Below are 72089 nucleotides of genomic sequence, written 5' to 3'. Positions count from 1 at the left end.
ACCTTATTTTTTCTATCGAACACATTCTTGAAAAAAATGAACAGTATTGTTTCTACAGTTTAATTACTTTGACATCTTCCATATGGTTTTGAAAGGTTTCAGATCAACCATCAAATTGATAAATGACATTTTAATTTTTTTAGTCGTGTACTTAAGGAAAACTTACATTTTTTTTTTAAATTTAAAGTCGTTTTAAAAAAATCAAAATATAACATATAAAAAAAAATCTAACATATAAGAAAAATATAACATATAAGGTTTCCTCATTTTTGTATTTTAAAGTCGTTTAAAAAAAATTAAAATATAACATATAAGGTTTTCTCATTTTTGTAATTTAAAGTCATTTAAAAAAATCAAAATATAACATATAAGAAAAAATTCAATTTTTTTAATTATATGGTTAATGTGATTGTTTAATTTTTTAATAATATAAAATTAAACAAAATAAATAAGAATGCAAAAATTGTTATCAAATCTTTATTATTCATAATCATTAATTGCCATATACATGTTTTAAGTAATTTCGAAGCTTTTATTTAAGGAAAGAATACATACTTCTTATATTTTAGGTTACTATAATGTTTCCTAGTAATTAGATTTGGACCAACATTTTTCAATTGATTCTTAAATTGTCAAGTAAGCTAAATTGACATCTTAATTAAGTGACACCTAAGCATGATCATCTTTTAATTAGTACAAACTTAAAGTTACAATTTTTAAATGATTCTCATTTAATATATATGGGATATATATATTATTAAAGTTTTTGGTGTACGTTAATTTTAGATTTAACTTTGTTACCATTCTAATTTATGAATCAAAATTATCGGATAAATATGGAACCACACTATCAATAGCTCTGTTATATATTCCTACCAAAAAAAAAAAGCTCTGTTATATATGACCATGTATAACCAGATCATGAACAGGTTCATCTGCTGATTTCCTTAACTATAGCTACCACATTTCTTTCGAAGGGTTGACAAAAGATCATGGTTGTGTGATCTTTGTAGACTTGTAGTATTATGGTAATTGGCAAATGTTTCTTTTAAATCAGTATTATATATTTATATCCATAGTTTCGTGGTATAGTAATCTTGTACTATATCATTCATAAGATATTATTTTGCAGTTATTTGAATAGCACTTGTAAATTTTCCCCCATAATCAACTATAAAAATTGTTATAAAATTACTCACACATGATAATTAAAATTAAAAAGGTAAAACAATTTAAAAAAACTAGGTTTTTAGTACAAATTTACTAGGTATTTGAAAAGTCAGTTTTCTACGTGCCGAACTCACTTTAATTATCACGACGATTAGTTATAAGATACCCGTAACAAACAAAAAATATTATTTCTGATTGCCATTAATAAAAAATACTTATGTTTCCTTTTTAATAAAATTGTGATTAACTTTTTAGTTTAATTTTTATTTTTACTAAAGCACGTAAAAACTAAAAAGAAATATTAGTAAAATATAAACATAGGTTTTATATGAAAACAAATTTTTGTTTTATTATTGTTTATTTTTCCTAAAACAACAAAATAAAAATATCTCTAAATTTTAAAAATATATAATTACAAATATATCTAAAACATAACTTCACAAAAAATTAAAAAAATAGAATAATTTATATATTCTTTTCTAAATGGTAATAATATTTTATTATAAATATCTTTTTGATCAAATGATTAATAAGAAAAAATTTTAAACAACATAAATGATTATTTAATATCTTATTTTTTTCAAAAATGATGATATCTTATTATTGTCTTATATCCAAATAAATATTTAAAATGTGGGGCTTCGGGAATAATATTTCTTATTATCAATATATTTTTATAATATAGTTTTATTATCAATATATTTTTATAATATAGTTTTATTATCAATACTTTTTTATTAAATGATTCGAACTTTTATAACAAATTTTATTAACACTTCAATTTTTTAGTTTTATCAAAAACAACATATATCAAATTATAAATAATCTTACAATTTTTTTATCATCCTAAGATAAAAGTAAACAAAATCTAACTTAACAAGATGTTCTTATTTTAGGGGAAATTGTCAAAAATACTACATTCAATTGAACACCTTTCATGTTTACACTGGCAACCTTTACCCTCAGTTTTAATGAAGGGTAAAAGACATTTATAACCCTATGGTTAACTAATCTAGATTTCGGATTTAGAATTGATGGATATGGTAAGGTTTTTGGAATATAAAATTTAGGATTCTAATAAATATATAAATAAATACTTAAAAATTTTAAATTAGTTTCAAAATACTTTCAAAAATAATTTTCAATTTAAAAAAAAAAAATTAAAAGAAAATTTAGAAAAAAAATAAAAAATAGAAACTTATAAAAAGTTCGAATTTGAAAAGTATAATTCGAAAACATAAAAAAAAATATTTTTTATTTTTTTAGTTTAAATAATTATTTATTTAGAGAACAATGATATAAAAGTCTTTTGTCACTTGATAAATAAGTTTTTTTTTTGAAAATGTCTCTTTAGTGGTGGTATATGAATTATGGTACCAAAACAATGGTAAACTTGAAAATTTCCTTTATTTTAGTCTAATAGTGATAAAATTTTTTTGATACAATCCAATACTCTAAAATATGAATAACCAAGCATTCTTAATATGAAAATTAAATCAATCAATTATTATGATTATTTGTGAAGTAGTGTTAAATAAAAGTGTGTATGAATTTTCAAAATATTAAAGTTATGTGTATTAATGCAACAATGCTTTAATAAATGTGTTTCCTGCTTTTGTTTTTAAAACAATATATACCAACTGATACAAACATTTACAAATATAAGAAGATGAACTGAACTACATGAATTTAAGAAAATAATAATCCAATTTTAACATAGTAAAATCGTTGTTTAATTTAAAATAATGGACATGATTCAACATATCAAATATGAATGTTTGAAATAATATAAAATATAATATATGAATTCAAACCTAATTAAGATGGGAACATAATAATACATAATATATTTTATTATACTTATTAATTACAAAAATAAATTAAAATTATAAACAAAAGAAACTAATATTAATTTATCAATTGTTATAATTCAACCATTTCGTAAATGTTTCTATATGTGCATAAGCACGGGAGAATCACCTTGTATACAATATAGTTAGCACAACTAAACAGAAAAACTAATGCCTTAAACTTACAACTAGTTTCAAGCCGATAGAAGCTATAACATCCCCTATATATTAATTGAGAAACATTACAACTTATTTTTGTAGTCATATGTCATCACTAGAATGATTATTAGAATCCTTAGATAAATAGGTTGGTCAATCTAATTATATACTAAGGTTTTTATTAAACTAACTATAAACTCATTATTAATGTTCTTTACTATTTACGTAAATAAAAGTTACAAAATTGCCTAATTGTCTAAAATATATATGACAATTAATAATTTTGAATAATAAAGATTTGATAAAAATTAGTGTATCTTCTATCATATTTTTTTAATTTTAAACTATTAAAATAAATTAAACAACCACATTAACCATATAATAAAAATTTAGCTTTTTCCGTATATTTATATATATATCGTTTTAAATTAAACTATATAGCATATAAAATAAGTAAAAAATCTAATTTAATTAATTATTAAGATTAATATATATATATCGTTTTAAATTAAACTATATACCATATAAAATACATAACTATTTTAATTTCAAAATTTACTTTGAATAATTTCTTTTGATAAAAACTTTGAACAAAACATTGACAACTTAATTTTTTAAAAATTATAAATTACTAAAACTATTAATATCACAATGAAAATTTTGTTATCAGCAATTTATTTTTTTGATGTAAAATATAAAAATGATCCTAAAACCTATGAGTTAAAAGCGTCATTTAGTAGACATTAATATTAAAAATATATTATATACGTTAATATCATTTAAATTTTATTACATAAAGTTCCAAATAGAAAAAAAATATTGTTTGGATTAATTATATATGTAAAGGTATTGAATTTTTAATTATTCAATATATATTTATTATTTCATAATATGGAAAAAGTAAATAATACCTAAAATAATTTATAAATATATATGGATTTTAACCTAGTTATAGTATTATACCCTTTAGTTGCTAATATTTACTTTTATTTTCATTGTACTGTTTTTGTTTATAGTAGTCTTGTTATAATAGTGTGCTAATATACAGAAATTGTTCTTTTGTATTTTATTTTTTGGTCTCCTTTATTGTTTTGTATTAAAATTCCAAAAAGATAAAATTTTCGTTATTGTTTTAACTATTTCCACCTCTGAAATAGTCAGAGAATTGTTTTAGTCAACTGTATCGTAAAAGATAAATCGTAATTTTTTAATTGAAATCTAGAGTTAAAATTCTAAGATGAGGCGGCAACTGCTAGAGTCAAAGTCTACGGATTAGCACGAAGCCCTGATGTTTCAGATTGCTTCTTTTTGTTTCTTACAGAATCTCACAGTTACAGCTTTTTAAGATCTTTAATTTGGAATTCCGACAAAAACAGAAGCTCATTTCACTCATCAACTCTTCATATATAAATAAAAGCCCGTCAAACATTGCTTCTTGTATCCCCATCGTTTCCAAAGAGATTTTTAAGTTTTCCTTTGATTAGAAAAGAGAAAGAAAAACAAAAGAGCTAATACCGAGGACCGAATCTTCCATGTCATTCGTAAAGCATTTAATGATGTGCATCGAGTCTCACATGCTTATTTTTCTCCAAGGTGCCCAAAGATGTCTGTTTTCTGTTCTTCCTCTTTTGCTAAATTTTAAATTTTAGGTTTTCTTATTAATGAATCAAAAACTACATTAACAAGAACCACTTCCCCATGTGACAGTTCTAATTCAAAAATATATCCCATCCATTAGCACGTAAATTATCTGTTCATCTTCTAGGGTTGTACTTATAACTCTAAAGTATAAACTGAGTCCTTTGATTTTACTAGTATGTAAAAGAGATATCTCTTTTTAGAATTAATGAAATAATGCAAGAAAAGGTGACGAACTCTTCCATTAGGTATTTAAGAATTTTATGTTACATAAACTTTGATTAAAAAAAGCTAGGGGTGGACGTTCGGGTACCCATTCGGATTCGGTTCGGATCTAATCGAGTTTCGGGTTTTCGGGTTTAAAGATTTCAGCCTCATTCGGGTATTTCTAAATTTCAGTTCGGGTTCGGTTCGGATCTTTGTAGGTTCGGTTCGGGTTTGGATAACTCATTTAAATTATTTTTAAAATTTTAATATTCATTATATGCTTAAAATTTCTCAAAATCTATAAAACAAATAATATATTACATATAAATTTATATAATATATGTCAAAATACCTAAAATTAACATATAAATTGGTTTGATTTGAATATTTGGATAGAAAATCAATAGATATTTTAAGCATTTTGGTGTTTTGAATATATTTTAGCTATTTTAGACATTTACTTTTGACTATTTGTTAGACAACTTAAAAGTATCTTATATATTTTGGATGTTTTTAATATATATTAAATCTAAAAATAAGTAATATATTTAGGTATATAAATCTATTTCAGTTACATTCGGGTACCCGAAATACTTCGATTCGGGTACCCGAGTACTTTGGTTCGGATCGGGTTCGGTTTCGGTTTTTTAGATACCAAAATTTTGAATCCGTTCGGATATTTAATCAATTTCAGTTCGGATCTGGTACTATTTTTTTGGATAGGGTTCGGTTCGGTTCTTCGGATCTGGGTTTTTTGCCCAGCACTAGAAAGAGCTTTTGTAATTTCGTGACTGTAAAAATATAGAAAAGATTGTTTGCCCAATGAGGCTTGTTAGTTTTCCTTAAACTTCTTTATGCTAACTATCTTTAATAAAAGCTCAACGGCTATTATATGGCGTTAACACTTTATATCTACTGTACGAACTACGATTAATAGTCAAAAACCAAACACTGAAATTAAAATTCAAAGAAAAAAAAATCCGTGGACAAATAATGTTGGCAATCAGATCAGAATTGTGTTATTCAACTAATTGAAACTCAGTAGAAAAGATCTGTTCATTCACTGGTGTAGTAGAAAACGTCAGAGGTTTTGTAGCTATTTGATCACTTAATTTGAACTACTTCTAGATTAATTAACTATGTTAGGCAAATCTTTAGATGCATGCTGTTTTGAATAGAAGTTGATATGTGTTTGGAGGAGCAAAGATAGAATTCTGGATAAATCTGATGCATGATACATTGACTGTGCCTAACCCTTCCAAGTTGATAGATTTTTGTGAATAAACTCATTAATTAACATATACATAAAATATATGAAGTCGTGCTATCAAGCGGATTGTAGAGATTATTGTGGGCGATGGTCACAAACTAGTCAAATGGTTTTTCATGCATGTCCCCAGCATTTTGGGGTTAAAAAACATTCCTTAGATGCACCACATGAACTGATATTTTATTAAGAATCATAACCACTTTCTAGCACTATGGTTTCTAGGGTTATGGATGTTTTTCTTGGTAGATGATATTTTATTTTTAAACTAAGAATTTTCTTAAAATTTTGGATTAAGTTCATGTACCAATCAATTTTTGTTGAACATATATATATATACTTTACCTTTTTGAGGATTTTCTATATGTAACAACTAGAATATTTGGAACTTAGTTCAGGCTGATTATCTTTCTCTTCTTATAAAAAAAAAGATAATAAGGCTGTAAATGAGTTAAATTAGTTATTGTAAATGAATTTAAATGGGGGAGAAAGGAGCTCAAAAAAATCTATAAGAGTAAAAGAGAGAAAAAGAGTTCACTTCGGAAACAAGGATTAGAGCAACTTTAACGGTCGGGGATCTAAATTGAGATTGCAATCAAAACAAAATTAATAATTTCATAAAATTTATTTATTTAAATAAATCAAATTGTTATGTTTAATTCTACGCTGACATGTGTGCATAAACTTTATAAAGAATTCTAAAAGTGTACTCCATCTGTTTTGATATCCACCTGTTTTCATACGTAAGTAGTTTTAGCAAAAAAATATTTGTTTCACAATGTAAGATATTTATATAATCCAAAACACCTTTTATATTTATTACATGTTGTGTGACTAATCAAATAATTCGTACCTTTTTATTATTGGTTGAATTTATGTATTGAACGCTATTTGTTCAAAAGTAAAAGTTTTCTTAATATTCACACTTTTAAGTAAAACTACTTATTTTTTCAAAAGTAAAAGTATGTTGTTAAAACTTTTCTAGTATCTCTCTCCTCTTTCTCTTATTTTTCTTAAATTTTTTTATTTATTTTTTAATTTATAAGATACTATAAACATATATTGGAGGTTTTCTTATAGGGAAATTAGGGGCTATGTACATAGTAGAAAAAAATATTAACTTCATACACATAACAAAAGGATGGCTATAATATGTTATATAATATGGTGAAAAGTAACAAAATTACCCTTGCTTGCGCGTAGAAAGTGGGTTCTTTTCTTTCTCTTGAATAACAAAAAATTATTTTTACGACTACCCCATTTGAAAGCTACAGAAGCGGTGGCGTTGGATATAGCGGTTGGGAGCCTTAGTCTACGAAGGTTAAAGGTTTATATGGTGAATCACGTGTGTTCGAAGAAAAAGACGGTGGTTATGGTTCCAGTGTTTGTTCCAATTTTACGGCGAAGCGATTGAAGAGATAACGACAAATCCATTATCATTATCAAATTGAAACGCCGTTTATTTTACAGATCCGGTTAGAGCAGGTACCGGCGAGGAGGAAAAAAAGTACGATAACTACAATTTATTTTGATTGGCAATTCATTTCCTTGTCGTCTATATTGCTCATGAAACCAAAATGTCGAAACTGTGTCACTGTTAATTATTTTTTGTCGAACTGGGTGTTACAGAGGAGGGTGAAGAAGATGAAGTATTATACTATACTATATGGGACACAAACATAGTATGGTTCCCCGATATAGGAAAATAATGGCAATGACTTTCATGGTAATAGTATAGGTTATGGTTGAATTGCATGCATATTTGATGTGTGCTCCGCCTATCAATTTTGTGCCAGTGTGTTTGTGTGATCTGTGAACACCACATGGACATCGTTTGTAGTATAGTTAAGACTACATGAACATCGTATGTAGTATAGTATAGCATGCATGTGTGTGATAAAATTTGTTCATGTCCGTGTGTACGCCAAGGTAAATGTAAGCAAAATAATAGTGTTTTGTTGCAATTAGCCATGTACTAAGCCACATGATATGTATACCAATTCGTTTTGTCCTTTCCAACACCATTGATGTGCTTTTGCCGTGTAGTTCTAATAATTTAGTATAGATAGATCTATATACATGTCCCTGCATGGTGTAAATTCTCTGACTATGCTATATGAATTTTTTTAGTAATATAGTGTACAAGATATGTATATTTTTGAAAAGTATAATTACGCAATAGATGAAACTCAACTTTGTATCTAGTTAACTCCTTCGCATGACTATACTATATGATATGTAGTATAGTATTTTTCTTTCACTTACATGTGTTACTTGTGACACATGAACTATTTCAGATTTAGTGTGTTGTGACGGTTGTTCTCCTGGAAGTCAATGCGACAGTGCAACTTAATCGGTGTGACACCCTCACGGAGGCCTCCTTTGGCGTCGCAGCACATACATGTGCGGTTGCAGCATTCTCCAGCTTCAGTTCGGTCCTACTCACGCTATGAACCATTTTGTGTCGTTTGCTTTCATCTTGCATCACTCTTATGTATTAACCAATGATGTCTTTTTTAAAATTTTTCCGGCATACTGCTTCTCTCTATTCTGTAATCTTTTTTTTGTGGTTGCAACGTTGGGACAAAACTAAACTTGGTTCCTAGTACAGTTGTTATATATGTTAACATTCCCAAGCTGTCACACTAAATTTGACCCTCCCCTCCCCCCCAATTGGTACAGCCTTGTGAGCATACACATAAATAAAAAGCTTATGTGTTTGTGTCGAATATTCAATATTATGTTGTAACTATGTATAGTATAGTCATGTAAAGGATGAAATCCAACCTCGTAACTAATTCAATCATTTGTATGATTTTACTATATGACATGTAGTATAGTATGGCAGTTTTATCTTTGGAGTGTCAACATCACGCGCACACGTTTGGAGAGAGATTTCGGTTACGTTTGTGCGCAAATTATCTCATCCGTCCCACTTTACTGTAACATAGACATATTTTTCATTCTTTTACCTCTTATGAATATTTAGCAAATTCACCCTCTCTTATAAGCTTGGACTCACGTGGTTTTCACTTAATGCGATGGTTGAAACTTCTCTTGAGGCTTTTATCTAAAACCTTTTTATTTTAAGATTCTCTTCAGACATTAATTAGGGGTTTCCTTAAAAAAATAATATAATTAGCTTTGTGTCGGATCTCGTTTCGTGGGTCTTGCATTAATTTTCTTTGAAGTTTGTAATTATTTTAATTATATATATGTATAGCGTGTACTCCCTGGTTAAATTTCGAGATCAATAGTAGCATGCACATTTTACGGGACCCTAAAATCCAAACCGAAACCGACCTAAAAATACATGATCTGAAACCGATTTGAAAATGTATAAATACTTTGTTAAGTCTAAATTGCTCTATCCAAAATAACCGGAACCGAAAAGAAACGATCAGAATAGAATTGAACCCCAAAAAACCCGATGTGAATCGACCCGACCCAATAAAAACTGAATCATACTGATATAAATACATGAATATCCATAACTATGATTTCGTGTGTTCTATTTTTATATTTTACTTTATGATTTAATTGAATGTCTTTTTATTAGCAATCTTTATTATTATTTTATAACATTTTCAAGTAATATAAAATTTAAAATTTAAAATTTCAAAATATCTAATTTCAATTATTAATTTTTTTTTATTTTAAAATTTTAAGAAATTTAGATAAATATGACAAATTTTGGCTAAATTTTGACAGAATACAGATATTTCGGTTTTTTTTTTATAAATATCTGAACCCGCTATAGATCCAAAATTACATGTACTATACATATATTTTATATACCAGAACCAACCTAGACCCTAGAGAAACCAACTCAAACCCGAACAGAAAATTTCTATGTATCTAACTGGATCCAAATATCTAGGATTCAGATAATCCAGATCTGAAAGGAACCAATCCAAACCCGACTAGAAAACTGGAACGTCCAGGCCTAGTTCAAAAGTCGTGGTCGGTCTACAATGTAATAGAACCAAAATATCGATTAGAGTATATAATTCAAAGAGGCACTTTTTGTTTAAATTTATCATATTAAGAATTCTCGTTAGTATAAATATGTAAGTAAAATTTATAATTTTTGATAAGAATAATTTAATGATATTTTAGCAATATGGAACTTTCACTAATAAATTTCTGGAGAAAGTGTTTTGTAAAATACTAATAATTTAAAATACAAATTTGAATCTTTTTTACAAATTCATAAAAAAAAAGATTAAGAAGACCTTCCTTATTATGTATGATATCATCCTTTCACTACAAGAACACACATGCTTAACGAGGAAAAACAATCCTCGTAAATTTACGTCGATTTTACGAGAAACTTACGTGGAAAACTAATGTCATCATTATTTACTCGTAAAATAACGACAAAAGCGTTTCGTCGTAGAGTGGATGTAATTTGATGAGTATTTTACGAGGAAATACTATTTCGACGTAAACTTTGCGTGTTATTTACGAGAAAATAATTTACGTGTATTTAGCGAGGAAATTTTGAATCCACCAACTTTGTAGGTGTTACACGTTTTTTTTTGCCCCCTAATTAATTTTCGTCGTAAATTCATAGGAAAATTACAACTACCAGATTCGAAATTCCTATAAATATGGATGTTTGAACATCATTTTAAACACACCAACAACAAAAAACGTGAAAGAAAAAAAAATGGCTGGCTCTGGGACTATTTACGAGTTGCGGAAGTGGATGTATATGCATAGAGATGCTAACGGGAGGGTGACAAAAGAATACCTTGCGGGCCTGGAGACATTTATGCATCAAGCAGATTCAACACCGCTCGCCCAAGAAAGTGGTAAGATGTTCTGTCCTTGTCGGAAATGCAACAATTCGAAACTGGCAAACCGTGAAAATGTTTGGAAGCATTTAATAAATAGAGGTTTCACGCCAAATTACTATATCTGGTTTCAACATGGAGAAGGTTTTAATTATGATCAGAATGAAGCTAGTAGTAGTAATAGCAATTTTCAGGAAAAAGAACCGGTTGATCATCATTTGCATAATGAACATAATTACCATCAGGAGGAGATGGTAGATTATGATAGGGTTCATGATATGGTAGCTGATGCATTCGTAGCTCATGATGAAGATGAAGAACCTAATATAGATGCAAAAAAGTTTTACTAAATGTTAAACGCGGCGAATCAACCACTTTATAGTGGTTGTAGAGAAGGTCTCTCTAAATTATCGTTAGCTGCTAGAATGATGAATATTAAAACTGATCACAATCTACCTGAAAGTTGCATGAACGAATGGACGGACTTGTTTAAAGAGTATTTGCCGGAAGACAATGTGTCTGCTGATTCTTATTATGAGATTCAGAAACTGGTTTATAGTCTTGTGTTGCCTTCGGAGATGATAGGTGTTTGCATCGAAAACTGCATGATCTATTGGGGAGATGATGAGAAGCTAGAAGAATGTCGATTCTGCAAGAAGCCACGATTCAAGACGCAAGGACGGGGATGTAATAGGGTACCGTACCAAAGGATGTGGTACCTACCAATTACAGACAGATTGAAAAGATTGTATCAATCAGAGCAGACTGCTGGAAAGATGAGATGGCATGCCGAACATACTCAGACGGATGGTGAGATGACTCATCCATCAGATGCAAGAGCGTGGAAACATTTCAACAAAGTACATCCGGATTTCGCTAGCAATAGCCGGAATGTGTATCTCGGACTATGCACAGATGGATTTAGTCCGTTCGGAATGTCAGGGAGACAATATTCATTGTGGCCAGTCTTTCTAACACCATACAACCTTCCACCGGAGATATGCATGCAACGAGAGTTGCTATTCTTGACCATATTAATACCTGGTCCGAACCATCCAAAAAGGTCCCTGGATGATTTCCTACAACCACTGATAAAAGAGTTGAAGGATTTGTGGTCAACAGCGGTGAGGACGTATGACTGTTCAATGAAGACGAATTTTACGATGCGAGCGATGCTTTTGTGGACCATAAGTGATTTTCCTTCCTATGGGATGTTGTCTGGATGGACTACACATGGGAGATTAGCTTGTCCATATTGTAATGGAACGACAAATGCGTTTCAAATGAAGAATGGTAGGAAGACAAGTTGGTTTGATTGTCACCGTCGATTTCTTCCCATTGGCCATCCTTACCGAAGAAACAAGAATTTGTTTAGGCACAAAAGAATTGTGAAAGACACTCCTCCTCCATATCGAACTGGAGAACAAATTGAAGCGCAAATCGGCTACTACGGAGCTAACGAAACAGTTCATTGGGGTGGTAATTGGCATGTTGCTCGTAATATGTCTGATTCTTACGGTGTTCATCACAACTGGCACAAGAAGAGTATATTTTGGGAGTTGCCATATTGGAAGGATCTTCTTCTGCGCTACAACCTCGATGTGATGTATATAGAGAAGAATTTCTTTGAGAACATCATGAATACAATATTGAATGTCCCAGGGAAGACAAAAACAACATAAAATCGAGGTTGGACTTGCCGGATATTTTCTCAAGAAACGAGTTACATATTAAAAGCAATGGACAATTTCCCGTTCCGATATTCAGATTATCTTCAGAAAAAAGTCGGTGTTGTTCAACTGGGTGGCATCAGAAGTGAAGTTCCCCGATGGGTATGTTTCGAATCTCTCTAGATGTGTTGAAAAGGGTCAAAAGTTCTCCGAGATGAAGAGTCATGATTGTCATGTCTTTATGCAACGTCTACTGCCCTTTGCATTTGTGGAGCCACTTCCAACAAACATACATGAAGCACTTGCAGGTACGTAGTGTATTCTATCATAATAATTTTATAACGGTCTAATTTGCAAAATAATATATGACTAACAATGCGTTTAATTTTTTTTGGAATATAAAAGGCATTGGAGCATTTTTCAGGGATCTGAGCACACGCACTCTTAAAGAAGAAGTTGTGGAACAACTTCAGGAGAACATTCCCATCTTATTCTGCAACTTGGAGAAGATATTTCCTCCCAGATTTTTTGACGTCATGGAGCATCTAGCTGTCCACCTCCCATATGAGGCATTGCTTTGTGGACCTGTACATTACGGATGGATGTATCAGTATGAGCGAGCCATGAAATATTTGAAGGGAAAAGCAAAGAACCTCGCCAAAGTTGAACGTTCTATAATTGCTGGAAGTTTGACGGAAGAAGTTTCTAACTTCACATAGTGCACACACCTATATTCTACTCAATTGCGAAGATCCATTGATGCGTTATTTTGAAAGGTAACATATATGGACACTTCGAAACACATATAAGTATAATAAATTATATAATTGCGAGCGATTCATTCCTATAAAATGTGATTTTACAGCCTATTTGTTTCTCAAGTCGAAGAAACATTTCCTGGTATATCCACAAGTGACGTAGACAAAAAGAAAGATCAACACTTCATTAAGTGGTTGCGGAATCAGGTATTAACTCAAACTCTTTTTTCATACATGATTTGTATTTCATTAATATTCTCTTTATTTTTGCAGGTTGATTATGACGACGACGATGCATATTATCCTAAGTGGTTACACGAAGTAATACAATCTCCACTTGTAAAGGTCACCACATCACAGATGTATTTCACACGAGGCTATACTTTTCACACATATGAGTATGGTAGACAGCGGGCGACCAGTAACTATGGAATATGTGTGAAAGGGGAAACAGATTTCTACGGGATCTTGACGGAGATTATTGAAGTCGAATTTTCAGGGATACTGAAGCTGAAATGCGTCCTCTTCAAATGTGAATGGTTCGACCCCGTCGTCAACAGAGGTGTTCGGTCTAAAAAATTCGGTGTAGTTGATGTTAACGGTGGACGAAGGTACAACAAACTCGAGCCTTTCATCTTAGCTTCACAAGTAGACCAAGTTAGCTTCCTTCCATACCCTCGGATGAGAGATTCAGGTATAAATTGGTTACCAGTGATCAAAGTTACACCTCGAGGACGAATCATCAGTGGAGAAGAACCACCATTGCAAGAAGAACAGATAAATGAAGTCGAAGAACCTGAACAAGAAATTGATTACATCCTTCTCATTGATCCGCATAATCACGAGTACGAAGATCTTACCGATGATGCCACAGACGAAGCTGTTGAAGACAAGTTTAATGAAAATGATGATGTTTCTAGTGATGACGAGAATGTCGATGTATCCGATTGATGTATTTGATTTTGTGTAGTGTGTTTTATGAATAAGATGTGGGAGTTTGTTTTATAAATAAGGTAATGTAGGGTTTGTTTTATGAATAAGGTAATGTGGGAGTTTGTTTTATGAATAAGCAAATGTGGGAACTGTGGTTTGGAATGGAAATAAAGATGGGGTTTGGAATATAAGAAGTAAAAAATAAGGAATATGGGGTTTGGGGTTTCGGATCTTAGGGATTTAAACATAACACTCGTTAATTCCACGTAAGCAAAAATCGTCGTAAAGGACTCGTAAACCAACAAGGAAATAACGACGAAATACAAAAATAAAGAACGCGGGGATCATTAATTCCACGTAAGCGCAAATCGTCGTAAATACCACGTAGGATGAAATCGTCGTAAACACCACATAAGCCAACGAGGAAATAACGACGAAATTTAAAAATAAATATGGGGTTTGGAATATATGAAGTAGAAAATAAGGAATATGGGGTTTGGGGTTTCGGCTTTTACGGATTTAAACATAACACTCGTTAATTCCACGTATGCAGAAATCGTCGTAAACACCACGTAAGCAGAAATCGTCGTAAATACCTCGTAGTGTAAAAACTAGAAAAAAAGGAAAAGGATTAAAATACCAGATTAACATGTGGCAAGACTTCCAGCAATTATAATACGTAAGTCTCGCCCACATGAATTCTAATATCTTCTCCTATTCCTTTTTTCAAATATTGATAATTTGAATAGGATTTTGATGAGGAATGTGATTTGAGATAGGGTGTGATTTGGGAGTTTGTGTGTGGTTTGAGAATGAGAGTTGTGGGTATATTTATAGGAAGGCAAGGCTCGTTAATTCCACGTAAGCAAAATCGTCGTTAATACCTCGTATATAAAAAAAAGGGCCTTTGTAATTCCTCGCAATTTCCTCGTACAAAAAAACACGGGCCTTTGTAACTGCTCGCTATTTCGTCGTAACCTTACGAGGAATTTGCGACGATATGTAATCTTATATATACCCCCGAGCGCTCACTCTTTCTTGCCTCTCTACTTCCTCTCCACTTCCTCTCCATTTCGTAGCAATGGTAAGCCTCTCTAATTCCTCTCTAATTTGGTTAGTTTATGATAAATTAGGTGGTTGGTATAGGGAATTTAGATAGGTTTATGGATTTTATTTTATTTAGTGTTGATTAGGTGGATAATGTTGGGAAATATACTGTTGATGTTAATTTTAAAAATTAATTTTTTTCCCAGGTTCGAAAAGGAAGACTTACTGCCCATTACACAGAGATGTTCGGTGAGCCGGGTAGTCGTTTAGACCCGGCCTCTTCTTCAGCTCCCGGTTCTTCGGGTCAGGAGACTGTCCCCGAGACTCAGTACACTCAGAGAGTCTCTGGGTCTACTTCTTCTAGTGCACCATCGGCTCCTCATGTGTCTTCTCCGATGGCTCATCCGACGATGCCTCCTCCTGTGCCTCCTCCTATGGCACCTCCGATGGCCGCCGATATTCATCCTAATTTGATGGTGCCTCCGAGTGCTCCTTACTCACAGTACACTGTAGAGGACATTCTCCTTCTGCCAGGCAGAGAAGGTTTACCAGTCATCGACCCCGACCGACCAGACGGAACTTTGTGGTATGTTGCATTAATTTTTTTTTAAATTTGTTTAAAATTCTTTTATAACATTAAAAATAATTTATATTTTAAATTTATATTTTCCAGGTGGGGGGTTGACGGATGTCTTGAATCGGACGTAACCGACACGATCAAAGGTTACTTCTCCATGGCACATCCGAACTGGAGTAAGACACCTCACTACGTCAGATTGACGTGGTTCAAAATTTACGCTGTAAGTTTCTATTAATTAATTATATATACTTTAATTTTTTCACGATTTATATATATACTTTCTAAAAAACTAATTGTTAATTTATTTTTTCCAACAGCAAAAATATAATTGGGCCTTGGGGATCACTGAGAGGGTGAGGAAGAAGTTTAAGGCGAAGGCGAAAGTTCGCTTGTTGGACACGGTCTCCGACTGGAAGGGTGACTGGATCGTGAAGGGATATGAGCGTGGCAAACCCGCGGAGCTCACCACGAATGTGTGAGATGGCCTCATCCGTTATTGGCGTCTTCCTGATTCCATTAGAATCGCCCAGTTTTGCTCTAACTCCCGTAACACGGTCGATGAGCACGGAAATGGGCCGATGCTTCACACTACGGGCCAAAAACCCCACGCAGGTGTCCGTTTGGAAATGGTAATTAAATATTTTATTAAATAATTTTTTTAATATATATATTTTTATTCTAACTTTCTTAAATGTTTTTAGGCCAAAGAGACAGGACATCTCCCATCTCTTATGGAACTTTACGAGAGGACCCACAAGAACAAGGCAGACGTATTTGTAGATGGCAAGTCCGAGCAAATCTACAACGACGTGGTTGCTCGGGTTGAAGACCACCAGACCCAGCTGAACTAGCAGTCTACCGACGGATTACCCGTCACCTTATCCACACTTGAAGTGGATAAGATTTACGAGGTGGTAAATTTTCTAAAATTTTATTTTTTTTATTATTCATTTAATTTAACTTTAAATATTTACTAACAATATTTTTTTTTTGTTTTTAAGGTTGTTCCTAAAAAAGGGACGGACGTTGGGGATTGGTTCCGTCAACGATGTTCCGAGAGCGACATCGTCTTATGGTCAGCGACGGGATGATGAAGTCACTGAGCTGCGTAACGAGTTGGCCGCGACAAAATCTCGTATGGGTGGAGTCAAGGGCTTCTTGGACGTTATAGCGGCCACAAATCCGGAATGGGAGTCCATGTTGAGAAACATGCGACAACAACATCCCATTCGAGGCGAGTCATCCGACATACATAACGAGGCGGATGTTGCGAGGAGGAGTGATGAATTCTACCAGGCGATGAACGACCCTTAGTTCTTTTTTCCGGTTGTTGTATTATAAATTCAAAACTTATTTATATATAAAATATTTTCGTATTGATTTATTTTTATTTTAAATTATAATTTTATTAATAAATTAAATAATTTTAATTATTTTTTAATTATATTTTTAAATTCTGTAAAATAATAAAAACGAAGTAAATTCGTAGCTAACGTACGACCTATTTACGTGGAAACCTTACGAGGAAATGACGAGAAAAAATAAACGAGTATTTTACGAGAAAACATTTACGAGGAAATGACGAGGAAAGATAAACGAGTATTTTACGAGGAAATACTTTCGTGGTAGTTACGTGTATTTTGCGAGGAAACACTTTCAAGGTATTTACGTGTAGTTTACGAGGAAATGGTTTCGAGGTATTTACGAGGAATTATAGCGACCTCCTTACGTGGAATATTTATGTGGTCTTTACGACGAAATGATGTACTTCGTATTTACGACAAATATTTTCCTCGCTAAGTTACGACGAATTGGCGAGAAAATATGTGTTACGACGGATGAGTAACGAGCAAACGTGTTTCCTCGCTAATTCGTCGTAAAGCTTCTTTTACTACGAACTCACGAGGAAAACCGCCCTCGTTAAAATTATGTTTTCTTGTAATGTTTAATTTTAGGTGTATAATATCTTCATAAATTTTAAGAATTTCTAATAAATGTATATTTAGGAAGACCTTCATGAATATATATATTTATGAGTACTTTAATGAATGTATATTTAGTAAGATATTTTGAATATGTATAAAATCTTCATAAAGTTGTAAGAAGACATCCCTCAATTTGATATATAAAATTTATAAAGATATTATACGTATTTAAATATATATATATATATATATATAAGTTAAATTCAGAACATTTAGGAATGTCTTTCTAAATATACATACAAGTTATATTCAAAAGGTTTAATTACACATTTATGAAGCAATTCTTGAATTTGAATCTTCTTACAAATTCATAAAGATATAATACATATTTTAAAAGGTTTTCCTAAACTTTTTTTGAGGAAAATGTTTCCCAAAATATCGGAATTTATTTTGAAAAAAAAAATATTTTTGATTTTATTGTTTTGTTTTGATTTTTATATTTATATATTATATATTTATTAAATAGTTAAATAAAACTATAAATGAGGATATAATTGTTATTTATCATTTTAACGAAACCTAATTTGATATTTTGATTTTTGAGGTTAATTAAAAAACAAAAGCTAAGGAGTACTATTATTTAGAAGAGTTGTCCTTGACTATATCAGATAATTATAATAAGATAAGTGAACCGATGTATTTAAAATGAATTTAGTAAGGAGCTAACAAGAACAGAAAAATTGTGAAATAGTTATCAACATTCAACTTGGTCTTATTAGATATTTTTATTGACAAAGATCTTTGCGTTTTTGGTACGTAGATAGGAGTAGGCTTAGTCATATAGCTGGTAAATCGAAGAAAAAGTGCACAAATACTTGTTCTTCTTGGATTCAAAAAGGTTAGGTCTTTGAATACTGTGTAAAGAAACTACATCTACAATTTTTGGATGTTAATTAGGTTATTAATTAGATTGTTCAAAACGACGCTGAAGGTCTGTCTTGTTGTGAATTTGTACTGGATTAAATATTAATCACATCTCCCATAATATTAACCACACCTCCAAACTTCACATCCATATTATTAACGATGTCATTTAAGCCCTTTGTGGTGATAGAATCAGATAAATGTATTTATAATGTCTAAAACAGAACTTTAAATTACTTATATTGTTTTTATCTTTTACATTTCCATTAGTTAAATCAATCTTTATTGACAAGCCGTTAAGGACTTTCAATGTATTTATGTGCAAAAAGTTAGTCTTGATTTCGTCCCAATGGTAAAAACAAGACCACTTTTTGACTATCATCGTGCAACCACACGCATTCGTTAATGCTATATAGACATTAACTTCATTTGTGGTGCCAAGAAAAACATTGGGTATCATTATCTATTATTTTTCTTCGAAAAAACATTGGGTATCATTATCTATTATTCTTCTTCGTTTCATAGTAAGAATTTTTACAAATGAATTTTAATTTTTTTATTAATTATTAATTTTACCCCTATTTAATACATTGTTTTATTTATTTTTATTAATAATAAATTAAAACTAAAAGTAAAAATTGGAAAATTATTTGATATTTGTATTTAAAATGTAAAATAACAATTATAATAAAACAAATTTGAAAACTTAAGATGACACTTAATATGAATCAGAGGGAGTATAAACTCTTACTTAAGATATATTTCAATATTTAAAATATTAACCATTTATAATAAGAAAACTACATATGCTAAACATTAAAATAATTTTTTGTTCCGAAATAACATACAAAGAATTTTGTGTTTCTCAAATATCATTAACTAAAATTTTTAAGTATTTTATATTTGAATTTAAATTTAGTTATCAAGATTTATATTTGAATTTAAATTTAGTTATCAAGATTTATGATTTAGTATTTACAAACATGGTGGTGTTATACCATCTCTAATGTATTTTGCCATTTTTTGTTTAAAGTAGAGGAATTTTTATAATAGAAATGGGATAAATTCTAATTTATTCTTCTAAAATAAGTATTTGTAAATAGAGAGTAAAAATATATGAATTTTGTTTTTTCCTCTAAAAAATAGAGAAAAGTAGCAATCTTAAATATTAAAAATAGAAATGAGTTAGAATAATTTTATCTCTGAGTACTATTATAGAAGTAAAAATATCAATGAATTGGAGATGTTCTTAATGTAAAATCTAAAGTTTGGAAAATAGTTATTTAAATATAGTACTAGTTCTATTTTGAATATTATTCTTTGTATGTTATCTTTATCATCATAATTTTGTGCTATCTAAGAGATTTGCTTTTTTAATATATTATAATTTTATTATAAATTTGTTAAAGCCTTTAAATCTTCTACTAAAGTGTAATTCTATTTTCTATTTTCTCTCTTCCCTCTTCTAGTTTTTGTATTTTTAAAGATTCAACAAAAAAGTCTCCAACAATACTTATGGCTTTATATTTTTAGTTTTCTTCTGTAAAATATTTTAATGAATAAAATAGCTGAGGCGTTTACCATGGTTTTTGTCTTACTTTGGCTTTAGTTAAATAAGACAAAGATTTATCACCGAAGATGGAGTTTATGAAATTTTATATTGGGCTTTCTGTAATCCGACAAAAACAAATGTTGCTTTTCACGCATCGAAGGCTGTCCTAAGATGCTTCGCAGAGATTCTGTCCTCATGTATTTCTATAGAGAAATACTTACAATTATCCCAAGTTCTTAATTTAATCAGTATCTTCCCATGAAAAGTCGGGCATCCCCAACATTATTATTCTCATAATCACTTCAAAAAGTTTAAAATAGTGTGGGATGAATTAAGTAATAGCATAAAGAGGAAGTGTTGTGTGAAGGAGAGATTGGTTGAAGTTTTGATGTGAATGTCTTTCTAGCCAACAAACATTCACATTGGAGGCCATTTCTTAAGGAGTCTCGGTCCTAATTAGGGTTTCACGTCATTCTCACTTCCTTCCATAGTGTATTATCCTAACAGTAACCACTTCATCTCTCTTGATTTTATTCCATTCTTATATTTTATTAATTAATTGCTTAACCAACTTTTCTGTTTCGTTTTTCCTTGTGTTAGAAAAATTCAAATATAGGCCGCCAAATATTTTCTTTTCTTTTTTTTTTTTGACGGCAAACGGCTATTCTATTACTCAAATTTGAGGTGGTCTGGGAAGCCAGACCGGAATAGAAGAACCAATAAAACATAAGGATCTATGAAAAAAACGTGCATTCCTAGCTAACGAATCCGCAATCTCGTTCTGCATCCTTGGAACGTAGCTTATTTTGAAATCCGAAAAACATAACCGAAGAGTTTGAATGATTTCCAGCTCAGTTGAGAAGTTGAGCCAATCTTGTGGCTGCTCTATCATTGCAATCATGTCCTTACAGTCCGTCCCAAACCTCTGACAGGTCGAGTGTTGTAGCATACTCTCCATTGCCCACTTTATCGCTTCCAGCTCCGAGTGTAGTGATGTCTCCCTCCTCCGCAGATTCCTTGATCCCATGAGCTGTATCTTCCCCAAAGTATCCTGCCAAACCCATCCCATTCCACTAAACTGCGCCGTGGAGGTCCATGAACCATCCACCATACAAATATTACTCAAGCTTAAGACTTGTGTTTCTTCATTATTCTGTGCATTTGGCAGATTCGATACAGTTTCTCTTGCATTATACCAAGCTTGACACTCTCCCTCTGCATACCTAACTAGCTCTAATGGATCTCTGTCGATACCTCTAAACAGTGTATCATTCCTAGCTTTCCAGATATACCAAATTATCCAAGGATAAGGATCTCTATCATCCTCCAGCTCCACAATACTATTCTTTCTCCAAAAAAGATAGTCCATATTAGCATAAATACTTGGTACCAGAAAGATTTCAGAACTCGTCGGGGTTGATGATAATTCCCATGCTTGTAAGGCCGGAGGGCACTCAAAGATAGCATGAGTAACGGTCTCTTCTGGTGCCCCACATCTTGGGCAGTAATTATCACAACGCATATTACGGCGTACCAGATTCCTTGTTACAGCCACCTGTCCGGATATTAATTGCCATATAAGATGGCATATCTTTTGTGGCGCATTCACCTTCCAAGCAAAGGCTTGAAGTTTTGTAATGCTGGGTTGTAGAATTTCTAAGACCTCCTCATCTCTCATCAAGTTTGTAGCAACCCAGTATCCCGACTTAACAGTATATTGTCCGTTCTTTGTGTAACTCCAGCAAAATGTGTCCCGTCGATGAGTAGGGCTTATGGCCAAACTCAGAATCATCGGGATATCCTCTTCATCAACATATTGTTCCAGTATTCGAACATCCCATTCCTTTGTAGCAGGATTGATAAGGCTACTTACGATCATCTTTGGGTTTACTGCTGACCGCCAAATATTTTCTTTTCAAACCATGAAATACAGTACTATACTATATATCGGTTATATATTGTTAATTGTATACCGATAAAATATATATATATATATATATATATATATATATATTTTATCATTCCAGTATACGTAAACTATGTATAAACTAAGAAATGTTTGATTTATTAAATGATAAAACCAGAAAACTTATAATAAATAGTTCACATCTCTCATTCTTACAATTATAATAGATATATAGGATATTCGGGACAAACAAACATTAGACAAATGATCAAGTCTCTCATTCTTCGAACAAACTCAAAAAGAGGTGATTCGAATCTTGTAATGATATTTCATCAAAAGTTTTTTAGAAATAAAAATCAAGACTAAATTATTTAATCTGAATGAAATAGTATACATATATATAGTGCTTCCAATATTAAAAATCACCTCGATTGAAAAAGTCTCTTTAAAATATTGTCAGGATCAAATAACATATTAGAAACCACACCTATTAAAAAAATAATTTGTATACATAAAAATATATTCATTAGCGTAAGCACATAAATCAAAACCAAAATCTTTTGTTAATATTCAATCATGTTTTGGTAAATAAATCAAAACAACCATTTTATTTACTTTACTAGGATAAGACCTGCGCCTTCCGAAGAGTAAATTTATATGAAAATTATTTAACAAATATCGTATGGAAAAAAATTTATATTATTGATCGAATTAATATATTTGGCTCTTAAACAATTTTTTAAAACTTTTTTTTGTTAATCACATAATTTGTTTACTAATGAACTGATCCTATATTTTAAAATATTTTAGAAATTATTTATCGCATAAAAACCTAACGTTTAGGCCGAAGAATCTCATGCTTACTATTTGGTTACAATGAAACTATGTCAGCTCGGTTTTATATCATGATTTACCAAGTTAAAATTAATTATAGTTATGAGAAGTTTACGTTCACGTGTCAAACCTATGTACCTTCAATTTTTTTCTATTTTTTTGTGCCATTTTGGTTATTGTTCGATATAAATATTGATTTTTGAGTTTATTCTCATTTCTTTCTTTTATTTTGGCCTGAGATTCAAAAAATATTTAAAATTCAAAATTATTAAAGAGATACATAGTTAGGTTAAGATTTGCGCCTTGTGCAGAATAAATACTTATTTTATATTTTTCTGCATATTATGAAATAATAAAATAATAATTATATATTAAATAACTAAAAAATCAGTTACTATTATGTAATAAATGGGTTTGCACATATAAATCAAACGACTGCTCTTGTTTATTCACAATCATTTTAGAATAAATAAATCAAAATAATCAATCTTATCTATCGTATATAATATATAATTAAATTTAAATGATATGAAGTATATATATATATATATATATATATTAACATAAACACCTATTAAAATAAAATTATTTATTTAGATGATTTTATTATCATTGTATCTTATTATAGAAAAAAATTTAAACATTGATCACAATAGTTTATGTGAGACTTTTAACAGTTTTAATAATTTATACTCGTTTTGAAAAATTCAAAATACAACATATACCAAAAAATCGAAATTTTTAATATATGATTAATGTAATTGTGTAATTTATTTTAATAGTAAATAATTAAACAGAAATGATTGAAAGCATACAGATTATTAGCAAATATTTATTATTTAAAATTATTAATTACTATATATATCATAATCACATTAGGTAATTCCGTAGGTTTTATTTAAGAAAATAATATATAATAAATAGCCATCTTGCTTTAGTTAATATCATATGATATCATATAGTTGGTATTAAATATTTTTAGTAAGATATAAAAATCGAATTGGACCAACATATTTTTCTATTTCAATGTGATGCTGACATGTAGGACTAATTAACTACCTAATTGATTGACACATAAGCAAGGGTTTTTTTTTAACTATTACAAAATTGAGGTTACATCTTTTCAAATGTTCCTCAATTAATATATAGGGGATATGGTATATAATTAAAATTTAATGATATTGAAATAGCTATATATAGTATATTTTAAGGGGAAACTGCCAAAAAGACTCAAATCTTGATTTTGAATACAAAAGTGTACCCCAAATTCAATCAAATGCAAAAGAAACTCAAAAGGCTAGTGAAATTACAACAACCTCCTTATGACTAAACAAAAAATATGTATTGAGTTTTACCATTATAATCTTCCGCGTGAGAAGACTTACAAAGAAGTCAAGACTTCTTTGTAAGTCTTCACGTTCAGTAGATCTTAAAAATAATTTCAATTTTTTATAAAAAAATATTTTGATGGGAAAAAAATTAAAATCATGTAATAATAAACATTTCTAAATGATGTAAATTTATTTTTACTAAAATTGAATTATTTTCAACATAGATGAGTGAAAGTAGATTAACGCATGATAGCCCTTGGTTTAGGGTTTGGTAACATATGTTATAATATTGTTGGTATATTTAGGGTTAGATTTTGAAATCTGATCGTTTTTTAAAAAAAACTTTTTGACCTATATGTGTTTAGTGATTATCTAATAACTTGATTTAAACACTTTCTAAGTATCTTATTTTTTTTTTAATTTTTTTTTCTAAGTATCTTAAAAATTTAAGGAAGTGTTATTTTTGTTTAGTTATTTGATAATAGGGTCTCAAAGATGATTTTCCAAGAAGTCTTCTGACATTTTCCACCTAAATTTTAGTAGAATTTAGGGTTTCCGCCTAAATTTTAGAAGAATTTAGGTTTTCCGCCTAAATCGAAGTCTTCTAAAGGTCTTCTAAGGGAAGTATTCTCATGTATTAGATCTGATTCTCAGAAGACTTCTTGGGAAATCTTCTAATGTATTTTATGCTAGACGACTTCCCGCGAAGTCTTTGGGAATTCTTCCGAAGTCTTCTGCCCAAGATGGTATAAAAGAATGATGTCAAGTGGAGTCAAAGTTTATCTATGCGGAGGAATTATATCTAGCTCCATGTGTAATAGTTTTGTTTATGGTCTATTTTATGATTTGTATATGTATTATTTTAGTTGTGATTTTTTTTGCAAACTTGAAGAGATGTTAATCAAAAAAATTTGGTATATATTTTCATGTTTTTTCCAAAGTACTTGACATTATTGAAGTTATTGATACAACATATCAAGAAATTTTTCACACCATTCTACCCACTCATAACAAAACATAATAACACAAAAATTAGTCAAATTTACTAAAACTAAGAGCGAAGACTTCACAAAAAAACTTAGTCAAATTCACAAAAGATCAAACTTGAATTTTAAGTGAAAGTTAAAATTTTAAATATCATGTAAGTTAAAAATTATACCTTATTATCTAAAGAGACACATTAAACTACATGATTTGATATTCTTGAAGTTACTTAACACTTTTGAAAGTTAAAAGCATACCTTGAAGTTACTTAACACTCCTGAAAATCTTACGTAGAAGACTTCTCTAGAAGTCATAAGAAGTCTTCTCGGATTAGGTAGAAACATTAGTAAACATAAATATTTAAAATCTCATAATTATCATCAAATAAGTTATGAATTTCATCCGGAAGCCTCAATATTGACTAATACACATGAATTAATAAGAAAATATTAAAAAGTCATTTTAATTGTAGAGAAAATGAAATTTTAGTAAACGTTGACGTAGAAGACTTCTACGAAAGTTTTCTCCGAGAAGACTTCTTAAAAAGTCTTCTATTTAGGTCATTTTTGGAATTAAAAATTTACGAAGGAAGACTTCTTAAGAAGTCTACTCTCACAGAAGACATCTTGAGAAGTCTTCTTTTGTAAACATGGGCTTAATTTTGAATTTGAAAACTTCTCGAAAATGCCAGAGAAGACTTTTCAAGAAGTCTTCTCGGATAAACATGTTATTTTTGCAATTGACTGAAGTTTGTCAGAAACTTGACTTTTTATAGAAGACTTCTCATGAAAGTCTTTCATTGTCGCAAGAAATCTACCTGGAATACTTTTGCAATTGACTATATCTGATTTTTCCAGAAAAGGCTTCTCTAGAAGTCTTCCGACGGAAGACTTCTAGAGAAGCCTTCTCTCGTAGCCAAAGGTTTGACCAAAACCCGGAATAAAATTTGAGAAGACTTCTAATTAATGTTAAATGTTTCACTATTATTTTTCAATTGCAAAAGTAACCCACACAGACTTCTTACGACAGTGAGAAGACTTCGGGAAAACTTTCAGAAGTCTTCTATAGGAGTTTTTTCCAAGAAGACTTTCCGAGAAGTCTTCTATAAAAAGTCAAATTTCTGACAAACTTCGGTCAATTGCAAAACTAACTTATTTATCCGAGTCTGGGATTTTTGGTTTTTTTTTCTTAATAAAGGAAAGTGAGAAGAAGTCTTCTTGATGGAGAACACATCTAGCGAAGTCTTTTGAAAGTCTTTCCGAAGTCTTCTGAAAGTCTTCGCGAACAGATTTGAGAAAAAAAATGATTTAATATCTTGAGCCTATGAGATTACTTGTTTTGCTTCTCCAAGTACCCAAAATTTCACTACAAAAGCTACCAAGTCGTTAATGACCACGAATCATGAGCTTTAGTGTCTCTATGAACCTTACAAAGCATGGAATCAAAATCTTAGTTTTTTGGATGAATTTGAAAAGAGAGTGAAAGAGATGTGATTTATGTGCATAAGTAATGAGATATGAAGAGTAAAAATCGAGAATTTGGTGTATTAAGAGCTTCAAATTGGTTGTTCATAGTGGTTAGTGTATTGATGGCAATGACAATATTGTAAATATTTGGTGAAGATATGGATGATAAGGTAAGAGAATCATTTGCAAAAAAAGAAAAAAAATGTAATGGCATTTTCGTGAATAACTCAAACTTCTAGGGTGAATAGGGAAAAAAATTTCAAAACAGCATGAGTTATTTTTGTGTTTGACTTAAAATTTTAGGTCATATTTTGAAAAGCCCATATTTTAATATAAATATTTATTATTGACACTTCCTACTCATATGATTTTATTAACATTTATATATTTGTTGTAACAAAATTTAAACCGTTAATGAAAAAACTTTTAATCTTAGATTTTTCAATATAAATTTCAAAATTAAAAATAATAAGATCTAAATAATTTTTTAATCCAAAATTTTAAATTAACATATTTATATATTTTATATAGTATATAATTTAATTTAAATAATATATATGATATGAGACTTTATTTTCATATGATTCATTTGTATTTTGCTTGAACAAAAAAAAAGTTAAACCATTGATCAAAAAAATTTAACGTGGAACTTTTAACAGTTTTAGTAATTTATAGTCGTTTTAAAAAATTCAAATTATAACATATAAGAAAAAAATCTATTTTTAATTATATGTTTACTGTGAATGTTTAATTTATTTTAATAATAAAAAATTTAACAAATTGAGAGAGGATACAAAAATTGTTATCAAATATGTATTGTTCATAATAATTAATTATCATATATATGTTAATCATATTATGTAATTTCGTAGCTTTTATTTAAAGAAAGAATTGAGGATATTCTTTTTGTACACTAATAATCAATCTGATAGTTAATTTAATAAAAAAATATAATATATATATTTATATGGACCAATTTTAATATATAGATCTCTAACTTGTTTTCGTGAGTTGACAAAACATAAGTATTTTTTTCATTTCAGATCAGTTATACTTATTTTGACTATGATAGTATATCATTTAAGATAATACCGATTTTTATTTATGAAATGTACTTCGGAATAATACAATCTTTTTATAAAACAGAAGAATAAAGGGTTGCTTGAATATTATCAGCTCAAGCCCTTATATTATTACACAATACTAGAGTTTTTTTCCGTGCTACGCGCAGATCATGTACTTTAAATTTGTCAAATTCATAATTTTAAACTGTATATTTTATATTCTAGGTTATATATATATTATTAATATTTTTTAATTATTCTTGTATTGATCTGCAATAAATTTGATCTCTATTATTTAAACACATCAGTAACATATACATACAAACAATATAACATTTAGGGAAAAAGGTACACAATTCCATTAAGTTTAGCAGGACGAACACTTATTACATTTTGCCATGTAGTCCTCTTGTTTCTCTCATTTATTTAATTTTTAAAATAATTTAAACGAATACACATACGACAGTATTTCTAATCTAAAGTAACGTTTGAGATGGGCTAAGATACCAATGCAAGAAGAGAACAACTATATAGCAAGGTTGGTTCGGGTGGTGAAACCTATTATCAGGGTTTCGTTTTCAGATTCTTAGTAGTTAATGCTTAAGGGCTAATCTCGCTGGTCTTAGATTATTTCACTGTAATTAAGTTGACACTGAATTTCTCTAAGATAAGTGTGTAAAATTTTATAAACTCACCGGAAACCAAACCCATAGGCATGAATGCATGATCCCACATGGGATCATTAGGTAGAAGACTATGGAAACCTTGAGGGAGATATAACTTAAACACTTTTTTTTTATCACTGACTTAAACACTATAGTTTGGTATGTCACCTTTTCAGGTATTTAGTTAAAAGCTCGCAAACATAAAATTAGAAAATGGTTGTAATGAAAGAGCTACCTCATTGTACCTGCTAAGAAACTTACTCTTAACATTTTTCCATTGTGGTCATTTGTGGGCCTCTCAGAGTTTTTAATAGACGTCCAGAGATGGACTTCTCTAGCTACCTCCCCTCTCTATATCCTTAAGTTTTGTTTTCTGAACTCCTCTCATCCAGGTCTTTTGCAAGTGTATTGTTAGCCTCGTCAATTAGGCCAGAAGCTTAAGCTCTCTGATTTCTCTTACATACCTTCAAACAAAAAGAGAAGAATTTTTTTGGTCAAGTGACCCAATTAGATATCACCAACCAATATAGAGAAACATGCAAATATATTTGTTAAATCCCTATGAACTACTCGCAAACGAATCCATGAAAAAACTTATGTACCAATAGTAAGGTACGATAAGACTCCTCTTTTATTTCATAAGTTAAAATCATAATAATCACGCTCATTTTGATCAAAAAACTAAATAATCACACCCATAAGTTAAAAGTATAATAACTATAAAACAAAAGCTTTCTAAGTAGCCTTCTGCTGTCAAAAGCTAGTTTTCATTTTTTCATGATTGTTTCACGGGCCCCACTATGATGGTAAATTGGCTATATATGCGTCGTGCTCTCCTACGCTTGGTGACATGGTTAGGCCCAATTATAATAGTAACATGGCTAGATATGTTTCGTGCCTACACTTAGTGACATGGTGCAACATCATTAGGTCATTAATCATGGTTTCCTGCAACAACATCAATAATTTCCTCCTAGAAATTCTCTTATATGTACTTAAAATAATTATTTGATGAGGTTATATGCATGGCCAAAGTCAATGACCAGTCTCGGTCAGCATCATCATCAGCATCTTCTATACTAATATACTCATAAGCAGGTTGTTACACATACTTCTTTATGGTTCATCTTCCTCTCACCACCAACTTTCCATGAAACTCATTTGTCTCTCTATTAATTCTTCTGCTTATCAAAAACCCCACTTAAGCTCCTCTACCTCTCCATTGTGACCAATAAAGCCTCTAGATATATCTCTCTTGAGACCGATTTTTGCGCCTCATTCTTGATTTTCTTGGCTAGTCCCCAATGTAAATTCTCTGCCATTTACCTTGTACACCATATCAACTCGAGCACATTAGATGAGAGATATAATTATATTTTTCCAACATAGTGCAAGCTTACTATTCCTTATATAAGCAGGAGAGTCTTCAATGTGGAAACACAAACTTAAAAAAAAAACAGTATAGTAAAACTGATTACCTTCTGCACCCACGCTAAGATTCAAATAGAGCTTTGACAATTCCATGGATAGATGCATTGAGCTACAAAAAAGACGCATGTGATGTCCTTAATGATCACATTCACCCCGAGACCATAATTCAACTGTAAAGCTAGAAGGAACATAAATGAATGTAAAGCTCAAGATGTACTGTTCTTGGAAACTCACCAGCCCCCACTTGTGAGCACCCATGGCAGAGAAAAGTAGCATTAAATTTGTTGTCCTTGCATGTGCGTATTTACTCTCAGCCGTGAATCATATATAAAAGTTGTCTTCCTCGTAGATTCCACATCTTTTCCATTTGGCTCCGTTATATTGGATTAGTACCTGGAAATATCAAAACAAAAACAGATATCTCAAAGACAGTAATGATAGTGATCATAACATTTAAAAATAAGTCAAACTATTTTATTCTAGTCGCCTTTTACAAAGTATCAATGCAGTAAGAATACCTCAATCCTAAGGACATTTAGTCAATATCTAATAACCAAGGAGAGAGGCAACTCTTCTGCACTGGTTTCAAGATTAAACAAAACACAACATATGTTGGAAAATCTTGTTAACTAAGGCTATGATGTTGCAAAAAAAAAAAAAAAAAAAAAACTAAGGCTGTGATGTTACAAAAAAAAACTAAGGCTATGATATTCAACAGCATAGTTATGAGCGAAAATCAGCAACTAACCGGCTGTCTCACGATTGATTTACATTTTGAAAAAAAAAAGGAACCTGCCAAGATTCGTGGCCTTTGAAAGAGTTAAACACATTCATTATTTTCACATAATGAACATAGTTTTATTCTCACCTTCGCATTGTAATTAGACTATAGGCTTAGTTGAGAACCACTCCTCTTGAAAATCTTAATCGAGTCTAGTCTAACTTTTTGTGATACCATTGTTCCTGTGTGCCATCACAATTCAATTCGAAGCTCTGTCATCCTGAAAAAAAAGTAGTGTAACTTAAAAGCTGAAAGGAAGTGATCATATCAAATTTCTTATAAACGGTGAGACTATGTCTTTACATGTGAACGACCCGAAGAAGATAAAACATAATACGAAACCTCGAGATTTCCAAGCCGTAGGGAATTTGTATTCGATCAATGTATAAGTAGGAGATGTACGCAAGTGAGTTTTGTTGCTGTCAAGTATGAGGAGTAGTTGGAGCTCCTGTAGATTTTTTCCGACGATTAGCTAATCTGCGTATTTGGATGGTTTTTAATGTTTGCCTCAGCTATTAAGTCAGATAATTGAAGCTAACACCTACAGAGAGAGGAATACATTATCAACGAACTATATATTAGATTTACCATATAGATCGGCTCTCCTGTCGCTGTTCGCATTGAACTATTTGATCGAATGAAACCTGAACCTAGCTTTGGAGGCTGTAGATTTTGGTTGATGTAAAAGGGCTTTATATAGAAAGAGAAACAAAGGAGATTAAACAAAATCATAAAGAAAGGAGTAAAGAACATATTGAATCATTTAGAGTGATCGTGGTAACGGTGAATATTAGAGAGTTGAAACGACGAAGACGAAGTGTAAAGGTCTGGGACAATCAAGCTGGGAAGGAAAAGGCTGGGCCATTTCGAAATTTAGAAGCCCATTTGAATGCCCGATTCTAAGTCGACAGAGCAGTGCTGACGTGGTCAAATAAATGTTTATGATCGGATGATTTTATTAATCCTACGTGGATGTCTTGAGCTTTGGCTTATTCTCCTTTTAGTATAGGTTAGATTCAATATACTAAATATATTTTCTTGTAACCCACCCATCTGACCTTCCTCGACTTAAAAAAAAAATATAGATATCCAGAAACTATTAATATTTTTGACATATTTTTATAAATGATACTGAATAAAGAAATATAAGAGGTTAGTAGTATACGACTGTCGTGTGTTAAAAAAAGGGAAGAGTCAAATGACAACGTGGGGATACTTCTTAAATTGCATTGGACGCCAACCTAACACGCACCTTTGCGGTGCTCACTCCGTTTTCCTAATTCACCCTATTGTTCTCACTCAGTACCTATCACTCAGAGTCAAAACGTCATTGAACACGTCCTTTTTAATGCCATCGGCTATTAACGTGTAATGTGTATGTATTCTCATCCTATAGTCCAAATTATGGATGTTTTGAGGAAAAATACGTATTTTGTATAAAAAGGATATTCAAACTCTGCATAAATCAGCATATAAGATTACAACTAAATGGGGTGTATTCAATCTAAAATTTGAGGTAATTTATTTTTTAACGAGGTTTTAGATGATTTTAAGAAATTACAGAAAATAAAATGATTTTTGTTAAACTATTCTAAAATATCACCTAAAACCATGAGATTTGAGTTTTAATTTTTTTAATTAAGAAATTCCACCTAAACACTCTAAAATCACTTTAAAACTTTAAAACTCCACAACTTAAAATATTTTCAATAACAGTGGATTTTATAGTACTTTATAAAATGTCAAGTTCAATAACACTAGATTTTAAATGAGTTTTTTAAATTCATGTTTCAATAACGGTGGATTTTTCATTTTCACATAAATCACCTAAAACTTTTAATTGAATACATCCCCTAATTGTAGAATGAAATACATCACTAGGTTGTAAACCCCACTTATGTACAAAGAACATTCAGCTACAACTAGAAAAAAGATGTTGGAGCAATTTTATGGCCAAAACCTAAATAGATCCAGCAAAAGAATATGTACAAAGAAACGAAAAATGATAAATGAAAAACAAAAGCAATATAACTTTGTCGCTGAAGAACAAAAAATAACTAAGGATGGTTGATTTCCTAATTAAATTTAATTAATAATTGTAACTTCTTATTTAGACACTATTATAAGCCAAACATTTAAATGTTAAAATTAAATGAACACATGTGAACACCAACCTAGCTCGCTCCCTACAAAGCCTTGAAAAAACTATTATAAATACACACCTCTCGGACAATCTCCTTTAGCTCTAAGCTTTCATTTCTTCCTTCTATATTCACAAACTTAAAGAGAACTCTATCCTTAAGCTGTAAATATTCGACTTAATTACTTTGTTAACTAAGACCGGCGTGACAGTGATAAAAGTAGAGATGGGAGGTCCTGGATCATCACCATGTGCTTCGTGTAAGCTTCTTCGACGACGCTGTGCAAAAGATTGCATATTTGCACCTTATTTCCCTCCTGACGATCCTCACAAATTCGCCATTGTTCATAAGGTCTTCGGCGCAAGCAACGTCAGCAAAATGTTGCAGGTTCCATTCGTTCCTATTTGCCAGTAACTATATTATATATTATTATTTTTTCTTCCATGAAAGATTATTCCGTTGAAAGCTTTCAACATTCTTTGCATATGCTTCTTTAATAGTATAGATTTACGTTGAACTGTTTGACGAATTATGCTTAAAAACTATATGAACACATAAGAATTAATAATGGCAACTTCGTTTATATACAAAAATGGTTACATGGTTGGTACAAATTGTTACAGGAGCTACCGGTTCATCAAAGAGCTGACGCGGTGAATAGTCTGGTTTTCGAAGCAAACGCACGAGTAAGAGATCCAGTATATGGCTGCGTAGGAGCAATCTCTTACTTGCAAAATCAAGTCTCACAGCTTCAAATGCAACTAGCAGTAGCTCAGGCCGAGATTCTCTGCATCCAGATGCAACAGGAGCCAAATTTACAGTCTCATCATCAAATACTTGAACTAGACCAAGACGATAAAATTCTCTTGCTACACAACAACATCGATAACTGCAACAACAACAGTAATAACAACTTGGGTTATGCTATGTCTTCCCGGCAGTTCAACTCTAACTTTGCTTCTCCAAACAGTATGCAAATGCAGATGCAAATGCAAGACCCTCTGAAGCAAGAATCTCTTTGGACTTGACTTAAGCTATTATTGTAATATAATCTTGTTGTTTCGAAAACTCATCAGTGAAGTCTCGACAAGTTTGCTTCTTGGCTATGTTGAAAAAGAGAAGATGGGAACAAGTTTCGTGTAAGGAAAGTAATAGTACAAGTCAAAAACTTAAATGCATGCATGTGATGGTGATAAGATGTCGTTCGAATAGAAGCTTTAGAATTAGAGATCTGTTTTTATTTTTCCCTCTTAATTTAGTTCACTATTTCTATTTTTCATCTTCACATCGTTTGAACAGTGAAAAATAGATCTATTTCCAAACCCAGTCTAGTTTTCTTCACGTCTTCGAGATTTTTTTTATGATTTGTCATTTTACTAAAGAAGTCTTCAATAAACCAACTACACTACGTTGAACTAGTTGAGAGAAGGAGATATTTGATGTTTATTTAATAAATTTTTCCTAAAAAAACAAGCAAATAACTTTTTACTATATATATAGACTAAATGTAGATTTTCTTTCTACTTGCGACAAAGTGAAGTTGAAATTGAAATCCACATTTCATTCAAAAACAAATCTACATGATTCAACCTTTACAATTTGTTTGACTTATAGATTTATTCATTCGACCGACCGATTTGATTAATCATAAGCAACACGTCAGAACGTAAAGTCGCCTGTGCTGTTGCCTTTTTACTTATCATTTTTTAAGCATATGAATTATAATTCATAAATTCGATTAGAAAAGAGGAGGTGGTGGGTTGAATTTGATTATGTTATCTCCATTGCTAGTGTTCATGTGATCAGTAGATGAAAATTTATAATATTGCCTGTCAACACGAAAAAGAGACGAATCTTATGACTCAAAATAATTGATCAGTTCCTTCAGAAATTATTATTTATATAATTTTTTTTTGGTGAAATATTTATATAATTGTTTTAATGCTTTTTTTTTTGACTAATTTTTTTTTTTGACTAATTAATTGTTTTAATGCTCTTAACTTGTTTTTTATGATACCAAGCCAGATAACTTAGAACTGTCTTATTCTCATCATACATGTATAATAAATATTCTAATTATTGGGATGATATATATCTTGACATTTTACACGTAACACCTTTCTGTTTTTTCCTACAAGGGAACAAAACTCTTTTTAGTGCGTTTGCCTGAAACCCTCTCTTAGAGCATGATTAGCAGGAAAGATCCATTTGAAGATTTTAAAACAAGATTTGACACTTTCTAATATGGAACACGTTTTTTATATTACACTAAGAATCTCATCGTAAAAACATCCATTAATCATGCTTTTAGAATGCAAATGTATAACATTACTCATTACTATTCTCTTAGAACTGTAAATGTATACATTACTAAGAGCATCATTATCACACACCCTTAATGGATTTCTTATTATTATTATTTTTTTTCGTCTGATTAAAAAAAAAAATTAAAAAAAAATCAACCGCGGACTGCCACGTATCAGTGGAATCCGCGAACAGTTGAAAAAATCCACCAAAAATATTTCTTATTTGGCGACTTGTGCATACGATTTTTGTTATTTTGTGGATTCTTCCTGTATTTTTTGCTTAAGAGATCCTTCTTTTTGCAGGGATATGCTCCAATTAGTATGTTAGACGCATGTATACATCTACTTAATTACACGGAGACGTGCATCTGCTCCATGTGTTCTCTAGTGTATTCTTAATCTGTCAGAGCTAAGGTAATTAAAAACCGAGAAATACTCCAGATGAATGGTTTGATTACAGTGGCAGAAAAAATGTAAGCTTTACATAAATCAAAATTAATTTATGCAGATTTCAACAAACTTTCGGTTGGAGGACTAACTAATTCTGGTTATGTAATTAACTGAAGATATACTAGTAGAAACAGGTGTTCAAAAAAAAAAAAAAAAACTAGTAGAAACCATATTTTATACTTTGCATATGCGATCTTTAATTTTACTTATATATATATATATGTATATAAGGATGTTAATAAAATAGTGTATTGGACTAATTAATGAGAAATATATTAATTGAAACGAGCTAACGGATATAGTCGATCGAAGAATTGGAGATTGTGAAAAATCTGATTTTGGATCGATCAAATAAATTCCGAAAATAGTTTTTTCGACACCAACTGAAAAACACAAAAGCCTCGGCGTTGTTTGTATAATCATGATTCCTTGGACAAACCACATTAGGAGAATGATAATATCAGCTTAAACTAAAAAAACTAAAAAGGAAATTAAGAAAATCTAAACCACTTAAAAATAAGAAAACACTACAAGAAATATGTACATTGTTAGCGCGAGTTTTATGCTATATTAGATGTTTAATAGCGAATTCATAAATGCTACGTATACGGCAGCCATCATAAATACCCCTTCTACGATAGCGTTTTTCCGTGACGCTACGAAATGTGCATATACGATAGCAATATGTGGTTGATATTATTAACGATGATATGGCACGAGTTATTTTTGTTACAAATTGATTACGATACATATTTCGTGCCATGCTAAGGACTTCTACGATAGCAATAACATATTTTGATAATTGCAGTTGATATGTGCTATTACTAATATTTTTAATAGCTTCGAATTTATTATAATAGTTTATTTTGTATTAAATTTAAAATGCTATGATTTGCGATTATAATTGTTTTCTTTAGCTATTGTTATTTTATCTGAATGCTATGATTTGGTTGTTTTGATAATCTAATTTCTACATAAAAACGCCATAAGACTGCAAATCCATTCATAAAATATGTAGCTAATACATAAGTCATTACACCAGCTTCAAAACACAAAGCATAGTCATAAGAGATAATATAATACATCAAGTTGATTAGCCTAGCTTAAACTAGCTAAGTCTGGACCTAAGTTCTTCGTTCCCCCTTGCAAACTGCAACAAGAAAAACTGTCATCAGTTAAGAACATACATATGCAGGTTTAACCACAAAGCACAACACTTACAGCTTAAAAGATGACCAATTTAACAATCGGCCATGCGATAGATGAACCATGTGCATCTTTCAAACTCTCTATTTCATCAGATTTCCTCCAAACTTGTGCATCATCTACGATCACTGCATCCACCCAAACTCTAGCCGCTTTCGGACCCAAGCGTACAAAGTGGACCATTTGATCTTGGTCTGTCGAATGCACACGACCTTCAGCTACCACTTGTTTCCTCCCACCAATGTCCATCAGTTTGCACTTCTGATTCGGTTTTATAGAATCAGATCCTTGAACAAGCTGAAAAGATTTAAAATGCAGAATTAATATATAACTTGATCATTGATAAAACAGGAAGCCAAAGGTGTTACCATATTTGTTGCTCCTGACTTTGCAGTGTTTTTCTCATTTTTTCCAGTGGGAGACTTAGAAGCTAAAAATGCTACTTTTATACCAGTCTCTCTTGTGTTTCCTACTGAAGAAGCAGTGTTTGGAGTAGGAGACTGTTGTCTAGTTGCTTCTGGTGGGTTCTGAAAGACAACTTTGCTAGCAGGCCATGATATAAAAGAGTGTAGGCAGTCGTCAAGGTATGCCAGATCCATCGTTGGCCTCCACAAATATGTCCCTGATTCAAGTACCACATCTAAGAAGATTTTTACCGCTTTTGGTCCGAGAGGAATACCATTAACCAATGCTTTTGCTTCTTGTGTCTGCCAACGGCCTTCAGCAACAATTACAGCATCATCAGACAAATCCAGTAGTGTGCATTTGTTGAGAGAGTTTACTTTCGATCCATGTCAAACACATTCGGAAAACAATCTCATCAAACGCAAAATCATAACCTTAATTACTATGACAATGAGTAAGAAATACCATTACCAGTGGTGCAATGTCTTCTGGTTCAAGCCCTACACCTAGCTCAACACATTTGTTCTTAGGCCATGCAATGACATGGCCAACAGCTTCCTTCATTGTGCACATGTTACTCGCAGGTCTCCATAGGAATGATTCAGGTTCAGTGGCAGCATCAACCAAGACTTTGGCATCCAAAGGGCCTAAACGACTTTCATTCACTATGTCATCGGGGTCGGAAGAAAGGATACGACCCTCACCAACATTCCCATCTTCATCAGCCCAATCAATAAGAAGACACTTCTTCAAGGATGTCTTGTTCACAGTCTGTTAAATGGCCAGGTTTAAAATGTTAAAGTGTAAAAGAAACCGACCAGAAAGATAACATAAAACTTATTGACTTACTCTTGCAGCCGAGTTTTCACCAACTTCAATGTCTTCTCTCTGAAACATAAACTCAACATAATGCTTATTGTTATGTTATACACTCTTATGCTCAAGACACTAAAGGATTAGTGTCTTACCTGGTTTTTCACTCTCGCAAGTTCAGCCTGTAACTCATTAACCCTTTCCTGAAGATGAATTTGCTTCTCTTGCATTTCAGAAATTGACTTGTGCTTCACTTTGAAGCAAGCTAATTTCGTCTTACTCATATTTCTGCCCATTGCTCTCATACGACCAGAATTATCAGGGCCTAACAGTTGGACCAATGTATCTTCATCTTCATTTTTACCAGTTGATTGATTCGCACCACCATTAAGAAGCTCTGCTGCTTTTTGCTGTATATTCAAAAACAAAGCAGGAACATTAGATGTCGCGATATAAATAGGAGTAGCCGATGATGTATTAAACTCACAATCTTCTCAGCGGCATTTGTGTTAATAGGAGTTCCATCCTTTCTGGTACGTGACTTAACCCAAACTTTAAGCCGTGACACTTCAGATGGATCTTCAGAACTATTTTTCTGAGTAAAAATTATATGTCAAAACCCATAATATACATGAAGGAAACAACAACAAGATAGTATGCTTACCATCTCTTATGCTAGTCTAACCATTCCCTTTCGGCTACAAGTGTGAGGAATCTGTTTGCGTCTTCTCTCCTTGTAGTTATCACTAAGAACCTAGCATTTCATTGTTAAAATGTAAGCGCACTTGTAATAATCATCTTATTCAATTTGAAATGTATACCTTGAATTCTTGGCTAGTTTTCAGCTTCACAAATTTTCGCCACTCAGTTGGAGGAACATTCTTAGGTCTGAGAAGATTTCTTTGTTGGTTATTCTCTGCTTCATTAATTTGGGTAACTAGGCGTGACTTGGATGATCTCCATAAGGTTCCCATCTGCTTAAGAACTGCAACCCTTTGATAGTCCTCATCAACTTCAAACCTTGCCTGCACTCACATTCAAAGCAAATCAATAATCAGTAACTTGGTTAATTACAGAAACAGAGTTGTTGTCATTGAATATGAAACTGTCATCTGGACTGATTTCCAGAGGACTGTCTTCACTTCTTCAGTAAGCTTTTTCCAATTTTCTAGAGTTACAGACACGTGTTCTCTTACCAACGGACCCAAATATGAAGACAGCTTGACTGAACCAGGGCCATAAGCTTCTCCCATAAAAGTGAAATCCACATGAACTCTGGTATTTGGATCTTTGGCTAGATCTCTCATCATTGTTGGTCCACGCTTTCTCTTACGGGAGGTTGCAACTTCAGGCTCCTGCGTTTCTTCGACCTCACCTTCAGCCTCGTTGTCTTTACGATGCTCTGGTTCTGTCATCTGAATTGTTTCGTGCACATCATGCTCTTCTTCCTCCACTTCACGCTCTTGTTCCTGTACATCATTTTCTTGTTCCTCCACTTCATGATCTTGCTCCTGTCCTGGTTCATCGGTTTGAAATGTACCAACGAACTCAATGTCATCATCTATTTCTTTTTGTTTCTTATTTGCTGGTTTCCTCCCCCGTTTGTTCTTCTTTGGACGTCCCATCTCAATTTACCTGACACATTATTAAAAAGACAACGTCAATACCATATAAAAGAGAACACTAAAACACACAGACAACAACACAAACATCACCAGACAAATACAAGCAGACAATTTTGACCAAGCAAACAACAACACAAACAAGCAATGATATTAGTCAATAAGGATACATTTCACACATATATCCCTTCGCAATCAGTTCTCGCATTCTCAGCTTCATCCATGTCGACATCCATGTCAAAATTTGATGGCAATGGCCCAATGTCTGCATTTCCCTCTTGAATATCTTCCTTACTGTATCTTCTAGAAGGACCTCTCATGACAATATACCAATTTGATGACTCATCTTCCCTAGAGTAAAATACTTGCTTTGCTTGAGATGCTAGTATGTACGGGTCACTTGCAAAGGATGCTTGACTTTGATTCATGTTGACAAGTGTAAAACCATCTTCAATCTTCACTCCATTACCCTTTATTGCCCATTGACACCGGAACAGAGGAACATAGAAGACATTATAGTCCATCAAGATGATGTCTGTGACTCTGCCATAGTAAGATACTAAATCGACCACCTGAGATGTATCTTTGGCACTCGATCTACAAACTGATGTAGCCTCATAATAAACCCCACTATTCTGACTTTTCCTATCAACTGATATTATGTGAAACCTCTATCCATTAACTATGAATCCTGTGTACAACCTTGCAGAACAACGAGGCCCATAAGCTATCCACTTAAGTGTTTCTTCATGTTCGGTTGAATCAAGTGGCGCCTGATAAAGTAATAACAAGTCATACACCAAAGCAGTAGGCACACCATAACCAAGGGAAATTTAAAAAATACAAATACATGTTCTTTAAGCCACGATGCAAAATGTTTAGTATGCATACTCTATAACGTTGATGCATCTCGAAAACATCTTTCATCTGTGTCTTGTAAATACTGAAGATGCGCACTTGTAACAGATTGAAAACCAAAATGAGTATATCAAATAGTTGATTATACATATACCTAAACAATGAAAAGTAATTAAGATACTTACTCTACATATGGTTCGACGATAGCCATATTTTGGATGATAGCTAGATGTGCAACTCTCTTTTCCATTTCTGTGAGAGTATAAGTAGTGCCACTGGATATCGGACGACCCTCTAAGATAGAATTGTTTTCATACTCCATGTTTCTATCTACTTTCTCTTGGACATTTTTTGTCTTCTTCAGGAACTCACTGCAAAACCGGATACATTCCTCAGCTAGATAAGACTCAGCAATGCATCCCTCGGGCCTTGCAGGATTTAAAGTCTTAGAGAACTTTCATGTACCTGAATAAAACATCAATGTAAATAGGTAAGTAAAATAGGGCTTCAAAATTTTAAAAATACATATATAACATACCTTTCAAAAGGGTACATCCATCTAAAGTGGACTGGTCCACCAAGCCGAGCTTCTCTTCCTAGATGCACAGTCAAATGGAGCATGATATCAAACAAACTTGGAGGAAAAAATCTTTCAAACAAGCACAGAGTCTCAACAATCTCAGCTTCCATAACCAGAAGCTTCTCCCTGTTAATGACTCTCTGATACAGCAGATTGAAGAAAGCGCATAACCTAAATATTGCAAGCCTCGGTCCTTTAGGTAGCAACCTTTTAAGTGCAATCGGCAGAAGTTGTTGCATCAGGACGTGGTAGTCATGTGATTTCAGACCACTGACTTTATAGTCATCTAATGAAACACCTCTTGATATGTTAGAACAATATCCATCTGGCCCTTTGAAGTCAAAAAGACGCCGGCAAAAGATCTTCTTCTCTGTTTTTGACAAAGACCACGGTGCTGGAGGCAGATAGGTTCGTTTACCCTATATTTTAGGATGCAACTCCGGCCTAATACCCATGTCCTCAAGATCCTTGCGAGCCGCAAGACCATCTTTTGATTTCCCACAGTGCAACAACGTCGAAACTAAACTCGGAGCAACATTTCTCTCCACATGCATTACATCTAAGTTGTGCCTAACCGGGAGTTCCTTATCATGAGAGAAAGATAACATAACATTTAAGTTAACCATCAGACAATATCAAGGAATTACCATTTAAGTAAAAGAGTGTAAGCATCTTACCTCCCAATAAGGCAGCTTGAAGAAGATTGACCTCTTCTTCCATCTAGATAACTCATCTTCATCAACTAGTACTTCTTCCTCTTCCTCTTCATCTTCCTCTGATTCACTTGGTATAACCTCAGAATCTGAGCCTACATCAGCAGAACACTGAACCCTTTTTCTCTTACTTGCAGAACGTTTGAAATTTCCGAAATCATTGTGGAAATTTCTCAGGTTTTGAGAAATGTCACGACCAGTTAATATTCTTCCCCTTCTCCCTTGTTCAGCTTTTCCATCAAACCATTTCTTCTTGCCTCTAAAACTATGACTTGGTGGCAAGCCCTTTCTATGGTCCATGTACACATGTTTTCTACTGAACTTCAACCACTTGCTATATGTATTTTTCCCACATAACAGACACCCCATTTTACCTTTAACTTTGCAGGCTGCAAGATTCCCATAGGCTGGAAAGTCGCTGATCGTCCAAAGTAGCATGGCCTTAAGAGTAAAAGTAGATCGAGTAAGAGCATCGTAGGTTGCCTCTCCAATGCTCCACAGACTGTTAAGATCTTCAATGAGGGGTTCTAAGTACACGTCTATACTATTACCAGGCTGATGTGGACCAGGAATCAACAATGAAAGCATAATGTTCTCCTTCTTCATGCATAATTCAGGTGGCAAGTTATAATTCACCAACAAAACAGGCCAGCAACTGTACATCGAATTCTTCATGTTGAATGGATTGAATCCATCTGTTGAAAGTCCAAGCCTGAGGTTCCTTTCTTCGGCTGCGAATGTAGGGTATTTAGCATTCATCTGATCCCATGTCACTGAATCAACAGGATGACGAAGGTTCCCATCGGTGCTCTTGTTGCCAAAGTGCCACCTTAAATCCTTGGCCATCTCTTCAGACCGGAACATTCGCTCCAGTCTTGGTATTATAGGAAAGTAACGAAGAACTTTCTGTGGGACGCCTTTCTTCTTCTGACCAGTGTGCATATTAGTCTTCCACCTTGAAGCCTTGCACTTTGGACACTTCTCAAGCTTCTTGAACTTCTTTCTAAATAAACAGCAGTCATTGACACATGCATGAATCTTCTCATAGCCCATGTCAAACGTTTTCAAAAACTTCTTCACATCATACAGTGATGTGTGAAGCACATTTTCTTCTGGTAACATCTCCGGCAATGTCTCAAGTAGATCATTGAAGCTCTTGTCAGACCACCCATTCCGAGTCTTCAATCTAAATAATGAAACAATTGCAGACAACTTGCTATGGCTTGCACAACTCGGATACAATGGTGTTTAAGCATCAGCTAGCTTTGCCAAGAACTCATCTTCCCTCTTGTCGTCTCCCTCTGCCGTGTCAGATATATCCCCAGTATCAGCTAACTCTTCATCAAAACACTCAGTAGCTCTGTACAACCCAAAGATCTCATCCTTCCAGTCGCTTACTCTGCTTTCACCTTCAACCTCTGAGTTCAACTCTCCATGTAGATACCAATCTGACCGCATCTTATAACCCTCTTCCATTCCCCTGGTAACAAGATGATCAAGTACCACACTGCCTGAGTGACGATCAATGTTACGGCAGTCAATGCACGGACATACAATCATATCAATCCCTCCCATAGCTGAAGACACATCCCGTACAAACTTTGCAGCCCCTCTCTCATAACCAGGATCAACTCTTCGAAGCACAATCAAAAGGGAAAAACCAAAAAAAGTTAAGTCTCTAAACACCTGCTTAGATGTACCCATGCTTTGTCCATCATTGTGTGTTCGACCCCTAAATTGAAAGCTTTAGTAACATAAAGAACTTGTTGTTCATAGACAAGATCAATTTACAGTCAATCGCTATTTCAATCCTAGACAAAATCAAAGAGTATAAGACACATAGAAGAATGTAAATCAACATACCAAACAAATAAGCAATCAACATTTCAACATAGCATTGGAAATTCAGAGTTTCAAAATCGAAAGGGATAACACTACAATTCTAGGGTTATTTTGTTCAGAATCGAACTCGAAATCAAAGGAGCATAGAAATCAAAACAAGAAAACAACTCTTCGATTTGAGCTCAACATCGAAAGAGATGTCGAGATATGGACCTCCGATACCTTCTAGGTGTTTAATCGAAGAGCTGTGGCGGATTAGAGAAGCGACGGAGATGGTTTTTGGAGATGTAGATCGGTTTCGAGATGGAGAATGGAGTGGCTTTCTCTTAGGGTTCCATAGAGAAAGAGGGAAAAATGAGAGAGATGAGAGGGAAACCCGAGCAGAGAGAGGGAAAAGTGATTAGATTAGGGATTTTTACTAAGTGTTTGGCGGAAAAGCTAATTTTGGTCTCCCGCTTAGTTTAACTCTATCATAGCATTTAGAAAATGTTGTTTTATATTAAAAAAAAATTAGAGTCATCAACCACAGCAGTTCGGTGAAACTTGCTATAACAATGTGCTATCAATAGCAACTTTTTTGTAGTGAAACCAATTGAAGTAAATGTTAAAAGAAGAAGGATTGAAGTTGTTATTATGTTGGCGCCGATGACATACATAAGACAAAATTGATCTGTATGTGTATATACGCTACCAAAAACATGTTCGACCTTTTTGAAAAATAATCGACCAACTTTCCGCAGTCACGTTTTGTAAATTCATGAGAAAATAGTCAGAAAATTCTTGGCTAAAAGGTGGTAGAAATTTTCCAAAAATGTCTAGAACATATCTTTGTTTATATATATCTAAAACATAACTTTATTTATACCAAAAAAATCATGAGAAAAATAATCAAAAATATTGGTTGAAGATGGTGAAATTTTTCCAGACATTCTAAAACATAGCTATACCATATGTTATGTTACAAAAAAGTGATCACAAGAATAATGACAGAAATTTCCTTTGAAAATTATTGGTTGATAATTAGATATGTTTTGGAATTTAATCATATAAAATGTGCTAGTGTGTTTTTTGTAAGCAAATGATACATCTCGCAGACTCTTCTTCCAAATTCCAAATAAAGAACTTGAAAACCAAAATTCTGCAGCAAGTAAAGTATATAGTACACCCCATCCGACGAAGATATGATATTTACGAAGGCCTATTAGAATAGGATTGGGCTTTAAAATATTACATCAGATATTGCTAGCTTTCATATATTTTTAGACTCCATTACTTTTTGGGGCCTTCCCTTGTCTGTACTGTATATGTAATATTGACATTCAAGAAAAGACCAATCGTTGCCACGTTGTCAAAACTGGCCCACACAAAAAGATCTGTTTGTCTTATCGAAAGAAGCAAAGTCGCCTTTGTAATGACTTCAAAATGCTCATGTCCAATGACTTAACGTAAGCTCTGATCTCACACGGTCGCATATATAAAACTATCTTCACCTCCTCGGTGACAGCGACCACAATCTTTTTTTTTTTTTAACACCCAGCGACCACAATCTCTGAGTTCTCACCCTATGGATCCAACTGAACCTCAGCAAGTCAGAGGATTGCGACACGTGGTAGCTATGCCTTGGCCCGGAAGAGGCCACATCAACCCCATGATGAACCTCTGCAAACGCCTCGTCCTCCGAGACCCTACACTCATCGTCACATTCGTCATCACTGAAGAATGGCTCGGGTTCATCGGATCAGATCCGAAACCCGACCGGATCCATTTCGCTACTCTCCCAAATCTCATCCCTTCCGAGCTCGTCCGTGCCGACAACTTCAACGACTTCGTCGACGCCGTCCACAACATATTAGAGGAGCCGTTCGAGCGGCTTCTTGACCGCCTCAAGTCTCCTCCTCCGACGGTGATAATCTCCGACACATACGTCGTATGGGCAGTGCGTGTCGGGGAACGAAGGAATATTCCGGTGGTTTCTTTCTGGACTATGTCGGCCACGATTCTCTCCCTCATCCTTCACTCCGATCTTCTCATAAGTCACAACCATGCTCTGTTCGAACCATCAGGTAGCAAAGACCTCCCTTTCATAGTCTTGATTAGAGATGGACTTTTGGATACTCATTTGGTCATTTGGGTTCGGTTTGTTTGGGTTTAGGGTTTTTTGATTAAAGATTTCACTCCCAATTGGATATTTATAAATTTTAGTTGGTATCTTTGCGGATTCGGTTCGGATTCGGATAACATGTTAAAATTATTTTTAAAATTTGTTGATTCATATATACTTTAAATTGCTTGATAGGGTGGAAACTCAAAAACATTGATGTTGTAACTGTTATTGAATATAGAAGCAAAAGAAGAGGAGATTGTAGGTTACATACCCGGTCTATCTCCGACCAAACTCCGAGATCTTCCGCCACTGTTCAACAGTAACATCCTCCAAGTCTTCAAGAAAAGCAAGTTATGTTTCGATGAGCTTCCCAGAGCTAAGTGCCTTCTCTTCACTACGGCCTATGAGCTCGAGCCTAAAGCCATTGACGTTTTCACCTCCATGTTCGACATCCCGGTTTACGCTACTGGTCCTTTGATACCATTCCAAGAACTCTCCGTTGAAAACAAACGTAGCAAACCTGATTACATCAGGTGGCTTGATGGGCAAGCGAAAAGTTCTGTGCTCTACATATCTCAAGGGAGTTTCCTTTCAGTCTCGGAGGCTCAGATGGAGGAGATAGTGGGAGGAGTGAGAGAGAGTGGAGTTCCGTTTCTCTGGGTGGCTCGTGGGGGAGAGTCGAAGATGAAGGAGGCTCTTGAAGGTAGCTCGGGGTTTGTGGTGAGCTGGTGTGATCAGCTGCATGTGCTGTGCCATGCAGCTCTGGGTGGGTTTTGGACGCATTGCGGGTTTAACTCGACTTTGGAAGGGATTGATAAGCTCAGGGGTTAAGCTTACCTGTGTAGAACAGAAATGGGAGAAGATAGAGGAAGAGCAAGGGGAGAAGAGAATTGAGAGAGGAATAAATTAGGGTTTAAACCCAGTTTTGATTATGATCGTAATTCGATACCTTTCTCTGGTATATGTTTTTGAGTACATATAGTAGTGTAAAAGGCTTAGACAGTAAATAAAAAAATAAAGTAAACGAAGCCCAATTGTTGGCCCATCTTCATCAGTCCGGTTCGTATCAATATTCCCCTCCTGAAGATCCAACTTGTCCTCAAGTTGTATGAACTGTTGTTGCCTTCTTGTATCTTCAACTTGTGATTGCTTCTGGTCAGCTTCATGATGATAGCAATCTCCAACTTTCGACCCTTTCTGAAAACAGCTTCCTCCATAACTATGTCTTCTGGATGTCTTTGTACCTTCTTCATGTTCATTCCATTGCCATTAAAATTAGACACCGAGACGAGACCAATGTTCTGGCTGAGACCACGTTTCCTTGACACAGAAACCATTGTACCTAGCCCACCTTTGTCGTGATCCATTTCTGGTGGCCTTGGTGATTGGAACCAATCATAGACAAAGAACTCCACCTTCTCTCTTGGATCAGAATTGATAAACAAGTAACGTCCATCTGTGTCATTTTCAGGTGTATCTTCGTTCAGAACCACTGCTGTCATAGTGTGATCAAGGAGCCACCTCGTCTGCTTGTTGTGCTTCCCATAATCTGATAATGACTCAGAGTAAGCTCTCATATCATAAGTAGAGAGTACGATGTGCCCTTCATTCCGCATCGTTCCAATTCTAGCACCATTGTCTCTCTTGTCTTGCTCCACCCACTGAACCATTCTAAGCCTCTTTTCAAGCTTTACTACTAGAGCATCGCATTTGCCATGGTTAGAATCCGCACCTTCCGCTTTCATGTGATGGACCTTTCTCTTAAACAACTCCAACTCTGAGTTAGCATAACACTTTTTCATACTCTGTTCCATCTCAAGCAAGCAACATTTTATATTAAAAACGAATTCCTGAATTTTCTCAACGCTAACCCCACCAGGATCCCATTCATAACCAATCATAGGTTCAGATCCTTCATCTCTCTGCAGACGTAAATACAACGGCTTCACATCAGCATCAGAGATCACCTTCCTCATTTGCATCCATAAACCTGCAGCTCTTCGTGAGTTTTCTTTACTTAAACCTTCAAAGCGATCATTCATTAATGCACACCACATAACCTTCTCTACTAGTAGTCTACCAAGATGGTGATACTTCTCAAACCAATTTCCTGGAATCAGGCTAACGAGGCCTCCTGGTTCCCACACACGACTGTTGTAGTTAACCTGACACCACTTAGAGTAATGATCACACCCCATTGGTAGAACCAAGTCTCTTTCTGTGTCAGTCGGTGAATTCGCCCCCATTAACTCATCTGAAAGTCCGTCTGGCTCGAGTTCATTTCCCTTATGACTTCCACTTTTAAACCAAACTCTATGACCCCAACCTCGAACAGCTACTTTTCTTAGTCTCAGAGTTTGTTGGTTGCTCAAGCTTGGAGTCTCTTGTGAGATCATAGAATGTCTCCCTTGTGAAGAATCTCTTTTGCCTTTATGACATCCCAGATTTGATCCCTGAAGTTCACTCTTCTTGATGTCCTTGCCGATACCCATGGGATTACATTTTAGGCGTCTATAACTAGCATCTTTCTCATACAAATCATCAAGCTTCCACTCCTTAGCAGAATTGATGAATTGCTTCTGGTCTGTCAAGTTTATCTCAAACTCCCTTGTATCTTCCATCTTATCATCAGGACCCCAAGGATATAAACCAATCCCAAATTCTCCACTGTCCTTCGATGTAAGGCGCTCTTGTCCCTCAGCTCGTTGTTCTCGTTTCTTACACCTAAGAATATTCTTGCACCTTTCAGATGACTCATAGATTCAGCCCTGGTGGAAGAAACTATGTCTTTTCTCCATAACCTTCGTTTCCTCACCTTATAGTTCCACTCCTGAACCTGAGATCTTCGAACTTCTACCGTCTCAGGAAGAATCACGCCCACATCATAAATAAGGGATCTGGCCTTATAGCCTGCTTCAGTCCCAGCTTCCGAGAGACATTTGAACCCCGTTTCCACGGCTCCAAGCGGCTTAACTCGCTTCCTCACCTTATAATAGTACCATCTGACAATAAGCTTTCTTGTATACTTTCTTCCTTTGTGAAGCAATTCTGATTTCTCCAGCTTGAAAAGTTCCCTATCTTTTGTAACCTTCTCATATGTTACTATACAGCTTCTCTGAAGTCTAACTTTGAACCGAACCTTATGAAACCCTCGTTTCTCTCGTTGCCTCATCTGTTGTTGGACCTGAGAATGATTGCCACGGCTCTTATACTTGTTTATTTCCTCCGATTCAGACTCCAGTGTTGCTTCATCCTGCAAAGATTTCATCACAGCCTCAGGATCATCATGTTCTAGCGCTTTAACCTCCTCAGCGAAGATACTATGATCCCCTATCAACGTATTAACGTGACAATCTATATCCATAGGAATATGAGAGGTAAATACATACACAAAGGGATGCGTCTCTCGCTTCACTCCTGTATCAACGATCTGTCTCCTTCCCATGTGGATTTGCAAATCATTTTTAGTATCTCTACACCCCGAAGATTCACAGAACATTCCTAAACTCTTACAAGCTTCTGCGAGTTTAATCCGTGTGGCTCTCTTCTCACAATCATTATGCTTCTTCATCTTCACAGTCTTCACTCTCATACAACTCCTCTGAGATGTCGCAAGCTTTGTAAGATCTAACGAACCAGGCAAATCAAGACTTCTTCTGGGTGACTTACTTTTCAGTGTCTTAAGTCGAGATCTGTGGTAGATTAGCTTGATCGGAATCCTTCTGAACCGGATACCTCCGTTGGGTTTTATATCTTCAAACCTTTTAGGGATAAAACCTTCGGTCAGCTTGTTCAGCGGAAGCTCCTCACGCAGTTTCTGACTGTCCAGTCGAAGCTCCTCACGCAGTTTTCGATCCACATCCATTTGTTTGTATGATTGTAGTAGCTTCTCGAGCTTATCACTTAAAACCATTTTTTTTTTAAACCTCAAGGTCGAGAGGAACTTGAGCTCTGATACCAATGATAAGCTCAGGGGTTGAGCTTAACTGTGTAGAACAGAAATGGGAGAAGATAGAGGAAGAGCAAGGGGAGAAGAGAATTGAGAGAGGAAGAAATTAGGGTTTAAACCCAGTTTTGATTATGATCGTAATTCGATACCTTTCTCTGATATATGTTTTTGAGTACATATAGTAGTGTAAAAGGCTTAGACAGTAAATAAAAAAATAAAGTAAATGAAGCCCAATTGTTGGCCCATCTTCATCAGTCCGGTTCGTATCAGGGATGTATTCAGGTGTGCCAATGCTGGCGTTTCCGTTGCATTGGGATCAGATTCTGAATGGGAAGATGATTGTTGAGGAGTGGAGATAAACATATCTGTCTCAAAACTTTGACTACTTCAGAAAAAAAAACTGATTACTTCAACAAATCGATTACTACATATGACAGACTAAAATAGATAAATCTATCGACAATCTTAAATCGTCCACACAAATCTACCAGCTTAAATACATCTGTCGTAACAGAAAAGTTTGCCACCAAATACATGGCAGATTTAAAATTTACAACAGTTTAATTTAACAGATTTATATTCCGATAGATTTATTTTTCGTTAAATAAATCTGCCGTCGAATTTTTTTTGATAATTTTAAAAGACATTTTTGTAATATTACTTTTTGGTTATAACTATAGTCAAGGGTATTTTCGACCATAAAATATTGTTGGTAATTTTAAACTTTTAAGAATTATTCTAGCAATTTCTAAACTAATTTGAGTCATTCTAGTAAATTTTCCTAATATTTCAGTTATTGATATTTTGGATTTATAGCCAATCTCCTCAACTTTTTTTGTTAATGGTGTTTTGCTTATTTAATTCTTTTTCAGACAATTCAACAACTATTTCAATTGATCAACCTAGAATAAAAAAATATGTGATCAACCTAGAATCAACGTTAGAAAAATGAAAGGCTGTGTAAAAACTACTATTTGATATAAATCTCTTACATAACAATTCATGAATCCGTCTAATCTACCACAACATTGTTACAAAAAATGCAAACATCAAATTATTATCACCAGTGTTCTAAAATACGGTCTAGGCGTCCGCCTAGGCGGCGTTTAGGCGCTATACGATAACCAACCGTACTGTTTTTATGTTATACAATGTTTTATGCGGATTTATATAATTCGGGCGAATAATAGCGTTTTGGCGGATATTATGCGGTCATTAATATTCAAAAAGTAAACTACTAATATTATTATTATATTTTATTAATGCTATTATTTATATTACTTTTACTTATTTTATGTATTTATATGATTGTAGATACTAGTATAATTGCTGCAAAATCATTTTAATTTATCATCTTCATATATTTAAAATGGCTTTAATTTTTATAATTTTAAACTATTTATATATGTTAAACTATATACTTATACATAAAAGTGGATTTAAAATATATTTATTTTCAGTTTTTTCAAAAATAATGTATATATATTAATCTTATACTATATTTCGTATAAAAGTATATATTCGTATATACCCGGTTAGGCGTTCGCTAGGCTAATGGACATCTGGCCCGTTTTAGAACACTGATTATCACAAACACAAGACCGTTAAAATCATATGACAATTATTTATTGATATACTTTGCTGCGTTTTTGTAAACGTTTCTCACACAAATGATTAGCTATACCACTATATACCTGCTTACAAGCTCACTAACGTGTTGTCTTCTTGCTCTGTGCCCACCCATTAGTCTCTCAGTAAGCAGAACCACTCACTTCCCGCCCTATGGATCCTATCATACCACAACCATTCGGAGTCTGCCACGTGGTGGCCATGCCTTGGCCCGGAAGAGGCCACATCAACCCCATGATGAACTTCTGCAAACGCCTCCTCCGAGACCCTACCCTCATCGTCACATTCGTCGTCACCGAAGAATGGCTCGGCTTCATCGGGTTCGACCCGAAGCCCAACCGTATCCACTTCGCCACTCTCCCAAACCTCATCCCCTCCGAGCTAGTCCGTGCCAACAACTTCACCGGCTTCATCGACGCCATCTACACCAACTTGGAGGAACCCTTCGAGCACTTACTCGACAGCCTCAGCTCCCCGCCTCCCACCGTAATCATCTCCGACACTTTCGTCCTGTGGGCAGTGAGTGTCGGCACACGGAGGAATATTCCGGTAGCTTCTTTCTGGACCGAGTCAGCCGCGATCCTCTCCCTCTTCGTCCACTCCGATCTTCTGCAGCTCACGGCCATTTTCCGACCGAACCATCAGGTAAAGTTTCAAACATTTTTTTTAAAAATTATATATTTTATATATTTTTAAACTTTATTACTGTTTGAAAAATATATAAAGTTTCAAACTTTATTACTGTTTTATCGATGATTCTTGATTCTTGAATATGGATTTTGTTTCTAGAGACGAAAGAAGACGAAGTTGTTGATTACATTCCCGGTTTATCTCCGACGCGACTCCGTGACTTGCCGGAGATCTACCACGGCTTCAGCCACCAAGTGTTCAACAAGTTTAAGCCTTGTTTCGACGAGCTCTCCAAAGCTAAGTATCTTCTCTTCCCTTCTGCTTACGAGCTGGAACCAAAAGCTGTAGACTTTTTCACTTCCAAGTTTGATTTCCCGGTTTACACCACCGGTCCGTTGATACCATTCGAAGAACTCTCTGCTGGAAATGACGTCAGCAAACCTGAGTACATTCAATGGCTTGACGGGCAACCGGAAAGCTCTGTGCTTTACATATCTCAGGGGAGTTTTCTTTCGGTCACGGAAGCTGAGATGGAGGAGATAGTGGGAGGAGTGAGAGAGACCGGCGTCCGGTTCCTTTGGGTAGCTCGTGGGGGCGAGTTAAAGCTAAAGGAGGCTCTTGAAGGTAGCTCGGGTGTTGTGGTAAGCTGGTGTGATCAGCTGCGTGTGTTGTCCCACGCAGCTGTAGGCGGGTTTTGGACACACTGCGGGTTTAACTCGACGTTGGAAGGGATATATTCTGGAGTGCCGATGCTGACGTTTCCGTTGTTTTGGGATCAGTTTTTGAATGCTAAGATGATTGTTGAGGATTGGAGGGTGGGGATGAGGATCAAGAGCGATAAGAAGACGGAGTTGGTAAGGAGAGACGAGATAAAAGAGTTGGTGAAGAGGTTTATGGATGGAGAGAGTGAAGAAGGGAGAGAGATGAGAAGAAGGGCTTGTGATCTTAGTGAGATATGTCGTGGATCGGTTGTGAAAGCTGGTTCTTCTGATGTTAATATTGACGCTTTCTTGAAAGATATTACCAAGATTGTGTGAGTTTTCTGTTGCATGTTTCCATAGTTGTTTCTAAATTATGGTATATGAGAATATGCATGAGTTTATGAAGACTCAATCTTTGTGAAGATTGTATTAAATTTTGTATGTACCATTTGTTAGACTCTTGATCATATCTTCTTTTTATTTACTAGGTGTCTTGCAGTAAAAAATAAAATATTTTTTAATAGATAATATAAATTATATTTTAAAATAAAATTTTATTAATATTGTAAATTTTCTTTTTCGTATCAATATTTTAATATAAATTTGATTTAATTAAACATAAAAGTTATATTTAAGAATATGCATGTATATATTTGAAATTATAATCTTAGATAGATTTTTCTATCTATTTATTTTAATTAAATATATTAAGTAAATTTGTAAAAGTTGCATAATTACAAAAATTAAAATTAAACAATATTTATAAAATTTGTAGATATATAAGAAAATAATGATTTTACGATTAAATTTTTATAATTTTCTAACAAAATTGTATACATTTTTGAAAATTTTAGTAATAAAATTGTATAATTAAAAAATATATAATTAAATTATATTTCGAAATTTATAATGTCATATTTGAATATATTTCTTTTAATGATGATTTATGAGTTATTCCCATATTATAAAAAAATTCCAAAAATATAAATTGACATTAAATGTAAAATACGAGTTATTACCATATTTTAAAAAATTTACAAAAAATATAAATTAACATTAAATGCAATTGTCCATGTTATCAATTTCAGTAGTCATGTCATATTTGTTTTGTGAAATTAATTATATTTTAAATGACATGTGATAAAATCACTTCGCAAATATAGTCTAGGAGATTGGAAAAAATGGTAAAGTGGATGCTAAATTTATATCAGTGACAATGACTAATTACAGAAACTCTTAAGCTAATCCAGACCACACTGAAAACACAATATATCATGTACTCTCTCCGTTCCCGAAAATAAGATTTTCTAGATTTTCTTCTTGTTTCAGAAAGATAGATTTTCTACATTATAAAGTACTTTTGTATACTTTTGAGAAACATTAATTACAAATATTTGAATTGATTAGATTTATTTGGTGAAAAGTAATTGAAAAGTGTATAGAAAAATAAATAATAAATTAAACTGTAAACATTTATTATATTTTTAATAAGTGTGAAATCTCTAGAAAATCTTACTTTTGGGAACGGAGGTAGTAGTTGACTAGTTGATCTGAATGCTTACTGATGATGGGGTTTGAAGTGTGCAACCAGGGGTGAACAAAAAAAAAATCCAAAATCAAACAGAGCCGAACCCCAAAAAAACACTTCCTGTGTTTCGTTGTAGTATAAATTTTTTGTTGCAAAGTAAGTGTCGTTTTATGATTACAATGCAACTTTTTTCATTAATTTCTTTCTTTTACCCCTAATTAAACTAGGATAAACAATACTCCATCTGTTTCATTATAAGTGTCGTTTTAGGTTTTGGCACATGGATTAAGGAAACAATTAATTTTGTACATTTTCTATAAAAAACACTATTACCTATACATCTAACCATATTTCGACCAATAGAAAAATAAATTTTGCATAAAATTAATAAATTTTGCATTGAAAATCAAAAACGACACTTATTTTGTAACGAAAAAAATTCTCTAAAACGACACTTAATATGAAACGGAAGGAGTAAATTTTATGCAATTATAATGATCAAACAAGGGTAAATATGAACATTTAATTAGTTTTTTAATATGCGTTCAAAACCATAGAATGACAACTAATTTGAAACGGAGTGAGTAAGTATTTTCAATATCGGATAATATCTTATTTGAACTGAAATAGATTAGTACTAAAGATTTCAAAATAAACTAAACTCATTAACCATTTTTTTAATCTGACTTTGGTGTTGGATATTTCGAAGGTATATTGGAAGAACTAATATTTTACATATTTTCGGTTAATTCGAATACATTTAAATAATTTTTATATTTTTAAGATTACTTTGGATATTAGTTAAACCATGATCTAAACTAAGTCAAAAGAAAAACATAATTGAAATTGACCCAAAAGCAAATTTTGGAAGATAAATATTTGAAAGATAAATAATAAAATTCAAAAAATTAGTTGTATTTATTAAAATATTATTGGTACATAATAATTGGAAAATTGACAAATACAAAAATAATATATTTACTAATATATGTAAAATATAAAAACATATTATCTTATAGGAATAAGTATTTTGTAAATTCCAATAAAACAAATTATATACTTTAGGGGAAAAGATGTAAAGCCCAAGTTGAGTTAAAACCGCCGCTCTCTTGTCGGAGATTCCAGAGTGAATTGGGAATAGCTCTCTCCAACTATCTTGGAACCCTAATTTTAACAAGACTGTCCGTGCCACATTCCTTCGTCTCGCCTCCCAAACAAATGGCGACAGAAGCCGCCACAACACCCGACCTCCGTCCCATCCCACAACCACCCGATTTCCATCCAACGGTTCTCATCCCATCTCAAAACGATAAACTCCGATTCTGGCACCTCATGGTCGCCGGCTCGATAGCCGGCTCCGTCGAACACATGGCGATGTTCCCAGTCGACACCATCAAGACCCATATGCAAACCATCCGCTCCTGCCCCATCAAACCCGTCGGCATCACCCAAGCTTTCCGATCGATCATCAAAACAGAGGGCCCGTCCGCTCTGTACCGAGGCATATGGGCCATGGGGCTCGGCGCGGGCCCGGCACACGCCGTCTACTTCTCCTTCTACGAAGTGTCAAAGAAGTATCTGTCCGGCGGGAACCCTAACAACTCTTTAGCTCACGCGGTTTCCGGCGTGTTCGCTACCGTGGCGAGTGATGCTGTGTTTACTCCGATGGATATGGTTAAGCAGAGGCTGCAGATTGGGAATGGGATGTATGGAGGGGTTTGGGATTGCGTGAAGAGGGTGATGAGGGAGGAAGGGTTTGGTGCTTTTTATGCTTCTTATAGGACGACTGTGCTTATGAATGCTCCGTTTACTGCTGTTCATTTCGCTACGTATGAGGCGGTTAAGAGGGGGTTGAGGGAGATTTCGCCGGAGTATGTTGGTGGTGGTGGAGAGGAGGAGGAGGAAGGTTTGTTGGTTTATGCTACTGCTGGAGCTGCTGGTGGTGGCTTGGCTGCTGTTTTGACGACGCCGCTTGATGTTGTCAAGACGCAATTGCAATGTCAGGTAAGATTTGGAATCTAAACAACTGTCTCTGAGTGTAAAAATCGGTCTAGGTGCACGCCCAATCCGCAAATCGGGTATGAGCCAAACGATTTTTTCAAACGGTCTAGGTGTTCAAAAAGTTGGTCCGCCTAAACAATAATCTTCTATAAGACAACTAACCACCGCCTAACGATTTTTAGAACATTGTCGAGAAACCAATGTGATTGTAGATACTTTAAAATAAACATAGTTATAGTTATGCTAGATGATGTGTTCAGTTATGTAGAGAATGTAGCAAGCTTTGTGATTATGAAACTCAATTACTGAGGTAGAAGAAAGATGAAACTATCGGTGACTATAAGATTAAAAAGTAGTAGGTTTTGATCATTTGTGGAATAGAACAGTTCTTTAAGCGATGTGCTGAGAGAGAGTGTCTTTGTGATGTTTCAGGGGGTGTGCGGTTGTGACCGCTTCAAGAGCAGTTCTATAGGCGAAGTGTTTCGCACGATAATAAAGAAAGACGGGTATAGAGGACTTGCTAGAGGATGGCTACCAAGAATGCTCTTCCATGCTCCAGCTGCTGCCATCTGCTGGTCCACTTATGAAACTGTCAAATCATTCTTTCATGATGTCAATGGCGCAGCAGCTTGAAGACCATACACAAACATGCTGCTGGTTCTTAGTGTTGATACACTAGCTCGTTAGAGAGATCTCTGTCTGTATACTAATCTTGTTTTCATGCATGCAATAATGTTGTCTGATTTGCTTTGTCGTTAGAAAATTTTGTATTTTTATGAGATATACTTAAAGAGTTGATTCACAAGAATAGAGATTCCATTTCTTTTATAAGATCAATCCAATACAATGACAAGTGCCTTTGTACACAGACAAGTACAAATCAATAATGAGAAAAGATCACATATAGACTCAAGAGTCCACCACTTGGGCAACGATAACAGTCACATCATCAAGCTTCCCTCCTGCAGGACCAAACATCAACTCAGAAACTGCTCTTTCTGTAATAATGGAACTGTCAATTTATTACCTGTAAGCTTCATTCCCAACGCTTTCTTCCAGAGAGGAACATCAAACCCCTGTGTACTTGGGAGTCAGAAGGCAAACCGGAAAATACATTGTCGGTTTGATTAAAATCTACCTTGGCTCTTGCTTCCAATGCATATGGAGACTCAAAGCCTGGATCTCTTGAATGGTTACTCGCCACTTCAGCTAGTAATCTCGCTGTAATAGTTGCACCAAGACCAAAGTCACTTCTAAACTTGAGATTATATACCTAGATACATGATTTAGTTATAATATGCATACATGATTCTGCCACATCTGTATGCTTGGTGACTATATTAACAATCTCGTGATCAAATACGTTATCGAAAAGCCCGTCTGAACCCATCACGATCACGTCTCCTTTCTTTACTTCCATTATGTTAAACTGCTTGAAGTAATAAGAAGAGTGTTACAGAGGTACAATACTAGACCAATACATGTACAGTGGTACAGATAAAAGTTTACCGATGCATCCATATAGGTTTGAGCAGAGCCTTCAGAGCTTAGTTGGAAGGGACAGTCAAAGTAATGCTCTTGTGGAGTAGTCGAAAATATGATCTGACCTGCAGAATGAGAATGAGAATGAAAATCTCAGTCTCTTACTCAAAGGATGACCACTGAAACAATCTAGTATCTCAGGTTAGCAAAAGACCTTGTCGAAGAAGCTTAAGTCCACAGTCTCCAACATTGCCTATTTTCAGAACACCAACTTCCTCAAGCATAGCTACAATACTGCTTCACCAATAAGCCCCACATCAAGCAATCAATCACCTTTGAAGAGAATAACAATTAGGAGAAATAATTCAAATCTCACATTGTAGCAGAACCTCTGGAAGTAGTTGCGGTGTGAGCTTTGTCAATGAGGAAACCAGGATCATATCTCACCTGTGTCCAAAACGTAATCAGAAAACCACAAAACACTCGAAAGATAGATTTAAGACTTTCACCAAAACTAACCTCTTCGTCATCAACTAGACGAGAAGCATTAGCCATGAGCTCTTTAGAGAACAAGGACGGATCAACATCTTGTTCAGCCCAGCTGAGAATTAAAAGATAACACACTTTATCAAAAATCAAGATAAACCCATAAGAACTAAAAATCAAATTTTAGCGTAAAAGCAAAGAAGTTACCTGGAAACACCATCAGCAACAGCTATGACACCTCCTCTGTAGCTACTTACAAAGAGAGCATCTTCCCCACCTTTCTCTATCTATAAAAGGTCGACCACTAAAAGGTCTATTTTCAATCTCTCATAACTTCCTACTAAACACCCTGTCTGTCTCTTTTCTTTATTACATAAACCAAAGAAGAAACACAAGTACCTTATCTGGATGCGGGATGGCGTGAGCTCCTGCCGACAGAGAGAGCCCAGACCTAAAGGAAATTTCGAAATATTGACAAAATGGGTTCTCAGTTCCGACAAAGTAAAGTTCACCTTAACAAGCTTGAGGGAAAGAGAGCAGACCGAAGTGGTTGGAGTTCTGATGGAGCACACCGACAGAGCAAAGCACCGCGAGTGGAGTTTGATAGATTCCGATGCGAGAGACGAAGCGAAGAGCTTACCTGAGGAACCATCATTCTTGTCATCGGAATCGCCATTTCCTGCAACAAACGTCTTCTTCTTCTCTCTACTCTGTTTCCATCATGTGGCTGTTACTTTGTGAGTTTTGTATAAATTAAATGAAACAGATAGAGGATTGTTATAGAGAAGACAATAAGCACCAGTGGTCTAGTGGTAGAATAGTACCCTGCCACGGTACAGACCCGGGTTCAATTCCCGGCTGGTGCAACAAAGAGCTGTGATGATATTTGGCATTAGCGGTGGTTGGTTCCATCGCATTCCTCTCCAGATGAAATGCCATTTGACTGAGCTCTTTACTTTTTATTTTTGTTTGATCCTTTTTTTTGTGATTATATAAAATCAGACTTATTATTTCTCCATGAATTTAGACAACTTTGGTAAAAGAGAGTTTTTGTATTTCAACTTCACCGTGCTGTCAACTCTCATCACAACGCGTATAGGAGGACATAATACCCAGTCAGTCTTGTAATATATTTGACATTTTAGTGCTAAAGTAAATTGTGACATGAGCAAATGAGATCTGATCCTTAAAAGCTAAGAATCAATCTCGAAGATTCATTTACTAACTGTAGTGTCCTTGATCATCTTTAGAAAGACTTGCCTTCATTAACTGTAGTGTCCTTGCAAAGAATCGAGCGAACCTCCACAATCGATCTTGGAGGCTTCAAGTCTTGCTCTCTCAACGAATCTCCTAGTAGCTTTTGCATCTCTGCTGCAAATGTATCGTCTAGTATCTGCATGTATGCACCATTTATATAGTACAAAAAAAGGGTAAAGTCTTAAAGTCATGCAATCAAAAGTAGAGGGGGCCTTACAGAGACAGCAACTCTAGAACCCTTGTACCAATCTCTCTTCTCTTTTTTGTTCTCCAAAAAGCTTAGAACAATCTGTCATGGGCAAGAGAAGAAGAATCAGCTCTCCCCCATACAAACAAAACTCAGGAGACACTATTGAAATAGTTACCCATCCCATATGATCCCAGTATCCTCGGGACAATGCGATGAACACATCCGTTGAACAAACGAAATGTAGATGATTCACTGTGTTGGTGAGCTGCTCCTTCAGGTTTTGCATTTTTCTTCTCATGTCTGATTCTCCAACACTTTCTTTAGAGTACTGAAGAATCTTCTTCAACATTGTCTCCTTTTGTAGTTTGCTCTAAAAAAAGAATAGCCGATTACAACATAGACAATTTAATTATGGGATTAGGATCTCAAAATATTCAACAAGATTACACAAAAACATTCAACTCACATTTTCTACGAGTTTTTCGACTATAGCTTGAAGGTAACTTCGAAACTTGGCTCTGAGCATCACCGTTACCTCAGAAAGACGATCCCCAGGAGCTGAGTTCCTACCATCAGGAACGCATGAAGACCATGCTTGAAATTGAGCCTCTATATCAGGCCTTAAAACATCAAGCATTCTCTTCACAGAGTTTAGTAGAATGCCCAGCTGCACCACCAGATAAAGAAACTTTTCAGCAAAACAAACAAATCTTTCTTAATTTAAGGAAAAAAAATGTTGGAAACTCACCTCATCCGGAACTACATATGAAACCGCAGATCTTTTGGTTAGGTATTTGACATGCTTGAATAGCTTTTTTGGAGCTGAATTTTCTTTTAGAGGGGATAAGACATCTGCATACCGCTTCTCCAGAGCTTCCACAATTGCTTTTTCAACATCAGCTATGGCCTATTAAAAACACAATTTATGTTGTAGCTTAAAAAATGCAATTGAAAATCTTTTCACAGTTGCGTAAGGCATCAAGGAACCGCTAAACTTACACTCTCCAGAACGTAGATAAATTCCGGCCATCTAGAAATGATAGCTTGATAGTCTTGAATGGTTTCGTTCAGCCTGGTGTACATTTCAACAACAAATGGGGTTGCTGAATGTTGTGTCCCCACTCCGCACCATTTTACCTGATTGAATTGACAAGTTTTGTAATGGACACGAAGGAGTGAGTCAGTCTCTCAATGATGCGCCATAAGCTGATAACACCAAAAGTATGGAGCAAAAATATATTTTTTACTTCTCCACAGTTTGGTTTAGAATTGAAGAAAGCCACACAGAGAAACCATATGAATACCTTATCAAGTTTGCATGATTCAAGTAAGGAAAGGCGTCTATTTTGAATCCAAATCATAATATATAGGTGGAACAATTCTTTTGCATCAACACCAGCTTGGATAGGACTGTAAAGTAAAACATCATACCAGTCAAAAACCATTGACAACAATTTAAAAAAAAAAAAAAATCAAATACTCTATATGAGTTACCAGATGTTCCAGCTGGAAAGATCACGTTGAAAGTCTTCAGTTGCAATCACAAGCTGTTGAACTGCTGGTGATGGACCAGACGGTGGACAAGCAACAAGGAAGGTTCGAAGTCTGTTGCAGAGATCAGTGCTATATATGGATGCTGACAGGTTTGAAAGGTCAATAAAGCTGCATAAAACAATATAACAAGCATTGGGCAATCAACACCTGCAGGAAGATGCTACAAGACCCTTTCATATCAATTATTTGGAAATAGTTGAACAGATTACTAGCTGAACATAAATTTTTCACTTGCATACTAACCTGGGAAGTATATTTTGATTTTGGATCTCAATATCAGTATAAATCTCATTCTTTACATTCTTGCAGACCATTGTCATTTTATGGTAAGCAGCCGTTGAAGAAGCATCCCAAAAATTGGGATCATTGTTGTTTCTAACAAACTCATCTGTCTCACCGATGTGCATTCTAGACCTCTTCTTTGCTGCTAGCTATAAAAAGAATTGATGCAAAATAGATGAAGAAAAATTAACCAAGAGTAAAGTTAAGGCAATAGAGAGGGTGTATGCTTTACTTGGAAGTAATGACAAAGATTAGTCTGATCCTCTGGACACAAAACATCATGGAGAAGCATGTACAGTTTAACAGCAGGAGCGAGAGCTGGCGCTGGAACTCCTGTTGCAGAACTGACTACAGCTTTCAGTCCAGAGAAAGAAGACTCATCAAGAGATTTGTAGTTCTCGAAGACCAGCTTCAGGATCTGCTCGGTTTGGTCCTTGATTTCATTTAGGATCCGATTCTGTTGAAAACAAAAACGGAGATTGATAAGCTGTTCATAAGCAGAAAAGGCATTTGTATGACAAGACTACTATACTTCCACACACAAAAAAAAAAATCAAGAAAAAAAAATATCAACAGCAAACAGAAATAACTTGAGTGATATGAGGTATTTTGATGTTTAAATTTTTCAATGTGAACTACATGAAGTCCAACTCTGTCATTCATCATTGCATGCACAACTATGAATACAATGGTAAATAACATAGAAATATTGCTACTGTGATGCTAAGACTCAGGTATTTATGATCAAAGTATATAAGCTAACTTTGGAGTTGAATCTTATTCTTGGCTTAACTTGAGACAAGATTCACACAAAACCAGAAAACGGCAAAGAAAAAATAATAGGATACCTCTTGATGACTCAAGGCGGCCTTGTCATTTCCTTTCATGATGATAGGTGTTAGCAAGTCATGCACCAAATGGAGACAGTCTGAGGTCGGTGTAGCGACATCCATCACATAGGTCAAGTATCTTAAAGCACCAAAACAAGAAAGTGAAAACGGAGTTATAGTAGATCCCTCAAATGATTAAAAAAGAAAGAATAATAGAAAGTGAGTACGGTATACCTGAGCTTGGTGTAGACATCTGAAATCCCATAGTAGGAGGAAAATTCTTCCAAAAGCCATTTCCATGAACCATACAACAACAAGTTTCTTTGCTGGAACCACTGCATTTTCAAGGCCACTTCCAGGACTAGGTCATATGCGTCTGTTTCCGCAACAGAACCACCCTACATGAAGATGAAACAAGAAAATCAATACAACGAAATCTTCTGAGCACTATACAATGAGTTTTATATATGTGTGTTCAGACACATAATCTGCAGAGGATACACATACTTCAAACAGAGGATAGGTTTTCATTAAATTTGAGGAACGTTTCATTTAATGAACGTAGAGAGGAGCTGAATGTACGTGTCCATAAGCTCTTACACAACCATGAAGCTCCCATCTTGTAATAAAATTAATAACCATAATAAAATGATTTTTTTTCTGATTAAAATTATCTAGTTACTATCAACAAGAGAAGAGAGGTGGTTGTTGTTACTATCAACAAGCTAAAGGTTGCTCAAAGAAATGGACTGCTGGAGTGTCTCTCAGTCTACTACAGAGAGATGCCAATTCACTTAGAGGAAGCAAACAAAAAGAGAGATCATCACAGATACCAAATATAATTAGAGAGAGAGGTAGCTAACACACCTTCAAATGGCTATTATCATCAGAACTTGCTGTATAGTCAATATAGAGCTGGAGTTTTCCCACAAGTTGATGTCCTGGCTCACGAAATACAGACCACCAGAGAAGTTTCTCATCCTGTATGCATTCTTCATTTAGAAGCATTAATTTGATAGGTACTAACAAATGAAAAAGGCAAGTAAAAATGACTCACGGTATCTTCAGAAAAATTGGTTAGCTGGACAAGCGCACGCCCAAATTCCTTCCCGTTTGATTCAAGTATTTCAACAATCAGATCATCTCCATGACTATCAGGAAAGCTGTTGAAATTACATGTACTTTGTCAGACAACATATATGGCAAGTTACCCGGAGTGGATTTGGGAGAGGGGAAAGAAAGTCAGATATATACATATATATATATAAGTACATACAAGACATGCCCTTCATCGGATCCAGGTTGCATGACAATGGGGTCATCTTCAGTTAAGCTTTTCAAACTTAACCTACACGTGTATGTCTCTGGATGACAGAATTAAACGGATTAACCAATATTTATAAAAATTATCAAACAAAAAAACATAAAGCAGTGAAATGGCGAAACATGGAACTAATATCTTCCTCACCTCGCCTAAACATACTGATATATATATATATAACATATGCTAAGTAAAGTCATACCTTGAGCATCATCATAAGACGTTGAACTATTAAGTGGACTTGTGACACCAACTTTCAGGGGACAAGAAACTTGCTTCAAGCACTCTGGTCTGGCATGTACATGTCCCGGGCTTTGACGTGAAAGAGAAGAACCATTTGCAGGTACACAAGGATAGTTCTTCCTTAGAGTTCGCCATCCAGAAGAGATACGTGTTGAGATATTGGAAAAGTAGCCCCGGGATTTCTCAAACTGTTTCAGCGATGGCTTAAAGTAGCCCCGGGATTTCTCAAACTTTTTCAGCGATGGCTTTAAACCCGTTGGAGCATCCAAAACTGTTTTAACACGTCGTACTGCAGAAGTAGATAAAGTTCATTTATGCCTATTGGTTATAGGAGGGCAGCCAAATAAGAGCAGCAGATGGAACGTGGAATAAAAAAAATTTACCTTGAACCATCATTTTGCCAGTGTTTATCTTGGGTTTTGGTGCAACTCCCTCGTGCGGAGCTTGTGAAGATTGATTCACCAGCATTTCCTCCTCCGATCGCAAAAGGAGTTGCGTCACCCTGTATTCAGTTTCAACCCCAAAAAAATCTGTTACTCAATATTACTTCGAGGCATGTGGATGAAAACATATCATTCGACTTGAGGTTGTATAAAGAAATATAAAATATCTACACGTCAATAATAAACTCACCCGAATGCTTCTCGTAAAAGAGCACATTCGTTTTCCAGAAACATGGGAGCCTCCATGCAACCCTTTGCCCAAGCATGAAGGCAAAGTCGCACACATGCATCATAGGAAACCACTGCAAGCCATGTGCCACGAGCACTGTATCAAGGTACATAAAAAAATAGGCGGCTCAATCCAACTTTGTTTACAAAACTAATTGAAGATAACAGTGGGGTTTTCTATGTTACCTTGCATGAAAAGTTGGCATCCGAACGAGATCTTGATCAGATGGCACAAATGACTCAGAAACAGCACTAAGTCTACAGGAATACAAACAAAAACGTTAAAAAATGGTTTAGTAGAATCAAAACTCATTTCACATGAAGAGCTAAAGTAAAAAAGAGAATACCTAGTAGAATGTCCAGTCTTTTTACTTTCTACACAATCGTCTGTCTTGCCTTGTGAAACTTGAACACCTGACCTTGCTGGTTTAATTTCTCCAGATTCCTCTGCTGCCCCGGAAAATGGAGGGATAACTCTTGTGTAAAATTTGTCAGCATCAAGCTCCTGCGATATCAACTAGATCATGATAAGATCAATAAAGAAAACAAAATCACATCATTGTTGTTCCACCATTATACAAGTAAAACAGAACCAACACATGTAATTCTTCTCTGATGTGACAGACGACAAGCTCTAAAATATCATAACCACCATCCTGTCACCACTATATTTTCTTCTAAAATTAGAGGAAGCCTCTACAATAGAAAAATGCCTCAGAATATAGAGGGACAATACTTTTTATATATCTATCATTTTTTTTTTTTTGAGCGAGTCATTTTTATTATTAATGCCGAAAAAAATCATCAAATCATACGAAACCATAGTGGATCCAGAGTCTCCCGAGAGGACCTCACCTCGGAGCAAGTATAATAAGACAAGTTTCTTCCGTGACTACGAGCGACGTTACTAGACACTCTACTGTTCGCAAGAGAGAAGTCGTCGGAATTTGTATACATGTCATCTTCGGAAGCAGAACCAGTGGCGACAGCATTGGTCACTATGGCTCTGGTGACCGGTACAGGAGCTGAGGATGGTACGCCACGGACCTTGGGAGCAGGCGAATTTAATACTCTGCTGGAGATCATGGTGTGAGCTTTGTGAGCTTTGCTCAGTGTGAGTTGCTAAATTGAACAAACGAAGTCTTGCTCTAGAGGAGATCTCTCAGGGAGTCACAGATTGCGCAGTGGAGGAGACGAAGGTAGCTTAATCAGAAAGCTTTCACGGAGGAGCGAGGGAGAGAAACGATTGAAATCTGTGCAGTTCAAATTAAACTTTTGTTTGCTTTTTAGTCAAGTCTAACAGCTTCTTTTTAGTTTTATTCTCTAAATATATATAGAAGTCAAAGTAACCATATTAGATTTCATAAAAATGGAAACTAATAGTTTTATTCTCATTATAATTTTAATTAATTAATTAATTTATATGTACTAATATTAAAATTCAAAAATAAAGAATCGAAAGATTGTTTGCAAAAAATATTCAATTTCTTGTTAAAATCGTTTAAAAAAAATCTGAACATGTATTATATCTTCTTAAATTTATAATTTTTTCCTAAATTAATGATTGTCTTCATAAACGTTAACTAGATTTATTAAATATGACTTGTATGTATATTTAAAAATTATTCTTAAATATGTCTCACATCTTGTTAAATTTAATTTATATGCATATTTTTATAAATATTATTTAACATATACATCTTTCAAAAAAATTCGAAGATATTTTAAATATGCAGAGTGCTTTTATTTAATGAAGGTATCAAATTTAAGAATGTCTTCCGAAATTTTTAGAAAGGTGTTATATATTTCTTGGAATATCTTTGTTAATATATGTAATTCTAATTTAGTGAGATGTTCATAAATATACATTGATGAATGTCCTCGTAAATATACATTTATGAACAATTTCTCAAATTTTACGAAGATATGATATATATATATATATACACATGTATCAAAATGTCTTCCTTTTTCGAATTACTTATTTCAATTTTTGTTTTCGAAAACGAATTTTCGTTTAAAAGAGTTTAAGAAGATATTCTTGAATATATATGATATCTTTCCTAATTAAGTTTAGGAAGATTTTTCTAAATAAATATAATATATTTCTAAATTATAAGAAGATATTATACTTATTTATGAAGGTATTTCTAAATCTAAATTAAAAATATATTATATACATATTCAAAAATATATTCATAAACTCTTTTAAAAGAAAAATCGTTTTCATAAACAGAAACTCAAAGAAGTAATTCAAATTAAAAAAAAAGTTCTCAAAAAACCATTTCCGAATCTTTAAAAAATATTTATTTATTTTTAAATATCTGTAGAAAAGGTCTAATTGTTATTTAATATGAATTAATTTGGTCACTTTGATTAGTTTGGGAACAATGGTTATCTGAAACCACTTCTCTTCTCTACTTTTTAGTTCTCCTTTAATTTTCAAAAGTTAGAGAATTCGAATTTGGGAAAGGGGTAGAGAAGAAAGGGAATCCAGTTGGTAAGACAAATGAAACGGTGTCCTTTGTGTTCACGCGAAGCTTGGTGGGAGCATAACGGGTAGTGGTGACGTAGGTGGAGAAGCGATTTTATTTTAATTGGCAGTGGAAGTATACAAAAAAATCAACTCTCTTTCACTACCATTAAGAGTTTAAGACTACCAAAACTTTGGTGAAAGCCATTATTTTTAAACGAAAAATGATTGCTCAGGAGTATCTTTATACAAAAAGTGGTTTTCAAATATGGGAAAAGGAAAAGTAAGGTTATATTTTGATGTATGTTGTTATGTTAGCTGCAATCTAGATGGTGGTGGGGACAAATCGACTTGTGTCTTGTTTTCCTATGGAAGATGCTACAAACATGTAACGTTTCACTTTGCTTGAGTAGCAATACTCATACCATCTAACTACATGGAGGAGATCTGTTAGAGCATCTCTCACATGACTTATTAAACTTTTTGTAACGCCCGACCGTCCACGGCTAATTGGCCATCCACGCTCGTTCTCTCGACTCATGGACCCCATCCCGTTCCAACGGTCGGTGCGTAAATTTTTCAAGGTTCGAAATCATTGTTTACTGACCATGCAATCACCACACGACTTTTTCTTGTGCTTTTGCCTCACTCGCCCGGTATCGTGAATCACTTCCCGATAGGTCACACATCCTTTCATTACTCTAGTCCAAGCACGCTTAACCTTGGAGCTCTAAACGGATGTGTGGCGAAAAGATAAGTCAATTTTGGTAACATAGGTAGCCAAATCAATTCTCTTAAGCTTTTTTATATATCACTTGTAACGCCCCGACCACCCACGGCTAATTAGCCACCCACACCTGCTCTCTCAGCCCGTGGGCCCCATTCCATTCCAACAGCCGTTGCGTAAAATTTCCAAGGCTTGAAATCATTTTTTACTGATCTTGCGATCACCACATGACCTTTCCCCGTGCTTTGGTCTCACTCGCACAGTATCGTGAATCACTTTCCGATAGGTCACTCATCATTTCACTACTCGAGTTCAAACACGCTTAATCTTGGAATTCTAAACAAATGTGTGACGTAAAAAGTAAGTCAACTTTGATGATGTAGATAGACAAATCAATTATCTTAAACCTTTCCATATATCACAACTCGGAATGTTACACTTTTGTTTAGTTTGTTTATGGAGAGAAGCAACAGAAGAACATCTAGAAACGTATTGAGATCTAAACAAGTGCAGTTCATTTGTTGCCTGATCACTACAAGAAAACACATGCTTAACGACGAAAATTAACGAGGAAAAACAATCCTCGTAAATTTGCGTCGAGTTTACGACGAATTTACGTGAAAAACTAAAGTCATCGTTATTTCCTCGTAACGTAACGACAAAACTGTTTCGTCGTAAAGTGGATGTAATTTTACGAGGAAAAACTATTTCCTCGTAAATACGACGTAAATTTTGCGTGGTATTTACGAGGGAATAGTTTACGTGTATTTAGCGAGGAAATTTTTGAATCCACCAACTTCATAGGTGTTACACGTTTTTTTTGCCCACCTAATTAATTTTCGTCGTAAATTCATAGCAAAATTACAACTACCAGATTCGAATTTTCCTATAAATATGGATGTTTGAACATCATTTTAAACACACCAACAACAAAAAACGTGAAAGAAAAAAAATGGCTGGCTCCGGGACTATTTACGAGTTGCGGAAGTGGATGTATGTATATGCATAGAGATGCTAACGGGAGAGTGACGAAAGAATATCTTGCGGGTCTGGAGACATTTATGCATCAAGCAGATTCAACACCGCTCGCCCAAGAAAGTGGTAAGATGTTCTGTCCTTGTCGGAAATGCAACAATTCGAAACTGGCAAACCGTGAAAATGTTTGGAAGCATTTAATAAATAGAGGTTTCACGACAAATTACTATATCTGGTTTCAACATGGAGAAGGTTTTAATTATGATCAGAATGAAGCTAGTAGTAGTAATAGCAATTTTCAGGAAAAAGAACCGGTTGATCATCATTTGCATAATGAACATAGTTACCATCAGGAGGAGATGGTAGATTATGATAGGGTTCATGATATGGTAGCTGATGCATTCGTAGCTCATGATGAAGATGAAGAACCTAATATAGATGCAAAAAAGTTTTACGAAATGTTAAACGCGGCGAATCAACCACTTTACAGTGGTTGTAGAGAAGGTCTCTCTAAATTGTCGTTAGCTGCTAGAATGATGAATATTAAAACTGATCACAATCTACCTGAAAGTTGCATGAACGAATGGGCGGACTTGTTTAAAGAGTATTTGCCGGAAGACAATGTGTCTGCTGATTCTTATTATGAGATTCAGAAACTGGTTTATAGTCTTGGGTTGCCTTCGGAGATGATAGATGTTTGCATCGACAACTGCATGATCTATTGGGGAGATGATGAGAAGCTAGAAGAATGTCGATTCTGCAAGAAGCCACGATTCAAGCCGCAAGGACGGGGACGTAATAGGGTACCGTACCAAAGGATGTGGTACCTACCAATTACAGACAGATTGAAAAGATTGTATCAATCAGAGCAGACTGCTGGAAAGATGAGATGGCATGCCGAGCATACTCAGACGGATGGTGAGATGACTCATCCATCAGATGCAAGAGCCTGGAAACATTTCAACAAAGTACATCCAGATTTCGCTAGCAATATCCGGAATGTGTATCTCGGATTATGCACAGATGGATTTAGTCCGTTCGGAATGTCAGGGAGACAATATTCATTGTGGCCAGTCTTTCTTACTCCATACAACCTGCCACCGGAGATGTGCATGCAACGGGAGTTACTATTCTTGACCATATTAATACCTGGTCCGAACCATCCAAAAAGGTCCCTGGATGTTTTCCTACAACCACTGATAAAAGAGTTGAAGGATTTGTGGTCAACAGGGGTGAGGACGTATGACTGTTCAACGAAGACGAATTTTACGATGCGAGCGATGCTTTTGTGGACCATAAGTGATTTCCCTGCCTATGGGATGTTGTCTGGATGGACTACACATGGGAGATTAGCTTGTCCATATTGTAATGGAACGACAGATGCGTTTCAACTGAAGAATGGTAGGAAGACAAGTTGGTTTGATTGTCACCGTCGATTTCTTCCCATTGGCCATCCTTACCGAAGAAACAAGAATTTGTTTAGGCACAAAAGGGTTGTGAGAGACACTCCTCCTCCATATCTAACTGGAGAACAAATTGAAGCGCAAATCGACTACTACGGAGCTAACGAAACAGTTCGTTGGGGTGGTAATTGGCATGTCCCTCGTAATATGCCAGATTCTTACGGTGTTCATCACAACTGGCACAAGAAGAGTATATTTTGGGAGTTGCCATATTGGAAGGATCTTCTTCTGCGCCACAACCTCGATGTGATGCATATAGAGAAGAATTTCTTTGAGAACATCATGAATACAATATTGAATGTCCCAGGGAAGACAAAAGACAACATAAAATCGAGGTTGGACTTGCCGGATATTTGCTCAAGAAGCGAGTTACATATTAAAAGCAATGGACAAGTTCCCGTTCCGATATTCAGATTATCTTCAGAAAAAAAGTCGGTGTTGTTCAACTGGGTGGCATCAGAAGTGAAGTTCCCCGATGGGTATGTTTCGAATCTCTCTAGATGTGTTGAAAAGGGTCAAAAGTTCTCCGGGATGAAGAGTCATGATTGTCATGTATTTATGCAACGACTACTGCCCTTTGCATTTGCGGAGCTACTTCCAACAAACGTACATGAAGCACTTGCAGGTACGTAGTGTATTATATCACAATAATTTACAAAATAATATATGACTAACAATGTGTTTAATTTTTTTTTGAATATAAAAGGCATTGGAGCATTTTTCAGGGATCTGAGCACACGCACTCTTAAAGAAGAAGTTGTGGAACAGCTTCAGGAGAACATTCCCATCTTATTGTGCAACTTGGAGAAGATATTTCCTCCCGGATTTTTTGACGTCATGGAGCATCTAGCTGTCCACCTCCCATATGAGGCATTGCTTCGTGGACCTGTACATTACGGATGGATGTATCAGTATGAGCGAGCCATGAAATATTTGAAGGGAAAAGCAAAGAACCTCGCCAAAGTTGAAGGTTCTATAATTGCTGGAAGTTTGACGGAAGAAGTTTCTCACTTCACATCGTACTACTTTGCGTCAAAAGTACGTACACGGAGAAGAGCTCCAAGAAGATATGATGATGGTGGTGTTGCGCCAACATATGCAGTTGCTGGTGTTCCAGACATCTTTAGCCAGATTGGGCGACTCGGTGGGAAGTCTAAAGAGGTTTGGTGGTCGAGTGAACAAGACGCTCATAGTGCACACACCTATATTCTACTCAATTGCGAAGATCCATTGATGCGTTATTTTGAAAGGTAACATATATTGACACTTCGAAACACATATAAGTATAATTAATTGTATAATTGCGAGAGATTCATTCCTATAAAATGTGATTTTACAGCCTATTTGTTTCTCAAGTCGAAGAAACATTTCCTGGTATATCCACAAGTGACGTAGACAAAAGGAAAGATCAACACTTCATTAAGTGGTTGCGGAATCAGGTATTAACTAAAACTTTTTTTTCATACATTATCTGTATTTCATTAACATTCTCTTTATTTTTGCAGGTTGATTATGACGACGACGATGCAGATTATTCTAAGTGGTTACACGAAGTAATTCAATCTCCACTTGTAAAGGTCACCACATCACAGATGTATTTCATACATATGACTATGGTAGACAGCGGGCGACCAGTAACTATGGAATATGTGTGAAAAGGGAAACAGATTTCTATGGGATCTTGACGGAGATTATTGAAGTCGAATTTCCAGGGAT

The 72089-nt window shown here is 34.4% G+C and overlaps 6 protein-coding genes, 1 non-coding gene and 1 pseudogene across 8 annotated transcripts; 5 read left to right on the top strand and 3 right to left on the bottom strand.

Moving 5' to 3' along the window:
• The first annotated feature begins 32611 nt into the window (after positions 1–32611).
• Positions 32612–35364, top strand: LOC106437604 (LOB domain-containing protein 12-like). The gene is made up of 2 exons (XM_013878512.3): positions 32612–33469; positions 33706–35364. The coding sequence occupies exons 1-2, from the start codon at positions 33308–33310 to the stop codon at positions 34108–34110; spliced, it is 567 nt and encodes a 188-aa protein (XP_013733966.2). The 5' UTR covers positions 32612–33307; the 3' UTR covers positions 34111–35364.
• A 4693-nt stretch (positions 35365–40057) lies between these two features.
• Positions 40058–43157, bottom strand: LOC125585824. Its single transcript, XM_048755519.1, has 7 exons — positions 42000–43157; positions 41774–41906; positions 41281–41692; positions 40928–41170; positions 40776–40827; positions 40587–40657; positions 40058–40529 (listed from the first exon to the last, which is right to left on the bottom strand). Exons 1-7 carry the CDS (start codon positions 43155–43157, stop codon positions 40058–40060), a joined length of 2541 nt encoding a protein of 846 aa, XP_048611476.1.
• A 2124-nt stretch (positions 43158–45281) lies between these two features.
• On the top strand, positions 45282–47028 carry LOC106437601 (UDP-glycosyltransferase 87A2-like). Its single transcript, XM_048754324.1, has 2 exons — positions 45282–45940; positions 46220–47028. Exons 1-2 carry the CDS (start codon positions 45442–45444, stop codon positions 46810–46812), a joined length of 1092 nt encoding a protein of 363 aa, XP_048610281.1. The 5' UTR covers positions 45282–45441; the 3' UTR covers positions 46813–47028.
• A 4440-nt stretch (positions 47029–51468) lies between these two features.
• On the top strand, positions 51469–53374 carry LOC106451442 (annotated as a pseudogene).
• A 2116-nt stretch (positions 53375–55490) lies between these two features.
• LOC125585383 (mitoferrin-like) lies at positions 55491–57247 on the top strand. Its single transcript, XM_048754322.1, has 2 exons — positions 55491–56422; positions 56852–57247. Exons 1-2 carry the CDS (start codon positions 55637–55639, stop codon positions 57050–57052), a joined length of 987 nt encoding a protein of 328 aa, XP_048610279.1. The 5' UTR covers positions 55491–55636; the 3' UTR covers positions 57053–57247.
• LOC106422147 (probable protein phosphatase 2C 26) lies at positions 57218–59151 on the bottom strand. Of its 2 annotated transcripts, none has more exons than XM_013862973.3 (11): positions 58930–59151; positions 58787–58838; positions 58595–58674; positions 58421–58502; positions 58278–58348; positions 58116–58195; positions 57929–58026; positions 57725–57848; positions 57558–57640; positions 57447–57495; positions 57218–57381 (listed from the first exon to the last, which is right to left on the bottom strand). In XM_013862973.3, the coding sequence occupies exons 1-11, from the start codon at positions 59061–59063 to the stop codon at positions 57329–57331; spliced, it is 906 nt and encodes a 301-aa protein (XP_013718427.1). In that variant the 5' UTR covers positions 59064–59151; the 3' UTR covers positions 57218–57328. The 2 variants fall into 2 exon arrangements, with proteins under 2 accessions (XP_013718427.1, XP_022570608.1); XM_022714887.2 differs by having other exon boundaries at positions 58595–58691; positions 58930–59117.
• Positions 58784–65821, bottom strand: LOC106422117. The gene is made up of 22 exons (XM_013862945.3): positions 65591–65821; positions 65083–65240; positions 64922–64993; positions 64698–64832; positions 64448–64566; positions 64024–64353; positions 63777–63864; positions 63558–63663; positions 63368–63481; positions 62735–62898; positions 62519–62639; positions 61903–62127; positions 61632–61819; positions 61329–61496; positions 61139–61244; positions 60834–60971; positions 60583–60741; positions 60301–60501; positions 60010–60204; positions 59862–59933; positions 58930–59780; positions 58784–58838 (listed from the first exon to the last, which is right to left on the bottom strand). The coding sequence occupies exons 1-21, from the start codon at positions 65819–65821 to the stop codon at positions 59634–59636; spliced, it is 3237 nt and encodes a 1078-aa protein (XP_013718399.1). The 3' UTR covers positions 58784–58838; positions 58930–59633.
• On the top strand, positions 59183–59253 carry TRNAG-GCC. The gene has a single exon. It is a non-coding gene; the product is annotated as a tRNA-Gly (tRNA).
• Positions 65822–72089: the final 6268 nt, after the last annotated feature.

The sequence above is a fragment of the Brassica napus genome, chromosome C4, assembly GCF_020379485.1.
Source record: "Brassica napus cultivar Da-Ae chromosome C4, Da-Ae, whole genome shotgun sequence".
In the NCBI taxonomy this organism is placed as follows: Eukaryota; Viridiplantae; Streptophyta; class Magnoliopsida; order Brassicales; family Brassicaceae; genus Brassica; species Brassica napus.
The sequence above is the reverse complement of the archived record's forward strand: the minus strand, read 5'-3'. Positions and strand labels throughout refer to the sequence as shown.

Bases quoted from the DNA above. Each gene is read 5' to 3' on its own strand.
- LOC106422117 (XM_013862945.3), bottom strand. From the start codon at position 65,821: ATGATCTCCAGCAGAGTATTAAATTCGCCTGCTCCCAAGGTCCGTGGC. The intron at 64,833-64,921 runs GTAACATAGAAA...ACCTTGATACAG, and splicing joins ATGCCAACTTTTCATGCAAG to TGCTCGTGGCACATGGCTTG. The intron at 63,865-64,023 runs GTATGACTTTAC...TCTGTCATCCAG, and splicing joins GTCTTATGATGATGCTCAAG to AGACATACACGTGTAGGTTA.
- LOC106422147 (XM_013862973.3), bottom strand. From the start codon at position 59,063: ATGGCGATTCCGATGACAAGAATGATGGTTCCTCAGGTAAGCTCTTCG. The intron at 58,349-58,420 runs GTTAGTTTTGGT...TTTTGGACACAG, and splicing joins GTCTAGTTGATGACGAAGAG to GTGAGATATGATCCTGGTTT. The intron at 57,641-57,724 runs GTATGCATATTA...CAACTATTACAG, and splicing joins TACAGATGTGGCAGAATCAT to CGAGATTACTAGCTGAAGTG.
- LOC106437601 (XM_048754324.1), top strand. From the start codon at position 45,442: ATGGATCCAACTGAACCTCAGCAAGTCAGAGGATTGCGACACGTGGTA. The intron at 45,941-46,219 runs GTAGCAAAGACC...TATTGAATATAG, and splicing joins TGCTCTGTTCGAACCATCAG to AAGCAAAAGAAGAGGAGATT.
- LOC125585383 (XM_048754322.1), top strand. From the start codon at position 55,637: ATGGCGACAGAAGCCGCCACAACACCCGACCTCCGTCCCATCCCACAA. The intron at 56,423-56,851 runs GTAAGATTTGGA...GTGATGTTTCAG, and splicing joins AGACGCAATTGCAATGTCAG to GGGGTGTGCGGTTGTGACCG.
- LOC106437604 (XM_013878512.3), top strand. From the start codon at position 33,308: ATGGGAGGTCCTGGATCATCACCATGTGCTTCGTGTAAGCTTCTTCGA. The intron at 33,470-33,705 runs GTTCCATTCGTT...AAATTGTTACAG, and splicing joins ACGTCAGCAAAATGTTGCAG to GAGCTACCGGTTCATCAAAG.
- LOC125585824 (XM_048755519.1), bottom strand. From the start codon at position 43,157: ATGTTACCAGAAGAAAATGTGCTTCACACATCACTGTATGATGTGAAG. The intron at 41,907-41,999 runs GTAAGATGCTTA...TCTCATGATAAG, and splicing joins TCAAGCTGCCTTATTGGGAG to GAACTCCCGGTTAGGCACAA. The intron at 40,530-40,586 runs GTTGTACACAGG...ATCAGTTGATAG, and splicing joins GGGCCTCGTTGTTCTGCAAG to GAAAAGTCAGAATAGTGGGG.